The sequence below is a fragment of the Anser cygnoides genome, chromosome 1 (genome assembly GCF_040182565.1).
Source record: "Anser cygnoides isolate HZ-2024a breed goose chromosome 1, Taihu_goose_T2T_genome, whole genome shotgun sequence".
NCBI classification, from domain to species: domain Eukaryota; kingdom Metazoa; phylum Chordata; class Aves; order Anseriformes; family Anatidae; genus Anser; species Anser cygnoides.
In genome coordinates, this window is record NC_089873.1 from 45,454,068 (window position 1) to 45,518,492 (window position 64,425).

A 64,425-nucleotide genomic window follows, 5' to 3' on the forward strand; every position below is an offset into this window, starting at 1 on the left:
GAAATGTTGAGAGTTAACATGTTAACACCAGGAGGGAAGAAAATGTGAAACTGACAAAAGCTTGAGGATCCAAATATGATTCAATTTTTAAGAAATGTGGACAAGTGACTTGCAGTTCTCCCACCTCTAAAGTGGGGGTGGCCTCTACTTGTTTTGGAATGATGTGGAAACACAAAAAGAAAAAACATAGCGTGCTTAAACACTAACGGCACGTGGAAAACTCATAAGGAAGGGCAGGAAGAGGAGCACAAAAAAAGTCAGGAAGAATTATCATGAGTATGTGTAGACAGACAAATGCTAGGTTACTGTAAGGTGATCTCCCTAGGGCCAGTAATGACATTGATGGTGGCCACTATGCTTCATCACCTAGAGCAAGGTGACCATAAAAGGGACATGCAATAAATGGAAAACTACCCTAATATTGCAACAACTTCTTATTGTCTTGCAGGCTTTAAGTGTGGTTTGAATTACTATATTTTTTTAGAGTTAGTAGGCATAAGTTATTTGTTACAACAATCTATATTCTTCACACTGGCTGTGCTCTGTAAAGGCTTTCAGGTCTAGTTTTGCAGTCTAAGCTGGATCACGTTGATAGCACTAGCAGCAATATTCTGGATGATTTGCTGGCAGATTACCCTACCAGACGCTCCATGCCAAGAGCGTCCAGAGACCGACAGCTGTGACGTCCTGTAATTTCTTGATGGTCGCCTCTTCTAATGCGAGGCAGCAAAGCTTGCTGTAAATGCGATGGTAAATGGATGAGAACAGTAAGGGAGGGAGAATCTCTCGTAGCAAGTATCCTCCCTATCTGCTGTTCTTGTGTGTCTGCATTGCAGGAAATTGTGTACTACTTCTGTGTATCCTAATTAAGTCTGATCATGACTAGAGTAATAATCTTGGTGCATAACTTCAGGGTGTTTTTTTCCTTGTGCTGCACACAAGGAATAGCTGTATTTGGGGGAGGAGTGCAAACCACTGTCCCTGTGGTTTCTCATTCACTGATGAATGAAGTGACACTATATTCAGCTCTTCCTGTGTGCCTTAATTTTTCTCTGGTACTTATGCACCCTCTGCCCTCATACGCACTGCTTTGCTGCTTGTTTGTGAGGTGGTCATGAGAATATACTGTCTTCTAAACAAGAATGGAAGGGAACAGTGGAGTAAACACATAAATGGAAAATCAAATAACCAGAAGCAGTTAAAATAATTATAAAAATGGCTTCAATTTGCAAAATTGCCATTTAACATTTGATGAAGATCAATACCTTCAAAAGTGGAGTGAGGGCTACAGCAAGGTGCTGTAGCATTGCTCTGGCACATATTGAGAGGCTTTTTCCCTGGAATTGGTTGGTGTTGTAGTTATCACTGCTATATAAGATTTAGACAGACAGCTGTATTCCATCTGACTACACGTGTGCAAGATTTTTAATACTCAGAGGAAAAGAGTCTTGAGAATATCAAATTACAGACTGGAGAAAAACCTTGCAGAGAATAGGGGAAATTGTTTTATTGTGATGTAGAAAGGTTTCCATCCCAACCCCCAGTCTCAGCACCAGCGATGTGAAAAGAGTTAGTGAGTATTGAGAGATTCAGCCTATAGACATTGCAACAAAATCAGTTTTTAAAGAACATTAAGGGTTTTACCAGACCTAGATGGGATGGGAGAGAGGTAGTCATCCACTTTCAGGAAATGTTAGGAGACATGATACTTATTTCACTAGTCAGTTCTCTAATCCCCCTATTGCTATGTGCAGTAAATCTGGCTTACAGTTAAGTACTCTTGCCCTTGTAAAATTCCTAGGGAATATCACTATATAAACCATCCTGCTTCCAACACTGCTTGGATAGCCCACATCCAGATGTGATGGATTTTCCATCTAATACCCTCCTTTCCTGTGGAATAACTCCTCAGCTAGGAAACCCCAATGACGAAGAGTTAGATAGAAAGCATAAGTGGGAGAGATGAATATTTTTATTTTCCTGAAGTCATTTTTACCATAAGGATTGGAGAAAAGGTCAAAACATGTATACAAATTTTTTTGAGAATGGGACTTTATGAATTAACTGAAGATGATGGGCCACTCAAAAGATTTGAGAGGCTAATTTGCCTGCCCTGTATTGGAATGAGAGGGGTGATCAATTTGTTGAAACAATGAAGTTGAATTTCTGTTCAGCCCCATGTGCAAACTGTACAAGAACAATTTTTATACATTAACGTAAAGGCAGCAATATAATGACAGGGTGCTAAACAGGGTGATGGCTATTAGTGGACAACCTTTGAGATAAATAAATTTGGAAATCCTGTTAGGTTCACACAAATATATACAAAGTTTTAGCTGATAAGGAGGCATGCATGCTAATAGGGTAGTCACCACAGCATGGACAAACAGCTTTGGGTCCCTGTATACTGCAGTTAAAGATTTTGTGTACAGAAATTGCTGTGACTTTATCTGTAATCTGCAGAATGAGCAGTGAGCAAAGATTGTGATTTTTCTTCTTAGTTTGGCATCAAAATACGCACAGAATGGTGTTTTATGTCTCCCGCAGATGTGATCTCTTGTCAATTATTTCCATGTTACTGAATCATACCAACATGTTTTACAGAAATAGCACTATGTGCTTTATTTAGTGTGTGGTTTGTTCCTGTATGCCAGAGACGTACATGAAGCTCAGTGATTCGACACAAACGTTTTCCTATTTGGTCTTTGCGTCCCTGTTCACGCCATTAACATTAAAGAGCCCTGCGCTGCGCGAACAACAGCAAAGAGTTGCAGAGAAAGTTGCCCATCGGGAGGTGGATAAAGTGTACGCTATCTACTGCTTCACACGGACGCTCTGGAAATCGTAGCTGGGAAAGTACGAGGGAAAAAATCACTAATTCGGTGTTTCTCAGGAGCCGGAGGTACAACGCTCGGTGAGAAAAGCAGAGGCACGGCTTCTGGGAGCTTGTGCTACCTCACTCTCTTTGAAACCTTTTCATTTCAAACAGGTAGTTTCTAAACGCTAGCTTTCTTCTCTGACGGGAAGAAGACCCTCTGAAGCTTAGCACTGAGTGTGCTGCCTCACGTTAACATTAAAGGACAATTCCTAATTTACAAAGAAAAACAAAACTTTCGCGCTCTCAAGGACCGCTCGCTTCCAGGACGCGGCATTTCTGCTCCCCTCCCTCCCCAAACTCAACCCTTCCCGGAACGAGACCCCGACGGGCGAAGGCAGACACCCCCACGGTCCCCCAGGGGCAGAAAAGGGGCGACTTGGCGAGGGATAAAATATAAAAAAAACGATTTATTCTCGCCCAAGAAACACAGGCCGAGCCGCCGAGCGCCGGGCGGCGGCGGGGCGGGGCGGGGCGGCCGCACCAATCAGCGCCCGCTGCGCTGCTATAAAGGGGGCGCCGCCGCCGCCAGCACCGCGATCCGCGCCCGTCGCGACATGGCCGAGACCGCGCCCGTCGCAGCGCCCGCTGCTGCCGCCGCCCCGGCCCCCGCCGCCAAGGCCGCCGGCAAGAAGCCGAAGAAGGCGGCGGGCGGCTCCAAGGCGCGCAAGCCCGCGGGCCCCAGCGTCACCGAGCTGATCACCAAGGCCGTGGCCGCCTCCAAGGAGCGCAAGGGGCTCTCCCTCGCCGCGCTCAAGAAGGCGCTGGCCGCCGGCGGCTACGACGTGGAGAAGAACAACAGCCGCATCAAGCTGGGGCTCAAGAGCCTCGTCGGCAAGGGCACCCTGGTGCAGACCAAGGGCACCGGCGCCTCCGGCTCGTTCCGCCTCAGCAAGAAGCCCGGCGAGGTGAAGGAGAAGGCGCCCAAGAAGCGGGCGGCCGCGGCCAAGCCCAAGAAGCCGGCGGCCAAGAAGCCCGCCAGCGCCGCCAAGAAGCCCAAGAAGCCGGCGGTGAAGAAGAGCCCCAAGAAAGCCAAGAAGCCGGCGGCTGCTGCCACCAAGAAGGCTGCCAAGAGCCCCAAGAAGGCGACCAAGGCTGCCAAGCCCAAAAAGGCAGCGGCAGCAAAGAGCCCGGCCAAGGCAAAGGCGGTGAAGCCCAAAGCTGCCAAGCCCAAGGCTGCTAAGCCCAAAGCAGCCAAGGTGAAAAAGGCACCCAAGAAGAAATAAGCCCCTGTGGAAGAAAACCTTCCCCACTTAAACCCAACGGCTCTTTTAAGAGCCACCCAAGCTTTCCTAAAAAGAGCTGAAACGCTGACTGAGATGGCGTTGTTACAGACCACGCGAATGATACTGAGCACAACGTACGTTTTGGTTCGGGACAGGCAGAGCAGGCTCGGAGCAGCCGCTCTACGGACTTCAAATCCCCCCGTCGCTTAAAAGCGGAGCGGCGGGGAAGTTAAAGCTCCGCAGCGGCGCTTTGAAACACCCGCACAGCGCCGGGATTGGCGGCGGGCCGCGGCTGCCGAGCTGCTCCCGCAGCGCTGCGCGACTCCGCCCCTGGACGGGGCGTGGGGAAGGGCGGCGGGGCCGGGAAGGGCTGCGCCCTGCACTGCTAGGGCGCTCAGTACTCCGACTGACTGAAGCTTTGGGAAAAACTGCTGCTTTTACTGACTTTAAACAGTGAGATTCCAGCTCTTTTTCTGGACTTGTTGGTGGCTCTGAAAAGAGCCTTTGGGTTTCGATAGGAAGGACTTCCCAGGCGCCGTTCTCGGTGTTCACTTGGCCTTGGCCTTGTGGCTGTCGGTCTTCTTGGGCAGCAGCACGGCCTGGATGTTGGGCAGCACCCCGCCCTGCGCGATGGTGACCTTGCCCAGCAGCTTGTTGAGCTCCTCGTCGTTGCGGATGGCCAGCTGCAGGTGGCGGGGGATGATGCGCGTCTTCTTGTTGTCGCGGGCCGCGTTGCCCGCCAGCTCCAGGATCTCGGCCGTCAGGTACTCCAGCACGGCCGCCAGGTACACCGGGGCGCCGGCGCCCACCCGCTCCGCGTAGTTGCCCTTGCGCAGCAGCCGGTGCACGCGGCCCACGGGGAACTGCAGCCCGGCCCGCGACGAGCGCGACTTGGCCTTGGCCCGCGCCTTCCCGCCCTGCTTCCCGCGCCCAGACATCGCAGCGACTGAAAAGTCAGCACCAGAAGACGTGAAGAAATGCCGCCCGCCTCCCAGCTCGGCCTTATATCCCTTCCCAGTAAAAGCAGCGTGATTCGATAGGCCGAGAAGGAGATACTGCAAAAGCAGCCAATGGGAAGGCGGATCGAATTCGAACCAATGGAGACGAAAGACGGAGAGCAATGAGAATAAGGAAGCGAGTCAGCCAATGGAAACAGACACTAGAGGATCCCCTAATTTGCATACGGTCACTATATAAGAAGGGAGCACGTAGTCGCCGGAAACACCTCATCAGTTTGAAGAGGGGCAGGAAAGAGCGAGCAATGCCTGAGCCGGCCAAGTCTGCGCCCGCGCCCAAGAAGGGCTCCAAGAAGGCCGTCACCAAGACGCAGAAGAAGGGTGACAAGAAAAGAAAGAGAGCCCGCAAGGAGAGCTACTCCATCTACGTGTACAAGGTGCTGAAGCAGGTGCACCCCGACACGGGCATCTCGTCCAAGGCCATGGGCATCATGAACTCCTTCGTCAACGACATCTTCGAGCGCATCGCCGGCGAGGCGTCGCGCCTGGCGCACTACAACAAGCGCTCGACCATCACCTCGCGGGAGATCCAGACGGCCGTGCGGCTCCTGCTGCCCGGCGAGCTGGCCAAGCACGCCGTCTCCGAGGGCACCAAGGCGGTCACCAAGTACACCAGCTCCAAGTAGAGCGCCGCGGATCCTGTTTTTAACCCAAAGGCTCTTTTAAGAGCCACCCATCTTTTCAATAAGAGAGCTGAGGCAGTAGTGATGGCTTGCCAATCGTTTTTTTTTTCTTTTCAGGCGTTGCCCATTTGCAACACGACTGAAGTTGCATACCCACCAGGGCATGTTTTACACATCACTGAATGTACACAGAAGTCCACTTCCTCTCTTGTTCCTCGTTTGAGACTTTCAAACAATGACCAGGGTTTGTCGGTGTTCCCACGGGTGCCTGAAGTAGAAGAGTTATGGAGAGGGAGCGTTTGCTTCCCCTATGAAGTCCTTATGAGGAGTAAGACCCGTCAAGCACATAGGGTTTAATATTCCCCTGTGTTTATAGCAGGTATAAGGCTCACAGAGCAAACAGCTTTACCGTTAGCGTTGTTGGGGGCAAGCGGGAAAGCAACCCGTTCGATTTCATCGCGCTGATGCTCCCGTGCCGTACAGCATCGCCAGTGCCCCCCGAGCACGGTGTACCCCGCGGCCCGCTCCTGCGCTCCCGGCCATTTCTCTGCACAACCCCCGAAATGGAAATCACCGCGCCGGGGGCACCGGAGGGGCGGGCGGAAGGACGGCGCTGGCGAGCCCCGCCGCAGTCCGACCTGAGTGAGAACTGCGCGGAGCCTCCCGGCAGGCGGCCCCGCCACGGCTCAGGGAGGGGGCGGGGACTGGCGGCGCTCGGCGGCTCGGAGCGCGTCCCCGTTTCCCCGCGAGGGGCAGGGCCTTAAGGCGGGGGGGGGGGGTGCTGTGGGGGGGCAGCAGCCAGGAAGCGTTCGCGGTGGCGGAACGGGGGCCGCGGGCTAAGCCTGGGAGGGTCGTGTCGTGGCCCTGAACCGGCAGCGGTCGGCGAAAAAGCAGAAGCAGCGATCTCTCGGGAGAGACGGAGGCCGGTGCTGCTCCCGGTCCCAGCACCCCCGTCTGCCGGCCTCGCTAGGCTGCACGCCTCCCACGCCGCTACTCGTGGGGGCGGCTCCCGCATTTCTCCTTGGGCAGCACGGCAGCCGGCGCGTAAAAGCTCCGGAGGGCCGGCCCGCCCGCGGAGATGAGCGGAGCGCTCAAGCACGGGGCTGGCTGCGGCGGGCGGGGGCAGGGGCAGGCGCTGCCGGCTCCCGGGGGGCGGGGCAGGCGGGCGGGCTTCCCGGCCCCGAAGCGCGGGCTTTTCGAGCGCGCGCCTCGGCCAATGGCAGCCGGCCTCCCGCGGGCGTCCAATGGGCGGGGGCCCTCGGCTATAAATACCGCCGCCGCCGCCGCGCTCTCGCCACTGCTCGGTGCCGGAGGCTGAGAGAGAGCGGCGGTGAGTGACGGGCGATGGCGCGCACGAAGCAGACGGCGCGTAAGTCGACGGGCGGGAAGGCGCCCCGCAAGCAGCTGGCCACCAAGGCGGCCCGCAAGAGCGCGCCGGCCACGGGCGGCGTGAAGAAGCCGCACCGCTACCGGCCCGGCACGGTGGCGCTGCGCGAGATCCGGCGCTACCAGAAGTCGACGGAGCTGCTGATCCGCAAGCTGCCCTTCCAGCGGCTGGTGCGCGAGATCGCGCAGGACTTCAAGACCGACCTGCGTTTCCAGAGCTCGGCCGTGATGGCGCTGCAGGAGGCGAGCGAGGCCTACCTGGTGGGGCTGTTCGAGGACACCAACCTGTGCGCCATCCACGCCAAGCGCGTCACCATCATGCCCAAGGACATCCAGCTCGCCCGCCGCATCCGCGGGGAGCGCGCCTGAGGCTCCTGCCCAGCCCTTCCCCCCTCTTCTGCTCCGGCAGAGGAGGCTGCACTCAGACCCAAAGGCTCTTTTAAGAGCCACTTCATTCTCAAAAAAGGCTGTTATTACTTACGTTTAATGGGGACGTTATATTAAGTTCTAAATTTCCTGAAAACTCATGAAAAGCTAATTTTTTCACTGAGATTAATTATAGTACACATCCTGGACAATGGAGGCCTACATACCGAAATCTTTCCAAAATCAGACATAAACTAGCTTTATTCTATAGATTATTGTGTGTGATTTGTAGAAAAAAACAGATGTGATAGTTACTATCACATGATGTGAGTTACATGAGTTACTATCACAGATGTGATAGTTACTATCACATCTACTAATACTAACTACTCTATGAACATGGTAATTAGCAGAACCATTACACTGTGCCTGAGGCTCCTGCCCCGCCACCACCAAACCCAAAGGCTCTTTATTTTAAGAGCAACTCCAGGCACAATAAAAAGCTGTTGACACAGGGGCTGATGACGGCGGGGAGGGGGTGGGGGGCAGGAGCCTCAGGCACAGTGTAATGGTTCTGCTAATTACCATGTTCATAGAGTAGTTACTATCACATCTAGTAACATCACATCTATTTGTTCTAGAAATCCCACAATAACCTAGAGCTAGTTTATGCCCGATTATAACTGATTTTAGAAAGCTTTTGGTATGTAAGCTTCTATTATCCATAATATGTACTATAATCAATCCCACTGAGGAAATCAGTTTTTCATGCATTTAGAGAGATTTTACATTTAATATAACGTCCCCGTTAAACGTAAGTAATAACAGCCTTTTTTGAGAATGAAGTGGCTCTTAAAAGAGCCTTTGGGTCTGAGTGCAGCCTCCTCTGCCGGAGCAGAAGAAGGGGGAAGGGCTGGGCAGGAGCCTCAGGCGCGCTCCCCGCGGATGCGGCGGGCGAGCTGGATGTCCTTGGGCATGATGGTGACGCGCTTGGCGTGGATGGCGCACAGGTTGGTGTCCTCGAAGAGCCCCACCAGGTAGGCCTCGCTCGCCTCCTGCAGCGCCATCACGGCCGAGCTCTGGAAGCGCAGGTCGGTCTTGAAGTCCTGCGCGATCTCGCGCACCAGCCGCTGGAAGGGCAGCTTGCGGATCAGCAGCTCCGTCGACTTCTGGTAGCGCCGGATCTCGCGCAGCGCCACCGTGCCGGGCCGGTAGCGGTGCGGCTTCTTCACGCCGCCCGTGGCCGGCGCGCTCTTGCGGGCCGCCTTGGTGGCCAGCTGCTTGCGGGGCGCCTTCCCGCCCGTCGACTTACGCGCCGTCTGCTTCGTGCGCGCCATCGCCCGCCAGGCACCGCCGCCCTCTCTCAACCTCCGGCACCGAGCAGTGGCGAGAGCGCGGCGGCGGCGGCGGTATTTATAGCCGAGGGCCCCCGCCCATTGGACGCCCGCGGGAGGCCGGCTGCCATTGGCCGAGGCGCGCGCTCGAAAAGCCCGCGCTTCGGGGCCGGGAAGCCCGCCCGCCTGCCCCGCCCCCCGGGAGCCGGCAGCGCCTGCCCCTGCCCCCGCCCGCCGCAGCCAGCCCCGTGCTTGAGCGCTCCGCTCATCTCCGCGGGCGGGCCGGCCCTCCGGAGCTTTTACGCGCCGGCTGCCGTGCTGCCCAAGGAGAAATGCGGGAGCCGCCCCCACGAGTAGCGGCGTGGGAGGCGTACAGCCTGGCAAGGCCGGCAAACGCGGATGCTGGGGACGGGAGCAGCACGGCCCCGCCGCCCGCGCCTCCTTCTGTTCCCCACCGCTCCCTTGCGCGGGTCCCTCTCCTCCCTCCCCCCGCCCCGCGCACACATTAGGGCTGCTGGAAAAAAAACTGTGGCTCGGCGGCCTCTGTCTCTCCCGAGAGATCGCTGCTTCTGCTCTTTCACCGACCGCTGCCGGTTCAGGGCCACGACACGACCCTCCCAGGCTTAGCCCGCGGCCCCCGTTCCGCCACCGCGAACGCTTCCTGGCTGCTGCCCCCCCACAGCACTCCCCCCCCCCCGCCTTAAGGCCCTGCCCCTCGCGGGGAAACGGGGACGCGCTCCGAGCCGCCGAGCGCCGCCAGTCCCCGCCCCCTCCCTGAGCCGTGGCGGGGCCGCCTGCCGGGAGGCTCCGCGCAGTTCTCACTCAGGTCGGACTGCGGCGGGGCTCGCCAGCGCCGTCCTTCCGCCCGCCCCTCCGGTGCCCCCGGCGCGGTGATTTCCATTTCGGGGGTTGTGCGGAGAAATGGCCGGGAGCGCAGGAGCGGGCCGCGGGGTACACCGTGCTCGGGGGGCACTGGCGATGCTGTACGGCACGGGAGCATCAGCGCGATGAAATCGAACGGGTTGCTTTCCCGCTTGCCCCCAACAACGCTAACGGTAAAGCTGTTTGCCCTGTGAGCCTTATGCCTGCTATAAACACAGGGGAATATTAAACCCTATGTGCTTGACAGGTCTTACTCCTCATAAGGACTTCATAGGGGAAGCAAACGCTCCCTCTCCATAACTCTTCTACTTCAGGCACCCGTGGGAACACCGACAAACCCTGGTTATTGTTTGAAAGTCTCAAACGAAGAACAAGAGAGGAAGTGGACTTCTGTGTACATTCAGTGATGTGTAAAACATGCCCTGGTGGGTATGCAACTTCAGTCGTGTTGCAAATGGGCAACGCCTGAAAAGAAAAAAAAAACTATTGGCAAGCCATCACTACTGCCTCAGCTCTCTTATTGAAAAGGTGGGTGGCTCTTAAAAGAGCCTTTGGGTTAAAAACAGGATCCGCGGCGCTCTACTTGGAGCTGGTGTACTTGGTGACCGCCTTGGTGCCCTCGGAGACGGCGTGCTTGGCCAGCTCGCCGGGCAGCAGGAGCCGCACGGCCGTCTGGATCTCCCGCGAGGTGATGGTCGAGCGCTTGTTGTAGTGCGCCAGGCGCGACGCCTCGCCGGCGATGCGCTCAAAGATGTCGTTGACGAAGGAGTTCATGATGCCCATGGCCTTGGACGAGATGCCTGTGTCGGGGTGCACCTGCTTCAGCACCTTGTACACGTAGATGGAGTAGCTCTCCTTGCGGGCTCTCTTTCTTTTCTTGTCGCCCTTCTTCTGCGTCTTGGTGACGGCCTTCTTGGAGCCCTTCTTGGGCGCGGGCGCAGACTTGGCAGGCTCAGGCATGGCGATCACGCTCTCTCCACAAACTACACCGCTCTCTTCCCCTCGCAGCAGCGCAGTGCCGCACCCGCCCGCCGCAGCCGCTCTTATAGCGGCGCGATGCAGAGCAGCGGCTCCACCGCTGCGCGCCGCCATTGGCTGGAAGTTTGGCTCTGTGTCGTCACCGAACGCCGGACTTGGACATTGGACGCCTTTGGATTCGCGCTACCATTGGCTGCCAGCGTTCTGCCTCCCCCTCAGCCAATCAGCGCCGCCGCCGGCAGTCCGCCCGAGCTGAATATAAGGCGGCGGGGGCGGCCCCGGGCAGGTCGCTGCGTGCGGTGTTCCCCGGAGTGGCTGCGATGTCTGGGCGCGGGAAGCAGGGCGGGAAGGCGCGGGCCAAGGCCAAGTCGCGCTCGTCGCGGGCCGGGCTGCAGTTCCCCGTGGGCCGCGTGCACCGGCTGCTGCGCAAGGGCAACTACGCGGAGCGGGTGGGCGCCGGCGCCCCGGTGTACCTGGCGGCCGTGCTGGAGTACCTGACGGCCGAGATCCTGGAGCTGGCGGGCAACGCGGCCCGCGACAACAAGAAGACGCGCATCATCCCCCGCCACCTGCAGCTGGCCATCCGCAACGACGAGGAGCTCAACAAGCTGCTGGGCAAGGTCACCATCGCGCAGGGCGGGGTGCTGCCCAACATCCAGGCCGTGCTGCTGCCCAAGAAGACCGACAGCCACAAGGCCAAGGCCAAGTGAACACCGAAAACAGCGCCTGGGAAGTCCTTCCTATTGAAACCCAAAGGCTCTTTTCAGAGCCACCCACAGAATTCGTAAAAGAGCTCGATTGCTTTTTTTTTTCTTTTTTTAAGTGTTATTTACTACTAAAAGAAATACCAATTTCTAATTGAACGTGGAGTTAATGTTCACGTGTAAGAGAAAAATATTTCCTTTACTAGTCTCATTTTTTTCTTGGGTAGGTGCATATGTCGATGAGCAAGGGAAAGCAGTAAGTAATGGCTGCTACCCTATTTTGTAGAAAAAGGTAAGAATTCAGTTTTCTGGAAATAAAAGCAAAAAGCTTTCCCCATAATTGCAGTGAAAATTGGAGGAGTATCAAGAAATGTCCATATTTATCTCAATGGAAAAGTCATATGCATCAGTGTGAGTTGCCTCAGTGTGAGTTATTCAGCAGATTTTACTGCATTTTATTATATTAACGTTGAAGAGAGTATTTCAGCTCCTTTAGAGAATGTGTGGGTGGCTCTTAAAAGAGCCGTTGGGTTTAAGTGCGGATCAAGACTTTTCTTCCATAGGGGCTTACTTCTTTTTGGGTGCCGCCTTCTTCGCCTTGGCTGCTTTGGGCTTGGCAGCCTTGGGCTTGGCAGCTTTGGGCTTCACTGCCTTTGCCTTGGCTGGGCTCTTTGCTGCTGCTGCCTTTTTGGGCTTGGCAGCCTTGGTCGCCTTCTTGGGGCTCTTGGCAGCCTTCTTGGTGGCAGCAGCCGCCGGCTTCTTGGCTTTCTTGGGGCTCTTCTTCACCGCCGGCTTCTTGGGCTTCTTGGCAGCGCTGGCGGGCTTCTTGGCCGCCGGCTTCTTGGGCTTGGCCGCGGCCGCCCGCTTCTTGGGCGCCTTCTCCTTCACCTCGCCGGGCTTCTTGCTGAGGCGGAAGGAGCCGGAGGCGCCGGTGCCCTTGGTCTGCACCAGGGTGCCCTTGCTGACGAGGCTCTTGAGCCCCAGCTTGATGCGGCTGTTGTTCTTCTCCACGTCGTAGCCGCCGGCGGCCAGCGCCTTCTTGAGCGCGGCGAGGGAGAGCCCCTTGCGCTCCTTGGAGGCGGCCACGGCCTTGGTGATCAGCTCGGTGACGCTGGGGCCCGCGGGCTTGCGCGCCTTGGAGCCGCCCGCCGCCTTCTTCGGCTTCTTGCCGGCGGCCTTGGCGGCGGGGGCCGGGGCGGCGGCGGGAGCCGCCTCGGCGGCGGGAGCGGGCGCGGTCTCGGACATGTCGGCGCGGCGCGGAGCGGGGCGCAGCGGCTGGCGGCGGGCGGCGGGGCCCTTATTTATGGGAGCGCAGCGGGCGCTGATTGGTGCACTGCAGAGCCCGCCCCGCCCCGCCGCCCGGCGCTGCCTCTCGGCTTGTGTTTCTTCCTCCTCGAAAAAGTGTGTTTTTCGTAAAAATTCGTCACCGCGGCACCCCGTTTCTTAACGGCGGTGCTGGGGACAGAAGGTAGTTTGGTCTTTTCGCGTTTCTTTCGCCTCAGGGTTAAAATGGTTTTCGTGCGAGGCTGGAATCCTTGAGTTTGGGGATTGCACGCAGAGCCGGACAGTAAGATTTTTATTTTTACTTTTGAATTACAACTCTGCTTCTGACAGCACTGCCATACTGGCAGCGGATTCGTGTTCCTGAGACGGTTTTTCATCAGGGTAGTCTAAAATGGAGGTAATCCCGAGTCATTTTCATCGCTTAAATTAGCTTTGAAAAGAAGCAAGTAACACAAAGTAGCCTCTGAGCTCTGAAACTGGGTTATGAGTTATTTCCCGTAATACGGCTTCATCTCTTAAAAATAATGAAACCTTCGGGCATAGTGCCCTATATAGCTTTACACAGGGCTTATAAAAAGTAAAAGAAAGATGTCTTTCACCAGAAATGTTTACATTAAAACCAGGTCTTTTCAATTAGCTGATATGTTCAACATCTTATAAGAAGATAGAGAAGTTTTTCCTGTTTCCTTTATTTTTCTGCATTCTTGCATTAACCTTTTGCTTAATTATATTTCTGTTTCTTTCTCCAAAAGAGTTCTTTTCATTAAGCAAGATAGGCACATTTGTTCATATTTTTGGATTTTAAGACCAAGTGTCTATTTTTGTGCTTATCTTTGTACTGTACTTCAGGGCATTTCGTCAGCCCAATAGAGCACTTGAGCAAAAAATAATCAAAGTGTGATGTGCATGTTTTCCCTATGAAAAACAAATAATAAAATGTAGCCAGGTTAGACTGCAGGAAGTTCTTTAATATTATGATTTAAATCCAGTGGCTTAATCAATCATCTCCTTAGTACTACTGAGGTAAATTAGAGCAGGGGATTAAAGGAAACCGTAAAGAGGAAATTCTACAATACAACAATAGTTCACTATTTCTCATTAAAATGTCCTTTTTTTTTTTTTTTTAAATTTCAGGTCAAGAATGCTGTTAAATAACCTGTGAGAACTTTATTTTGCATATAAGTGCATCTTTCTAAATTGAATTTCAATATGGCACAGTATTTGCTAAGTTTTGTAAATACGACCAATAGATTTCTCAATTCATATGCATATACTTGCTGTCTCCTCTTCTTCTTAGCATTTCTTTACTCTAGAAGATCATGTGTGGATCTCGAAAGTCATAATTAGTATTATGAGTTTTAATAATGTCCAGGTTATAATGAGAGATATGTTTCTGTTGGCATGTCCTCTATATCATTCTCATTTTAATATACAAGTTATAATTATAATCCTGTATTTCATTTGTCCACGAATACATGGAACACAGCATTAAATATGTAAAGCATAGCTACAAATCTTCCATCTTACAGCACATATTTTTTTCTCTGTATGTAAACATTAAAGCATGGATCAAGATGGCCAGTGCCATAGTCCATGAGACTTGTAGAAATAGGATCCAAACAGGACCCGTCCAGATAGCATCTGTCCAGAGGGTACTGGATGAACCCTCATGAAAACAGAAAATAACCCCCACTTTGCCTTCCAGTTATTAACTGCTGCTGCAGAAGAGATCATAAACAGAACTAAGGTGAGAAGACAGGATGCAGCAGCAGGCTTTTGTCTTGCTATGAGGCCTCACATGAGACGGAATAACATACAACCACAGCACAGATTTTCCTTTTCTCAGCAGTTTTCTCAGCACAAAAAAAGCCAGCAGGTTTTTTTTTTTTTTTTTTTTTTTTTTTTTTTTGTAGGTCATAGAGGAAACTGCTTAAACAAAGAAATGAGGGCATAGCAGCTTTTGGAAAATTCTTCTTTTGGCCTGTCCAGGTTGCGTTCCTATTATCATAAATTTCCCTTCCCCTGTTACAAGGTCAGAGAGTGGCAAAACATGCACACGCACATACATGAAAAGGAGCTCATGTTTTGAACTGGCAGATGAGAAAAAACAGGGTGGCGGGGGTGGTAGGGGGTGCGGTTTCTTTTTCCAAGCCAGGAGTCTGTGATGTGGGATAAACTGAATATGTATAAAATTAATTTCTGAGGATGGGCTGGATAGAGGAGTTACTTGTTCAGAAACATGCAGTACAATGTGGGAAAGAATAGGAGACCTTAGTAAATCATTTGATATTATGAAAATGCAGTCATTTGACTTTCTTCAATTCTTCTTTCAATAATATAATATCACACAGACATTCTTGTAGATTGGGGCAATAGTGGGGACAGTTTAAAGATTGTCAGTGGTGCTAGTACCCGGTGTGAGAAATTGCCAAGAGATGTGGTAGCATTCGAGTGGCTTTTTTCTACAAAAGACAAACAACAGAATGGCATCACATGCAAAAGTATAGCAACAACAGAAGGAGATCAAGTGAATTTGGAGCTAATATCTATACTGATGCTGAATTTCATTAACACTTTTTATATGTGATTCATTTAGATTAATTCTGACTTTTGGGTAGTCCAGATACACCCAGAAAATAAATGAAGTCACAAAGTCACTCAAGGCAATGGAAATCTGTCAGGCTTAGGATGGTTTGTGGTACACTTTTCAGCTATGGATGTGGGATTTTATTTAAAAACTGATTTATCTTGCTGTTATAAATCATAATACATTTTTACATGAAAAAAAAAAAAAAACTTTTGTATCTCGATAGGAAAGGGTTACTATTGCATACTGCTCAGTGTCCGGGACTGATTCTTCCCCATAATAAAAGGATTTTATTATTCATAGAGTTTTAAAATTCTCAGATAGATCGGTATTATCTTTATATAAGAAAATGATAGCCAGAGGCAGAAAGTTTGCCGTTACCTAGTTAAAGAGGTCTATACAACCTTTTCCATTTTTGTTAAAATGAACTCCCTGCAAAATTATTCAGATTTCAAACATTCAGTTTTAGTTTGATGCAAAGCAAAAGAGAAATAGCTCCTTGATCATTCCAGACCACGTATTGAATCATTGAACAGCTTGGTTTGGAAGGGACCTTAAAAATCACCTAGTTCCAACCCCCCTGCAATGGGCGGGGATGCCACCCACTAGATCAGGTTGCCCAGGGCCTCATCCAGCCTGGTCTTCGGCACTTCCAAGGGTGCAGCACCCACAACTTCTCTGGGCAACCTGTTCCAGTGCTTTACCGCTTTCTGAGTGAAGTATTTCCTCCTAACATCTAATCTAAATCTCCCCTCTTTTGGTTTAAAACAATTCCCCCTTGTCCTGTCATTACCCGCCTGAGCAAAAAGTCGCCCTCCATCTTTTTTATAAGCTTCCTTTAAGTACTGAAAGGCTGCAGTGAGGTCACCCTGGAGCCTTCTCATCTTCAGGCTGAACATCCCCAGCACTCTCAGTCTTGTCCAGGTAGTATAACCATGTAACCACAAGATGGTTTGCCCACTTTGTCTAACTAGAAACAAGATTACTAATTTTAAAAAAAAAGAAAGTTTTCAAGCAGGGCTATCAGTCAACCCGCAAAAGATAGAGTTGCTGTTGGCCAATTTCTATCTCACAGCTTCCTTTGAAATTAAAGGGGTGTCAGCATAGCTATCTAACATCAGCCAATTGCTTCTTATAGTTACATATCATTTGATGAATTACTTTCGAAAGAGCCTGAGAAATACACTAGCAAGACACAAAAGATGGAATAGTTGAAGATTTTGCGGCAATTGTTGATTTAACTTTTTTTTTTTTTTTTCCAAAATGGGCATACAACCTATTTTCTCATAATTAATATAAAAGTTGAATTTTATAAAACTTGTTATTAACTATTAAGTAATATATATATATTTTCCAATTGTAAATTCTATTCTACACTCTGAAGTTATCCCTCTTGACTTCATTGGTACCTCCATATAAGCTTGCATTCCAGGTAATTGGTTCTGCACTATCAACATCATTACACTCTCCCTGCCCCCCAAAAAATTACATTTTAAGGAAAGATTAAAAGCAAGTGTGGAAATTGACAGAAGTTGCATGTGGGGAAGATGACTATTAAAAAATCAGCACAAAAGTAGCATGGAACTTGAGCTACTGACAAGGTAAAAATATGAAAATAAAATAAAATAAAATTAGAAATATAGGAAGAAACAATGAAGACTAGAGAAGTAGAGAATAGGCTAACAAGGCAAGTCTGCAAGAATAGGAAGTGAAAGCATTTTATGTTTTCCAAGAAAAAGTAGAATAAATGTGTAGTTTTTGCTAGATTCCAAGCTCCAAATTAAGGCATAATTTCAAGAGTCAGTTCAGCTCAATCAGTCAATATAAAGTTTCGTTTCAATGTGATATAAATACAAAATGAAATATGAAAATGAAATGAAAAAATACAATATGAAAATACTACTGTTCTGGATTACTTTATATGTGTATATCAATGATTTCTAAAAAATTTTAGATTTACTGATCAGAAATGCAGATTCAAGTAGAAAGTAGCCATTCATCTTTTTTCCGTTTACCTTATTCCTTTAATAAGCTGGGCATGTCACAGGAGACACAGCATATGACGTGTCTGGAAAAAGTATGCAGCAGTTTGGAGACCAGAAGGCTGTGCAGAATTGAAACTCTGTGTATCACTGATACTGAATTTGAATATTTCTAGTTGTTCTGGCAAACATTCAGGATCTTTTTGGCAAATGTGAACATGTCAAAAATCACTTCCCAATGCCACGTGAACTTGACTTTCTTTGCTGCAGCACACGTTGCGCATGTCATCCAGCATCTCCCAGTGCTACATGTTTGGACCACTGCTGTCTGTCCTGTCCCTGCTGGAACAGTGGCTCCCTTCCACTGCAGCTTTACTCTGGAGAAGGAGGAGGCATTGTCCTAGGCTGTCCACTCCACAAACAGCCTCAGTAAAAGTGCTGGTTCACCTGGCCAAGTCTTTACTTGCACTTCAAGACTGTGAGAACGAGATGTTAATTTTGACTTCTAACTGGCACCTGCAGGAGTGTGGGTATATGTTTTGTCAGGGTGAAATAATAATTGGCAGATGTGTGACAGTACACCTCGTTGCAGAACTCCAAAGTCCTGCATGGTCTCCTACTTCAGTAGGCAGTGCAGGCAGATGTGGTGTGGTTGAGCTGCTTCTTAATTGCCTGGTGCCTTGGCTCAGGAGAAAATCTTTGATCAGTTCTGGAAAGAAGTACTAAACAGGTGGGAATAGTGCCACCAGCTGCTATACTTCAGGAGGAGGAAGACATCTATGCTACCCTTCCTCCTTGTAGCCTGCGGTATATGAGCAGCAGAGGACTGCAAGATGAGCACTGAGAACACAGATGAGATGCTGAAAAGTTGGTATTCATAGCTCCTTCCCAGACTTTTTGAGGTTGGGAAACCTATGTATTTCAGGAGTTGGTAGTCCTTTCCTTCTTGGTGATACCCAGCGAATTATAGTATTGTGTTGTTATGTGTTGGGTTTTTTTTGTTTGTTTGTTTGTTTTGTGTGTGTGTTTGTTTGTTTGTTTTCCTCCTATAAGCTTTTTAACTTTTTTCCTCCAGTCCCTATCCCCTGTTTCCTCCTTCCCCCTCATAAATAAATAAATAAATAAATAAATAAAAATAAATGTTATGGGCCTTACAGAGCATTCTGGAAACTTCCCTAGCAAGATTTCTCTACATGCAGGCCAGTATTCACAGGATGAGTCTTGGTACCAGCAAAAATCACTGGGATATTCCTGTTTTTGGTGATGCCTTCCTAACATGGCTTGTGGGTCCTTACCCTGGCTACGTCACCAGTCAGTAGGACCACTGCATAGGACTGTGTGGGTGACCAGAAATATCCACTTCCCTGTAGGATGCTGGCAACTATCTCCTGGGCATATGGGCACCTGAGGCAGGTGGTCAGTGCTGCTCAGCTTTGGTTCACAGGTTCCCTGGGGTTCTGGTCTCTCCTTAAACTATTCAACCATTTACATCACTGTGTCACCTCTGCCACTGTCTATCTCCTTTGTCCATTCTTTTCTTGCTGTAGATCCACCCCCGTGTGCTTGACTGCACACAGACAACTGAGGCAGGGTGGGGAGGGTGGTATCTATTCTTTGTTCAGTTGGACAAAGGAATGATAAAAATATCTTCTCTGGTGCTTAATACCTGCTACAAGCTTCACCTGTCTGTCTAGACCGACCACAGTGATGTTCAGCACATTTCTTTGCTGAGTTGCTATAGTTCAAAACCTCAATCCAGGGATACAAAGTGGGCACATTTGATGAGGCAGGGAGGAGGTAGATTTTGCATGTTTTATAATGTCAGGCTTTGCTTGCATGCTGTAGAGAAGAAATGGTTCATCCCTGGGAGAACAAGTGCTGGTGTGTAGCAGATTCCTGGAAATGAGAAAAAATGAACAGGAGGCACCTTCAGATGGGTGAGGTGGATGAGGGAGAAGAGGCGAAAGAAAGAGGAAACAAAGACAGAGCAGGCCGATGGGCAGTACTGTTGACACCTATGATACTTTGCAGTCAATATTCATTCAAACAGCAATCCTGAACTGGGTCGTTCCGAGTAAGCAATAGGTCATCTTTACACAAATCAGGGGGAATCTACCCTGATATTAACCCAGCAGCAGGTATCTTGAGAATCCAAGATATCCTGCCACAAGTTGCCTTCAAGTCTGGCAAATGGAAAGGGGGGAAAAGGACCTAGAAAAACGAAGCATGGTTTCCTTGTGGGAACAGAGTCCTGTCGAGTGCAGAGGCATAAGCAGAACTGGAGTGAAATCTTCCTCTACGCAGTGAACACGGTGTACAAGGCATTTTTGTTCTGTATTGCTGGATAAGGGTTCCCATGGAACCAGAACCCAAAACTCTTCTTCCAAATGTCATTCTGTGCTCAGGGAATCCACTCTTCTGTAAAACTGGAAAACACACAAAAGGCCAGGGGAAGCACAGGCTGGTTGTGTGTCTCTGCGTGCTGTTCCTGTGGGAAAGACAGTGCTTCAAGAGAACAAAAGGGTGCTAAAACCGCGTCTTTAAAATGTGCATATTTCTTTTTTGTCTTAAGTAAATTCCCATTTCCTTTGACATCAGGTTGGTAGACCCATGCCGGAGGAATGATTTCAGCTTCCTCTTTCTCAGCTTTCCATCTAATTTAGCACAATGCGTCTAGCAAGTCATCTAACAGACCTTGGTGACTAATATGTTTTTGTTTTCTTATGCTTGTGATTGCCTGGTGAACTCCCAAAAGAAAACTGGTTTATGCTGCCTGGTGAACCTTCTGTTGCTGATTCCAGATGTTTTTTACCATCTCTTTCCATGGCATTTACCTTTCTCTCCCAGACAATATGTAATACACACCTGTGTCTATTAGGGAGAGTATTTGGCAGGCAATAAGTGGCAGAGAGATGACAATTGCTTGTCTGCAAAATTAAATAATAGGGTTTAAATTTAAAATCTCTTCCTCTTATAAATAATAATAATAGTAATAAATGAGAGTTTCTAAGGGTACGGGTCATATGCAAATCAAAGTGTTAAGCTATTTGGTAAAATATTTGCTCACATCAGTGATGGTAGTCATAGTTCTGAGGAAAGGAGGCACTTTCACACTTTATCTTCGTCTCATGCCAAGATGTTCCTACCGTTGTTAACTATTCATCTATGCTGGGCCCATATGAGTTTGTTCTTGTGTGGCTAATGATAGCACAGAAAATCAATGAATGATAACTATCATGTGTAGCTCATAATTAGGCAGAGGGTGGATTTCCTGCATAATTTGTGCAAATGAGAATGTGTTACTGATGAATGGGAGGTAGGAAGACTCCTGGAATACTTGCCCCTAGTGTGGGCTGAGTGAAGGATATTGGCTGATGAAGGGCACGGTGCTGGGTTGTCCCGAGTGCCACCTATGCATATTGCCCCGTGCCACACAGGGTGAGGGGCCACTTCCTGCTGGGAGCTCTGCTGGAGAACTCCCTTCCCGCGTGGAGATCCCTCCTGCCGGGCTGTCCGTGTGTGGAGCTTGGAGCTGCAGGTGTAGCTGCCATGTGAGGCAATGGAGTGAGTGTGCAGGCCTAAAACTCAAGGGAACTGAGGAGGAAACAGCTGGGGAAAATGGGAAGGAGAGGGAGCAGCGGGGGCTGGTGCTGTGCAAGCAGGTCAGTGCCCTGCTGTGACTCAGTCCTGAGTCTGATTGCTGCAGGCTGTCCTCTCTGATTCTTCATTTGTGGTTATTTGCTGTGAGGGACGGGCTCAGTAATCCAATAAGAAAGGGGTGAACGATGCTGTACGTGAGGTGGACACCACTGCACTGTGTCTTGACGCAGCAGAAGGAAGACCTGATGTCCTTGCCCAAGCGCTCCGGGGTCCCAGCACAGAAGGCTTATTACAGTGAACTTTGAGACTGCCTGGCATTGCTGCATCCCAATTTTCATCGGGAAAACAACCGTACAGCCCCTTAACGGTAACATCCGTGGGTAACAAATACCCTAACATCTCCGGCCATGGGCTAGGGTCCTCCCGCCCATGGTTTTTCTCATGAATGAGTGACGCAGCCCTCGGCAGCGGCGTCCACTGCCATTCCGGCCAACGAGGAGCGACGCTGCACGGGCTTAAATTGCCTCTTTAGACAATTAACCTCCTCCGTTAGGATTTAACCTACCGGCTCCGCGAGTCGTGGGCCGGGGACTCTTCCCGGGTGGCGGCTGTGCCAGCCCAGGCACTGCCCATCACCTTGCGGAAGGTCCAGACAGCCATGCGGCTTGAGCTGGCTGAACACGCTGTCTCTGAGGGCACTAAAGTGGTCACCCATTACACCAGCTCAGGTACATTGCTCCCATATCAATCCTTTGTGACTCTCATGGCTCTTTTCAGAGCCACCCACTTTTTCATTTGAAAGGCTTCTTCAATGCTCTCTGTCCTGTAAACCTAGCTTGCATAATGCCTTTCAAGACCACCTTAAATATATATACTTTTTTCATTCTGCTGTTGCAGTTTTCCCACTGAAGATAAGATCTGTTACTTGACCTTATAAAACATACGGTGCCTAGAAAACTCGGGAGAGCCCGTCAGGGGGCAGTAGAGGCTGGGAAATCACAAAAAGTAACAATGCTAGACCTCATCCATCTGAATACTATTCCCCGCTAAAATAATCCATGGTCTTGCATTAGCAACCTTAGAATAGAGAAATATTATGAAATACCTAATAATCTCCTCTAATGTATGTAAGTATGTAAGTGTAATGTAAGTATAAATGTTTTCTTATTGGATTTGTTAAAGATTTCAAGGGGTTTAAGTATATTTGCTTATGTACGTTACTGCTAAAGTAAAGCTGATACAGGAGCAAGAACAAAGGACTGAGCATCAACACGACTTTCCCTTTCTGCCCTTGCACACACCAGGGATGCTCACTGAGCAGTGTCACACATATGCAAGAACTGCCACAAGTAATTAACAGTGTAGCCCAGAGTAGTGCAGTAAAGGGTGGTGGTAAAGAAGTTACTAAAATCAAGTTATGACTATGGCATAGAAAGCAATAAATTTGTTTGCAACCAAACCGTCAGGACCAGCAGACAAAATTATAGCTATAACACAAGGACTATTTAGTCATCCATATTGAAGATGTACTTAAGTTCAGAGAACATACCCTTGATAATATTTAACGGAAATTAAAGCCCTTTTAATGAAAACATGGGTGGCTCTTAAAAGAGCCTTTGGGTTAAAAACGGGATCCGCGGCGCTCTACTTGGAGCTGGTGTACTTGGTGACCGCCTTGGTGCCCTCGGAGACGGCGTGCTTGGCCAGCTCGCCGGGCAGCAGGAGCCGCACGGCCGTCTGGATCTCCCGCGAGGTGATGGTCGAGCGCTTGTTGTAGTGCGCCAGGCGCGACGCCTCGCCGGCGATGCGCTCGAAGATGTCGTTGACAAAGGAGTTCATGATGCCCATGGCCTTGGACGAGATGCCCGTGTCGGGGTGCACCTGCTTCAGCACCTTGTACACGTAGATGGAGTAGCTCTCCTTGCGGGCTCTCTTTCTCTTCTTGTCGCCCTTCTTCTGCGTCTTGGTGACGGCTTTCTTCGAGCCCTTCTTGGGCGCGGGCGCAGACTTGGCCGGCTCAGGCATGGCGATCACGCTCTCTCCACAAACTACACCTCTCTCTTCCCCTCGCAGCAGCGCAGTGCCGCACCCGCCCGCCGCAGCCGCTCTTATAGCGGCGCGATGCAGAGCAGCGGCTCCACCGCTGCGCGCCGCCATTGGCTGGAAGTTCGGCTTTGTGTCGTCATCGAACGCCGGACTTGGACATTGGACGCCTTTGGATTCGCGCTGCCATTGGCTGCCGGCGTTCTGCCTCCCCCGCAGCCAATCAGCGCCGCCGCCGGCGATCCGCCCGAGCTGAATATAAGGGGGCGGGGGCGGCCCCGGGCAGGTCGCTGCGTGCGGTGTTCCCCGGAGTGGCTGCGATGTCTGGGCGCGGGAAGCAGGGCGGGAAGGCGCGGGCCAAGGCCAAGTCGCGCTCGTCGCGGGCCGGGCTGCAGTTCCCCGTGGGCCGCGTGCACCGGCTGCTGCGCAAGGGCAACTACGCGGAGCGGGTGGGCGCCGGCGCCCCGGTGTACCTGGCGGCCGTGCTGGAGTACCTGACGGCCGAGATCCTGGAGCTGGCGGGCAACGCGGCCCGCGACAACAAGAAGACGCGCATCATCCCCCGCCACCTGCAGCTGGCCATCCGCAACGACGAGGAGCTCAACAAGCTGCTGGGCAAGGTCACCATCGCGCAGGGTGGGGTGCTGCCCAACATCCAGGCCGTGCTGCTGCCCAAGAAGACCGACAGCCACAAGGCCAAGGCCAAGTGAACACATTTACGACAGATCTGGAAACAACCCCAAAAGGCTCTTTTCAGAGCCACCCACAAAATTCATAAAGAGTTGAGTCATACTTTGTAGTTTTGTTTTTTCTAATGAATGCTGATGCAAATGTGTAAGTTGTTTCATGTTTGTGTTTGTCCTAACACTGCCTGTCTGGGTGGTGATAGTTACTTTTGTGACTTTTTTTTTTTTGTTAGGGTTGGATTGGGGTGGGGTGGGAGAACAGATCTTTCAGGGTGTTAAGCTTTTGCAACATATCTTAGCAAATGTACTTTGGTGTTGCTGTAAAGTCTCCATATGGCTGTAACTACAGGGTAATACATAATAAAATCAATGCATTATTCTGTATTATTTTTGCCCTGATTTGCCTGTCAAACGCAGGGCTGAGGCGTTCAGCCTGGGTGTTGCATGAGCTTTACTAGGGTTGTGGTGTTTCCACCGGTCTGGAACCAGGGTCCCACAGCCCTTGATGGCTGCATGTGCGCGGGGTATGGAGCCTCTCGCAAGCAACTTATTTTCAAACAGGGGGAGGGAAGGAAAGCAAACAAAAAACGCTAACAAAATAAAAACATACCAAAAAAATAACATGCAGTCCTAGTTCTTTCCCAGGAGGAAGGATTATCATTCCCTGCCTCAGGCCCCTTAGTGCTTTCCTTTTATATCGGCTCGTTAAAGCTGTTACGTAGCTTGGCGGAGTTGCCCGAGGCTTTCTGGCGGAGGAAGGCTGCCGTCGCCCCGCTGCCCCCGCGCTGCGCTGTTGCTGCCGCTTTCGGTTTCGTTTTTCCATCGCTCCCGGCCGGATGCGCCGCGTCTGGTCCGGAACGCGCGGGGAGCTCCCAGCTCCCGGCCGGCTTCGGGGGCTGCTCGGAGAAGGGCTGTCGGGCTTCCAGCGGGATGCAATGCGCCCTTATGGCAGCTTCAGCGTTTTCTTTTGTGTCGCTCTGTTTGCCTCTGGCGTCTTTCTCCTGGCTTCAGCGAGGATCCTCAGATTTCCCTTCCTCTACCCCCCGGTACTTCCCAAGAAAGATGTGGGCTAACACATCTGTACACCTGGTGCTAATTGACTTTAGTTTTCCTTAAATTGACTTGGGAATGTTTTCCCAGTCCGGGGGAGGAAAGTCTCCACTCCCCATCTGTTTGTTCCACGGTGTGAAACTCTCTTTGTATCGGCCACTGAGGATTGCAGCAGAAATGCAGGAGGGGCCCTTTGAACCCCCCTGGGTACACCTGGATCATCCCGATGTTGTGTGAGAGGACCTTAATTCTAGCTCCTATACTGTAGAGACTTTCAGAAGAACAACCTTTGGGATTTTTTTACCTTATAAATGAGTATTCTGGGATCAAAAGTTCAAATGCAAAGGTATGGAGGATACGATATTCATAATTATTCTTGTAAATGTCCCTCCTAGTTCCCTGTTGCATAATTAATTTTTGCGTTATATATCTGTAGTTTCTAATCATATATTCGGAAAACAGAGCCTTAGAAACAGTAAATAAGCCTATAGGGCTGCGTGAGGTCTGAACCATGAAGGGTCTCAGGCCTCAAATGCATTTTGTACAGCCAGAAACTTCCGTGGAGATGCTTCATAAAAGTGAACTTCCAGAACTGGGTAAGTGGATGGATTTTTGTTTTTATTTTTGAAAACGTTTCTTATAAGGTGAGCGTGAACACTCAGCGTCTCGCCTAAAGGGCCCAGAGAAATTATCGGTCGCTTCCGTACTGTCACCTTGGTTCCTGAAAAGGCATAAAGAAGAGGAAGGATCGAATGCCTGCCACGAGGAGTCAGAGAGGACTCAGCACCCCGGGCGAGCCGGGGCTGCGGGCGGCCTGGGCCCGCTCCGGGGCTGTGAGGACCGGTCCGACCCCGGGGCGGAGGGGGCCGGCGGCCGCCAGGGAAGAGCCGGAGGAGCCAGCAGGGCACGGCTCGGGCCGATGCAAGGCGACAAGCGGGGAGGGACTCGGGGCCCAAGCCTCCGAAAAGCCCGTGGTTGCAAGAGACGCCTGGGAAGTGCAAGAAAAGGGTCGGGGGTTTCCGCGAAGGGCAGATAAAATCTGTAAATAACCCCCCGTTGTTCTGAAGCTTCCCGATGTCCACTGTTCCTTAAGCTCTGAACCATTTCCTCCCCTGACATCCGTTCTGTCATGCAAATGTTCCCAAGTGGAAAATTATGCAAAATTAAAGAGCTGCTGAAGACTCCTCTGCCTTCGTGGTGTTGTCGGAAGGGTTAATCGCTCTGATTGTTTTTATCAGCATTTTAGACCACATCAATGTCTGATTTTTGTCCGTATCAATAAACGTGCAAATGACGGTTTCTATTATAAACCTGCAGTACGACACAAGCTGTTTTTCCATGGGGTTTTGTGACATTTAAGTAGCAGTGTTAAGACTAAAACTGCTCTAGCTTAGGTAACTGGCCTGCTCTTTCCTCCAAGACCTAAATGTGCATTACAACCACGTGACCAGCTCTATTCTTCCATGGGCTTTGTATCAGTGATTTCAAACAGCAGACTTTACGAGTTTCTCTGTGCAGGGAGTGAAACAGATTTGAATAAACTGGCCTTCTTGAGCCAGCTCGATTCAGCCCAGGCAACCGTATTTGCCTGCGGTGCTGTTAGCCTGGTCTTGTGCAGAGCACACCGGGAGCTGACCTATCCAAGGAACTATTCTGATATGTAGAAAGACTAGGGATATCTCATTCCTTTGGTAATGATCAAAAAAAAAAAAAAAAAACACTAATTGCAGAACAGAGAACAAATGGGTTGGCATCGCAGTGGTTGCTACTTGCTGCAAAAGGAAAAGTGAATGCACACAAGAGAGGTATACATTTCTTCATACCTCTGATGCTGCACAAAGGTAGTGCATGTGTTTGTGTTTGTCAAAAATAAGTGGAATTAAATTTTTAGTTAAATTTCAACGTCATTTTTTACAAGGAATATTTTTAAAACCTCTCTGATGGAAGCAGGAGGAGGGGTCATGAAGTACAAGTTACTTGCAGCTACAAAATTATAGTAATAGTAATAAATAGTAATAGTAATAGTAATAAAAACAATAATGCAGCAGATGACTTCCAGAGGTTGTTTTGAACCTATGTAGGCCTCTCTTTCTGTGAACCCTGTCCCCAAGGACAGAGCTGCCCTGCTCTTTATGTTTCTTCTCTCCTTGTATGTATGTAAACAAGGAGCATTCCCAGCTGGATTCCTCTCTACTTCCAGACATTTTATGCAGTAAGATTTGTGTCATGTCTTGAGCTGCCCTGTGTTTGGATACAGCACAACCTGGAGATCACATTTTTGGTGCTGAGGACTCCATATTTTCATTTAAAATCTGAACTAGGCATATTTTTATTACTGATCAAAAACATTACATCAAGGTATAAATAAGATCAAATCTTTTTCCATACTTGTTGCTAATAATTTCTCTCTTAATTCTAATTATTTTGAAATACACTCTTTCTTAATAAAACTGGAAAATAAAGTCTCTGAGAAAGTGGCTAGACTAAAATAGCAATAATCGTCACTATTTTTAATAATAAATAGTCTCTGGCCATTAGGACAAATAACTCGAGTTGATAAGTTAGTGAGTAAATATTGACTTACTCAAAAAAAAAACGAACAACAACAACAACAAAAAATGAAATAGTATAAAATTGTTATAGCAGGCATGTATTTTGTTCAGTTTTTGGATCAGGTCTATGACATCGATCATTTTGTTTATCATTTCTGAAACTTATTCTAATTTAGCACCCCATCAGTTAATCAGAGAAGCATTGTTATTCTAGGTGGTGTATTTAACTTTAGCAAAAAAATAACAGCATGTTTTTGTTCCAATTTTTTTAACCCGTAATGTTTGATAAATATAAAATTTACTGAGGGTATACTGATCTAGAGAAGGTATGTATTTCCAAAAATGGTACAAACTCTACTAGTCTATTGAAAAAAAAAAAATGGCATTTTTTGACTGTTTAGATTGTTCTCTTTACAGATCATTGTGGCTGATAATACACTACAGGCATAAATAACAGCATAACTCTGACCATTTCCTATAGAAGAAGGTACTGATATATATATATATATAAAAAGTATTTTTACATTTGTATAAATATATATATATATACACCCTGTATTTCTGTTGCTGTGAATAGAGAGATATTTTAAAGATAGGCCCAGACAGTAGAAAAAATACAGTATAAATGGCCTGTTTAAAGATCATGGTTTATAGCAATTCCTAGGATGATATATTTGAAGATTATGCCACCCTACAGTTCCTGGGCAATATAATCCGAGAAAAATGTTTCATATAAGACAAAGAAAATTGCTTTGAACTGAATAGTAAATATTAAATGACATGAAAGATGTATGAATGCACTATCATGTGATTTTATAATCACACTATTGTCTTGATTAATTTTCAATGTTCATCTTCCTGTGGAATTAAATTGTTATGTTTGCTATTCTTGCCCAGCCTAAATCCTACTGCTGCTGGTGAAAAAAGCAAGTACACATTTTCCACAGTAGCTGGGTTTCATCTTTACAGTGACTTGGGTCTCAGCACTGGGATACAGAGCAATGGTTGGATTACAAATAGATCTGAGGATGCATGTGTGAAGGTTGAAATGCTTTGTTCACATTATAGCCCAATAATGTTCCTGAGATTTAAATATTGTACTAAGATTGGAGGAAGAAATCAGAACCAATATTTTCTCTGGTGACAAATTTCAGGACTCCAGCAAGAACTGCACATATTGAAAGTCTTATTGTATATACTGAACAGTCTTAAAATAGAGAGACAGAAAGAATGATCACACAAAATTTATGTGAAAGCTACGTAAATGAAGCAGCCAGCATACAAAGACAGGAAAGATTGTAATAATGCTTGTGGATTCCTGAGTTAGGGGGAAGAAATGCACCACTGGGCTCCTGTGATAGGTGCAGTTTAAACTAAGCTTTTTATTTATTTATTTATTTATTTAAGGACAACAGGAATGAATTTGACTTTTACATAACTGATTACTAAGAATAATAGCTTCTGACAAATTGTTCTAATGATCATCACCGCTGTCAAAATATGAGTGCTTTTAGATACTTTCTAGATTCCCTCTCTAGCCACCCACATATTCCATTACATAAGAGCCTAGAGAATGGAACACAGCATATTTTATTCATCCTTTTAAGTACTGGATGCATAGAGAGGCCCAGAAAATGAAAACTATTTCAGAGTTTATACTAAGGCACTTTGAGAGCGGATCTCCAGACACAGTTTGAAACTGCAGAACAGGGAGTGTGGCTCTTACCATCAGATGTCCAAAATCCAATCCAAGACATTCCCCATCAGCCTTCAAGCTGAAATTAATTCCAGTACATTAATGACCAATGTAAGAGACTTAGTGCCTGCCTCTGTACCAGCACTACCAAACAACAGTCAGTCAGTACCAGAAAGCTTGACTTTGGGGTTCGGCAGTCCTTGTATGGGGCCAAGCATGAGGCCATAAGTTAATATTTGGAATTAAGGATTATTCAGATCCATTTGGGGAAGAGGATTTTTATGGCTCAGATCTGCATTTGCAGCAATGTCTAATTACCCAAGAATATATGTGATGGGGAAATTCAGAAAAACAGTGATTTGGGTAATGAAAGACTTCAGGGCTGCTCAGTAACTAAAATAAGCTCATGATACACAGTAGCTAGTTTTGAAGTTCTTAATCGTTTCACTGTAACTGAGATATAAATATAGGAAACATGAAGTACATATGAAATAATATTCATCTTCACTTGGCATTTATGAGGGGAATATTCTCTCCTAAAGAAGATTTAGGGAGAAGCTGTGCAAACTACAGCAAAATTCACACGTACAGAAGAAAATTACTGAAGATAAGTAACTTTTAGAAAAAAACTTGTATTTTATTAACCATTGTATGCTTTTTTAGATGTGGAGGCTGGTAGCTAGTAACAGTGATTAACAGTTTATCAAGAAAGCAATTGTTACTATTTAAGTTTTTACATTACAGTGCACTGTGGGCACCTGCTTCAGTTCAACTCTGAAAATACATACTGACTGAGGCACCCTCAAGCGGTAGACGTCGTTACAGCAGCTACAACACCGTACACAGAGTTTCCGTTAACAATAAAGCAAATTGAATTCTATCTCAAGAGCTAATAATCTACGCAAAGGTTTTCCTTACATTTGCAGCAGATACGTGAAAACCATAGGGAAACTGAAACAGGAAATTGATCAGAATGCATTGTACAATAAATACGCAATTTTTAAAACAAAAGTGAAAAAGTAAACGGTTAAGAATTTCACCTACAGAAAAAAAAAAAGAAAATTATTTCCATTACAATAAAGACATTACTTGCACATACTTTTATATTAAAAAAAAAGTTTTCATTTCCTGGTACACGAAACTAGCTAGGAATTTTTCACTGTAATTAGTTTTAACAGTAACTTCAGATGACTCTATAACGCATGATCACGCTAAATAACATCTTGAATCGTCCCCGCCACCCCTCCTTATGTGACTATGCAGCCCTTTTATTGAAAAGGTGGGTGGCTCTTAAAAGAGCCTTTGGGTCGAGCAGGTCTGGCACGGGCTGCAGAGGCAGCTTACTTGGAGCTGGTGTACTTGGTGACCGCCTTGGTGCCCTCGGAGACGGCGTGCTTGGCCAGCTCGCCGGGCAGCAGGAGCCGCACGGCCGTCTGGATCTCCCGCGAGGTGATGGTCGAGCGCTTGTTGTAGTGCGCCAGGCGCGACGCCTCGCCGGCGATGCGCTCAAAGATGTCGTTGACGAAGGAGTTCATGATGCCCATGGCCTTGGACGAGATGCCCGTGTCGGGGTGCACCTGCTTCAGCACCTTGTACACGTAGATCGAGTAGCTCTCCTTGCGGGCTCTCTTTCTCTTCTTGTCGCCCTTCTTCTGCGTCTTGGTGACGGCTTTCTTGGAGCCCTTCTTGGGCGCGGGCGCGGACTTAGCCGGTTCGGGCATTGCTCGCGGCAGGACCGTCTCACAGAGCGACTTCCACCCAGCTGACAACAGGAAGACGAACGTGGGGGGAAGCGCCCGCGGGCCATTTATTTATAGCTCCCCTATGCAAATGAGCAGCATTCCTTCTGCCTCCTGTCATTGGTCAGTGTGCGGCCTCGCGTCATCCCTCCTCTAGAGCCGTCTTTTATTGGTCCGAATTGGATTCGGCCCCTCATTGGCTGCCCGGCGAAGCCCTACGTGCCAGCCTATCAGCGCGGGGGCTCCGGGCCATAGCGGGGGTGTAGCCAAGGGCCCCTGGCTGCGCGCTGCTTTCTGCCGCTGGCTGCTGAGCGGAGCGGCTCGGAGCGATGTCTGGGCGCGGGAAGCAGGGCGGGAAGGCGCGGGCCAAGGCCAAGTCGCGCTCGTCGCGGGCCGGGCTGCAGTTCCCCGTGGGCCGCGTGCACCGGCTGCTGCGCAAGGGCAACTACGCGGAGCGGGTGGGCGCCGGCGCCCCGGTGTACCTGGCGGCCGTGCTGGAGTACCTGACGGCCGAGATCCTGGAGCTGGCGGGCAACGCGGCCCGCGACAACAAGAAGACGCGCATCATCCCCCGCCACCTGCAGCTGGCCATCCGCAACGACGAGGAGCTCAACAAGCTGCTGGGCAAGGTCACCATCGCGCAGGGCGGGGTGCTGCCCAACATCCAGGCCGTGCTGCTGCCCAAGAAGACCGACAGCCACAAGGCCAAGGCCAAGTGAACGTAACGGAAAAGCTGCACGTTGTAGTGCCTGGAGACGATAATCCAAAGGCTCTTTTCAGAGCCACCCACAAAATCATAAAAGAGCTCAGTAATCCATAATACAGTTATGCAGTTGCATGAATTACTCGACCCGTGCTGTTGTTTTTTTTTCATACGTTTATTATCGGTATTTTTGTTTGGGCCATAGTAGCAACGCTTTCCATGTTTTCGTTAACAAAGTCGTGCCATAACGTTCTCCCGAAACAAGTTCTTCCTGGGACGAGACAGAATACGTTTAGTTCTTAAACCGGAGAAAACGAGAACAACCCATTTCGGTGTCAGGTCCCGCCTCCATCCCGTCCCCCTTCCGCGTTTTCCTTCCTTACGAGCGGCAGCAGCCGCCGCACCAGCCGCGATCTTCTCCGGGGAAGCGCGCGGGGAGGGGGAAGGGGGCAGCGGGCTGGGCTCGGCGCTGGCCAATCCTTGGTCAGGGCGGGCTTTTCCAATACCTAAAGCTGCTTTTCTTTCTCAAAGGGGACAAAAGGAATTGGAGAGCTCAGGGCTGTTTTCGGGGCGGTAAGAAAAGCCTCCCCTCCTCCCCCCGTAGCACACAGAAGCATTTAAGGAGGCATTTTAAGAAATAATACAATACAGTAGACATGGCTCAGTAGTAGCGTGCCTGGCAAATCCATTACTTTTGTTACAAAATATATACTTAAAAAAGTTACATCCGATTTTTATCAAATCATTATAAAACATTTCGTCATGGCAGTCAAACCAATTACTTGGCAAAAGATGCAAAAGTCTACACTTCCCTAAAGCCGCCGCGCTATACCATGCTCATTAGGGTTCACTTCAGAAATCGCAGGGGAAAAAGACAATTGACCTCTGACGACTTACGAATTTCTGGATCCTTGCTGCAGGTGACCGACGACTTCGGTGCCTCAGCTCCTTTAGGGAAAGTGTGGGTGGCTCTTAAAAGAGCCGTTGGATAACAAAATATGTACAGCAGGACTCTTCTAGGATATTTTACTTCTTCTTGGGCGCCGCCTTCTTTGCCTTGGCTGCTTTGGGCTTGGCTGCCTTGGGCTTGGCAGCTTTGGGCTTCACCGCCTTCGCCTTGGCCGGGCTCTTCGCTGCCTTCTTGGGGCGGCCAGCCTTGGCGGCCTTCTTGGGGCTCTTGGCAGCCTTCTTGGTGGCAGCAGCCGCCGGCTTCTTGGCTTTCTTGGGGCTCTTCTTCACCGCCGGCTTCTTGGGCTTCTTGGCGGCGCTGGCAGGCTTCTTGGCCGCCGGCTTCTTGGGCTTGGCCGCGGCCGCCCGCTTCTTGGGCGCCTTCTCCTTCACCTCGCCGGGCTTCTTGCTGAGGCGGAAGGAGCCGGAGGCGCCGGTGCCCTTGGTCTGCACCAGGGTGCCCTTGCCGACGAGGCTCTTGAGCCCCAGCTTGATGCGGCTGTTGTTCTTCTCCACGTCGTAGCCGCCGGCGGCCAGCGCCTTCTTGAGCGCGGCGAGGGAGAGCCCCTTGCGCTCCTTGGAGGCGGCCACAGCCTTGGTGATCAGCTCGGTGACGCTGGGGCCCGCGGGCTTGCGCGCCTTGGAGCCGCCCGCCGCCTTCTTCGGCTTCTTGCCGGCGGCCTTGGCGCCGGGCGCGGGCGCATCGGGAGCGGCGGCGGGAGCGGTCTCGGACATCGCGGCGGCGTCCTCTGCGGAGCAGGCGAACACAATTGGGCTGGCGTGGGTCAGATGCTCGTATTTTTAGAGAGGAGCCGCGCGGTGATTGGTGCGTTGCAGAGCCCGCCCCGCTGCACGGCCGGGGAGCCCTTCGGTGTGCTCGATTTGTGTTTCTTTGGACTAACAAAAGTGTATTTTCCTCGGAATTTCTGCCACCAAATCGCCCCATCTCCCCGGGGAGGGAGGAGAAGACCAGGTACTTGCGTTCGGGAGAGTTTCCAGCCGCGGACACGCGCCCTGAGATAAAGGAGAAGCCAGAAATCCCGTGTGCTGCTGCTGGAGAGACCTCACAAGAGAGAAACTTTTGTTTTTCATTGCAAATTAAAAATTTCCTTTAAACGTAAATGTCACGGCAACGGCTATGTCTGATTCTTTAGAGGGTTTTCTTGTGGTCCAAACCGAAATCTGCCGATTTAAAGCTATTTTGACTGTTTAAATTGATTTTGAAGAGGAGGAAGTAACACAGACTCCTCTTTCAGCTCTGAATATGGATTAAGAACCGGTTCCTTTGACCATGTGTTTTACCTCCTAAAACGCTAAAGTCTATTGAAATAGTGTCTCATACTACCTCCTATTGCACTTATTATACAGCCATAAGCAATTTGTTAATGTTTGGAAATCTATGAACATGTAGTTGTTTTATTTTGTCTTCCTGGAATTTCACTAGAAGGGAGGCAAACTTACCCTGCTGCCTTGTGCTTTTTTTTCCTTTGTTTGTTTTCCATATGAATCTCTGTACTAATTATTAAGTAGATCAAGATTTTTTTTTCATGTTGCATTTCTATTTCAAGTAACTCAATACCCTACGTTACAAAACAGCAGCTTTCTAACAGAAAGCAATCTCCTAAACTTCTGGTTATTTTTACTGATATTACTTTTGTGTCTCTAGTAATTTAAGATGTGGAGGACCTAACGTAGCAGTTATGTAGTTAGGTTCTTACTGCCCAGAAAGCATTATCTTGTTGTGTATTTTCTGTAATAGCTGGAAAATTTAAAACCACGTTACTTTTTTTTTTCTGTACCTCTCACACAGTGTATGCAGACAAAGGTTTCAATAAAGCCAATGCTGAATCTTCTTGCCTCTCAAAAAAAAAAAAAAAGAAAAAAGAAAAGAAAAAAAAAGCCCACCTAATTCTTTCTTATGCATTTTACAGTCATAGAAACGAGGAACTGCTTTCCTGACAAGAACTCATTGTGATAACCTGGGTTTCAATTAGGGGAGTGGTAGGCCATAGTTCACTCCTAAAGAACCAGGAAGAATTCAATCAATATTGATATCTGGTTGAAGATCGTGTAATCTGCTGAAAACAGGATGGAGTTCTGGAATAATACTATTGAATCTGTACCTGATTATAAAGAAGTATATTATCCGTTGCCTTTTAAAAGTTATTTAAGAATCACACAAATATTACACTTTAACCTAGCTTTCTCATTTTCTTTGATATCACCAGATACAGCACATAATGTAAACACAATTTATGCAGATATTGGCAACCAAAATTTCAAATTGTATGAATGCTTAGCTTTAGATAAGTGTAATTCTATTTCCACCTCATTTTGTTTTTAATTTACAGCTGCTGTTTTGTCAATACTAAACATGTATACAACATGAAAACATTAGTTTTCTGTTAAATTGGGTTTCATTGATTACAAAACTGTAAACCAAATACTATAAAGAGAAACAAAGCAACCTGCATCCTAGAAGACAAAACTAGAAGGAAAAAGATTGCAGGAAAAGTGCACCTGAGCTCTGTAATGTTACAAGAGGAAGGTGATAGAAGGAGGTATCTCATTTGGAGCTTTCTGGATCTTGTCGTAAAAATTATGCAGCACAAGATAAGCATATGAGAATGAAATATATCAGAGTGAATGTGGATATTGAAGACATACCTCCATGAGTTACCAAAATTTAAGTAAAATAAGAATTTTTGTTAGCTCATTTTCTACCTGTGCTCATAAACCAATGAATGAGATGTTTCAGAGACTTGATTACATAGGGCAATATCTAGCAGGGCTTGGAGATGACATTTAACAGCCACCAAGAGACTTCACGGCACATCAAGACAGAAGAAAGGTGTAGATCATGTATGACGTGTCCGCAGCATGAAAACTGTTCCTGCCCAATCTTGTTATTTTGAACTCATATGCATTAACTTCAGTAACCTCACTGAAGGAGATTTAAATACTGCACCCCTCAGTTGTGGCTTCACAAGGTGTTGTTTTGTGTTTATTAGGGGCTGAAATTGAAGTGGCTAAGATGGTCACTGTCCCAGTTGTCTGCCTAGCTTTTCTCCCAGCACTTGCTACCCTTTCCCTTTCCCAGCAGGGCCAGCTAATAATATGGGTAGCAGCTTCTGATCTACAACAGTTACAGCTTGCCACCTTAAAAGAAACTGAAGTAACTTCAGAAATTTCATGACACAGGGATAACACTAGGTTCTGCTCTTTCTTTTCTAGTGTCTCTGCAGCAAAGGTGGAAAATAACTTCAGCAACACAGAACTGATGTTTGGAACACATCTTCTCTATGTGAAAGAAATACATGCAGGACCAATATTTTGGAAAGTTATAACGCATTTTGCAGTTTGAAAAAGTGTTTGCTCCACAGTCGGAACAGACAGATAAGAAGGAATGGAGAAAGGTAATCAGGCAATTAAAAAAGGTGGTGAAGGATTCTAAAGAAAACAGGAATCACAGTTTCACCTCTATGTGAGCAAATGAGAAAAAGGAAAAAAAAAATTTATGCATGTTAGGCATTTTAGGCATATTTTGTTATAGAAAGACCTCAACAAGAAGGCCCTACCTGAACTCTTGCCTGCAGTTTGGTTTTCCCAAGAGAGAGTGGAGGGAGGTAGACTCCCTCATTCATTAGAAAAGGAGGAGAATGACATCAGGATCACCAGAGATGCCTTTGAAGAGATCATCACTGTAATATCTGCTATATCTGAATGACTTCAATTCTTCTCACCTCATGGGCAGCCCAGCAGGCCACACTACATCACAAACCTGTACATGATTGCAATCTGAGCACTACAAATCACTTCCCTTCAGATGCCCAGCTCTGTCCAACTTTTGCATTTTTCTATTAAGACCTCTTGGTGTAAGCAAGGAGACACGAACTACAGCCAAGAGATGGTGCAGCACGTGAGAACTATCAGACATTCCCATCTCCAGTTTAGGACCTGCCAGTACTTAGGACCTGCCAGTACTTGTTCCTCAGAAAATGATCTTTGGGTTATATTTAGATATATGTGCAATAATGCAGGGTAACATGGCAGTTGTTCTCAAGGAATTTGGTTAGGAGGCATTAGCATGAGAGCTAGCCATGCAAACATGGTTCATGGGCTACTCTACCAGCTGTAGGAGAGTCCTGTGATGGATCTTTCTTAGACAGCTGGAGAAAGTACAGTGGGTATGCCCGAGCAGCACAGCCCCTTCCTTTCCTCCAAGCAACAATTTCCAGCGATTTAGTTGAGGGTCTTTACGCTGTGCGCTGCACTCCTGTGTACATGTTCCCCAGGAATGAGGTGTAAATACTCCCTGCAACCGTGATTACACTCATATTACAATGTTACACCCATGTCTTACTTGCCCTCAGTGACTTCATCCTTTATCCGAGTTACAAATGTAATAACTCTTGTGATCCAACCAGCCAGCACAGTTTAACAGCTTTTTAACCCTTTGATAAGCAATTTTAAAGTAGTACCTACCAAACTACAAACTCATTGCAGTTCTGCAAGTCTTTGCCTGCATAATACCAATGTTGCTGCTGATGCTGTTGTTAAGACTCCCAGGTGTAATGAGGCCATGCTGGGCTTTTTAAGCCAGCATAGGGCTAAGCATCTGTAGTGGGCAGGACAAGTAGGGTAGGGCAGTGGGTGACTGTCTCTGTAGACTCAGCTTCCTGGAATGTTGCACACTCCTCCCTGTACTCTTGGTTAAGGGATGGGGCACTTATTGAGGCCTCCCTGAATCATTGCTATGCCGTGTCATTTTGGAACTGAAAACCTAGTCCTTAACCTGGATATGGCAATAGAGGAACAGGGAAGGATGCCCTTCTTGGTGTTGTCTGTAGGGGAAGGGAAAATAAGCAACAAAAATTTGGAGGTCAAAACCTTCCCCTGGAGCAAGGGAGAAAAAAGATGCACTTTGCTCCATACCATACAGGAGCCTCCACTGTTGACTGGGTTAAAATATTTTTACTTTTCTCACACTCCAGCAAAGAAAAGGTCCTCATTGTCAGTCAGCTATCAAAGAACAGTATTATTCATGTCTTAAAGAACTTTGGTCTTCCAAAACTAAAGTAAGGCATTTGACAGATGAACTTCTGGACCACCCTGGCATGCTTTGAATGTAGTCACCAGCCAGAGATCAAGAATGTCAGGCCCTGAGGCAATCTATCTGTGATAGGTAAGAAACATTAACAGAAGCTCAACCATCCATGGCTCCCCAAAGAACTCCTTTCCACCCAAATTGATGGTGCTTTTCTTCTACCCTCATTTAATAACAGTGAATGTCACCAAGAAAGTGGGCTACCACATTGTCCTTTCAAAGCAGTGTCTCCATCAGCATGGAGGCCTGACTGCTCAGACCAGTGAGCAGCCCACACAGAGCAATGCTGAGCAGCCTGCTCTTACTCCCCACAACCCCTTGGCAATTCTGCACCCTTTCTGCTCTCCACCCTTTACTACTTGTGTGTCAGTGCTCCCCGTGAATGCTGCTAAGAGCAGCACTGATGCTTGCAGGGAACAATACGGTCAATCTACATGCTCCCCTACCTCTAGTTAGAGCTATGTTTGACATTTCTCAGGGGACAAAGTGACTTTGGGCTGGTACATGCATACAGAGCAGGTCCACAGATCACCATCTCCTTGATGGGTAACACCCCAGGTGCTGATGAGACAAGACTCAAGGTAGATTTGGGTTGAAACCCAACAACCACCCCTTTTTTTTGTCACACAGGCAGTGACAGTGGTACCCAAATACCATGTAGGCTAGGCACATGCCATCACTGAGAGCCAAAGTGTTTTGTCATACACCTTGTGAAGTTGCTCTTGCTAAGGGATGCTGCCTTGCCAGTTTTACTGAGCTGTGGGGGTGAAACAGGTCCTTGCTCCAGATAGGGCTGTTTATGCCATCATTCTAGAGCAGGAGTATCACAAAGTAGCATTAGGTTGGCAGCGATGTAGGCTGGCTGCCTTGCTGTAGAAGACAGCAAAGGAAGTTTTGAAGAGGTATTCAATGTTGTGCTGTAGCTTATGTTTTTTATAGCACATGCTTTGTAGCTGTGCAAGCTAAGTGCTAGTGCCAGAGAGGCACTGTACCCGGTTAGGAGGTCACCCAGACTGCCAGGGACAGTGGTAGGGCTGGCTGGTGCCCCTGTCTTCCCACAACAAACAAGTGAGGGCAGTCACTCAGCACTCCTGCTATCAGACAGCTAGGAAGCCAGGAATTTGGCTTCACAGGCTGATGAGTGAGATATGTGTGTACAGTGTGGGCACATTCAAGAAGTAGTCCTGGCATTTTATTATTTCATGTATTTTGCCTGCAACTTGCCATGTGTATGCTAGTCTGAGGAAGTAGTTAAGTAGTTAAGTGTATTAAAGTCTAAACCTTGGCCTTCCTGATACAGATTTTTTTTTTTTTACATACTGAAAATGTAATGAATCTTTTGTTGATTTTGTACATGAAATAAAGAGCAGAATAACAAGCTTAACTAGTGTGTTGTTTGAATTTAGAAGTCTGTAACACCTTCCATTTAACTATAAGGTTTAAAGACCAGGAACCAAAGCCAGCATTGAGCAGCTATGGGCAGGGATGAGCCTCTGTCCAGCTCTATAGAGTCAGCAAGTAAAGAGAAACCAGGTGGGTTTTGGGGTTTTTGGATTTACCCAAACTGCAATAGGAGGCCCTTACAAGGAAGGAAACTTCATAGGCCCCATAATCCAAGTCTGTTGATAAAAGGGCCTGCTCATTATTTGAGTAATTCTAACACCAAATGTCTAGATTTAATGCATATTCACATAAATAAGCATTTTCTGGTGGGAGGGGAGCAGGAAGAGAGAGAAAGAAAAAATGGAAACAAACAAAAAAAAAAAAACAGTGTAGGATAAACAGTTGTACCAAAACCTAAGTGGAGACAAAGGTGTAATCTCTGCTTGTTCTTTAATTAATTCTTTAGAAGAAAAGAGGCTTTGGCATGCTTGGGTGCATGGAAAGGCTTTCAAGGGTTACTGCTGTCAGCCACATCACTGTACAAGGCCAGAATTATTTGTTTGCTTTTGACACTAAGGAAAAGGTAAAGGATTCTTGTACTTAAAAAATATTACTTTTTAGGTTTTTCTGTTTTTATTTTACAACATGTGCTTATTCTCATAACATAGTGATTCTTGAAAATGATTTTAGCTCTTTTTTGTAACTTCCTTCCCACTAAGGTGACAGGACCACCTGGTTATGGCCTCTTCAGTGATGAGGGAGACATTTGCTCATGCTCAGATAAGGTCAGGGACACATAAGATGTAACTCTGGGAGGGGATAGAGGAGGAATACAAGGTGTAGTAGTAGAACTTGATTCTGCAGTTAGGGAATCCTGGATCCTGAGCAGGGAGAAATGAATGAGCAATATGAATGGGGCAGCCTTGAGATTTCCCTGCCCTTTGTAATGGATTCTAGATAGCGACTTGTTATCATAACACTGCAAGAATTGAGTCATTCACAAAAAACTGTCTTGTGGGCCAATATCCCATCTGTGACAGAGGCCAGTTAAATTAAAAAATGAAAAATAAAAAATAAAAAAGAGTATAAGGACACTATCTTACCAAAATGATCCCTTAGCTCCTAATGATTTGTAGGCCAGAGGCACCCTGAGTCAGAGGGGATGTCTTTGAACTGGAGAGCCCTGAATGGATTTTTTATCCGGTGTTTATTGACTTTCTCTGTATACAGCATCTCTCGTTTCTCTTGCTTTAGGATATGATTTAGCATGACAAATAATAAGAGGCTGAGAAACAGGGACATTGAAAGTGAGTGCGGGAGATGAGGAAACAGTTGATGGACATGTATACTAAGTGGGGTTTATCCATTTCATTGAGGAGAATCTTGTTTATATGCAGTTAAGTGGCTTGTCTGTGTGTGTTTGCAAAAAGCTGGAAAACATACTTTCTATGGTGCAGATGAAGCAGGACAAAGTGGCAACCAGAACAGTGGGAGAGCTGAACACCCTTTCTTGTGGCTGAGGAGAGGTGAAGAGAGTATGTCTATAGGGGAGGGAACGACAAGTAATTTGAAAGGACAGAGGAAAAAATCAGAAGCCTTCAAGGCCAGGCAGAGAGATTCCTGTATAAAATATCTGAGCTGAAAGATGCTGGGAAAGAATGACCTCATTGTTATATTTTTAGATCCCATCACTTGCACAGACCTTCCCTCCTGGAGTCACCAGGACTGAGGCAGAACCAATGCCAATGCCAGCGAGAGAAAGGCTTGTCAGAGTTCCCAGAGCCTTTCATCTTGACAGGCTTTCCTCTGTCTCTGGATAATGAGGTGTGTATCAGGATTGTAGTCACACTCTCCATACTGGAATTATGCAAATCTTACAGCCCCAGAGGGCTTCGAGCTACTGAAAGGAGCCCTACAATTACAGACAGCAGAAACTAAGGTATGGCTTTAACTGTTGTGATGACTGATTTTCAGTCGTGAGGTTGTGTCACAGCAACGAAGACATATTACATGAAAAAAAAAATAAAAATACCTATCCACTCGGAATGATGTCAGATCTTTGCAGTCATGGAGGTACATATGCACATAGCTGAAGTAGCCACTTTTGTTGTGCGTTTGATGTGCATGACTAATTTTCATCCAATTAGTAGCAGTGATCTAGATGGATGTATAATCCTTTTTAAGCGTGACCAGGATATTTGTGACTTAATCTTAAGCAACACTCCAGACACAGGAGAGAAAAAAAGGATCAACTCCAGCTCCGTGCTGATAAAGCCCATCATGGACTCGACAGCGATACCACAGTCTGAGAGTCAGGCATAGCCAGCTTCTACAACAAGGTGTACACTTTTCTCTGACCTGAGGTGAAAGCATAGAAGTGGCTTTCTTAACGCCTTGTAGCACAAAGCAGATGCTAGCATAAGGCCATGGAGGTGACCCATCAGACCTTACATTTAGCAGCCAGTTCTCAGCACTACCATTGAGTTCTTGCAACGTGACCTCAGAAGTACCGAGACATGGTTCACATCTTAGCAACAGCAGTCGTCAGCAACACACACACAAGTTGCTTGTTTCAAAAAGTGGCTAACATGAGTCTTTGACTAATTCATGGTTGTGCAGAGGTGAGCTAAGAATTTCTTTCCCCATCTGGAAATTGCTTCTATCTCTTACTTATGCTTAAGTTAGTTCTCAGGCTCATGTGTATCAAACTGATGTAGCATAGTCACTTATATAAGGAAATGGGTTATCTATGATGAAGGCAAATATCTTGGAATGAATGACAAAAGGCTTTCTTGAACTTACAGCAATGGACTGGGGGAAAATGGCTTTCCTACAGTTGCCTAGTGCAGCATGCAGGGTGTTTTGAATGCAATAATTCAGAGAAGTTATCGCCTGGAGACACAGTGGCCCAGTGGGAGGTGACCTCCCAGCTTCTGCTCTTAAGAGCAGTCCCCAAGAGTCGTGTAAACGTGACCGAAACAAGCCACTGGAAGTGGCCATGATAATTCTAAAGTCATGGGTGCTCCAGGGGATATTGGGAGACATGCTGCGTGCATTATCCCAGCCACAAACCTTATTACATGCTACATTCATTTATGAATTGAGGAGACTGTAGGACTGGATTTAGAGATTTGCAGGGACACCAAAAACAAACTTCCCAGTGAGTAGCATGCATAGTAAGCATGTACCCAAATTAGTGGACAGGTATTTTATGCTAGAAAACTGTATCTGCTTATTATACTTACTAACAAATACATGATCTGTGTAGGTGAAGTTCAAAGTTTTGGTTCCAGGTACATGAAAACAGATTGATTTCACACAATTGATTGCCACTCATGTACTCCTTGGCTTACCAAGTACCCTGTGTGTCAAACAGGCCACTTAACAACAAATAAGAGAAAATTATAATCTATTATACAATTCACAAGGAACAACAGAGGCAGATATTTCCTGAAAAGTTGCTGATCGTGCAACTACAAAATCCTTTAAAGTAAATACTTCATCATTAATTTACCTAGAAAAATTAGTAGTTTTGGCAATATATGACATGGGAAACAACTCCTGGAGATTTCATCAGCGAAGTATGAAATCAGACTTCAAACATAATTTCACACAAAGGTAATATGTCATTGGTTCAAGATTAGATTGCCCCAAAAGTACACTGGGTTGGCCTCTTTATAGCTTCATTTGCATTTTACTTAGAAATGTAAATAATGGGATAAAATATTTACAATAATATTATTACCATAGATCATAACTTGCAAACTCTAAATAAAGGAGTCCCTAGTGAAAAAATAATAATGAGAAAGCTAAAAAATGTTTGAAGATAATCAGATGTCTGAAATAAACTGTGTACTGTATTCCCGTAAACAGTAGCAGAAATCATCTGGATGTTTAGGTAGAAAAAAGGAAAAGGAAAAGGAAAAAAAGAAAGAAAAAGAAAGAAAAACTCTCGATAATATGAAGCCTCTAAACTGATTTCAAAACCTGCTGTTCTCAATGACATGCCCAGACACCACCTTACCGCTAGTGCTTTTATATAGGAAAGCATGAGAAATTAATATCTGCGTTTTGTAAAAGTGTTGGCTGTCTCTAAGTGCCAATGATGACAGCTATCCCCAAACAACAAAAAAAAATACTAATTTATTGAAAAATAAATAAATTAATAAGAATTTAAAATAGTATCGGAGAAATGTATGCAGTCGCGCCCCGCCCCGGAGCGAAAGAAGGCCGGAGCGCCGCCGCCCCGCCCGGAGCCGCCGGGGCTTGGGGGGGCGCGGCCGAGGCGGGGCCGGGGCCGGGGCCGGGGCCGCGGCGGGGCCGGGGAGGTGCCCGAGAGCGGCGGCGGAGGGCGAAGGCCCCGCCCCGCCCGCAGGAGGGGACGCGTCGCCGGCACCGCCCCCGCCTCGCGCCCGCCCCTGCTTCCAACCAGGTCGGACCCCGCGCTATAAAGGGCGCGGCGCGGCAGCGGGCCGCTCACAGCTCGGCTCAGGCAGCAGCGGCAGCGCCATGTCCGGCAGAGGCAAGGGCGGGAAGGGGCTCGGCAAGGGGGGCGCCAAGCGGCACCGCAAGGTGCTGCGCGACAACATCCAGGGCATCACCAAGCCGGCCATCCGGCGCCTGGCGCGGCGCGGCGGCGTCAAGCGCATCTCGGGGCTCATCTACGAGGAGACGCGCGGCGTGCTCAAGGTGTTCCTGGAGAACGTGATCCGCGACGCCGTCACCTACACCGAGCACGCCAAGCGCAAGACGGTCACGGCCATGGACGTGGTCTACGCCCTCAAGCGCCAGGGGCGCACCCTCTACGGCTTCGGCGGCTAAAGCGCGCAGGCAGCTCTCGGACCCTCTCGACACACCCCAAAGGCTCTTTTAAGAGCCGCCCACCTTGTCTTCAGAAAGAGCTGTGTCGCCCTTACTGGCATTTGTGAACCTTTAGCTGTGCAGAATTCTGTTCGATTTTCTTGTCACTCATCCCACCGATGTTTTGGTGCCTAGCACCGGATCGATTTGTCGCGGTGCTTGAGGCTGTTACTTTGCAGTGCTGTTACGTTGTTACCCTTCCCACTTCCCTTGCTGCTCCTTGCTTTTAGCAGCCATTTTCAGGAGACCCCGGCTGGGCCGCTTGTTAGCTGAGAGCGCTGTACGGGCCGGTGGCTCTTCTGAGGGAGGCACCCCCCCGCCCCTACTAAGAACAAGCCTGCAAAGTGCTGGGGGGCGAACTCCAACTCTCCCACGGCTGTAGCCGCGTCCGGAAAAGCCGCGAGCGAAGGGGCCCCGAGCCCCTGGCTCTAGCGACCAAGGTGGGGGGGGGTTGGAGGTATCTGCCTTGTCAAGCGCCCTGAGGGCGCAGGGGAGCCGGTTCTTTCCTCCCATTGACTCTACAGCCCACAGAGGAAAAAGCGCAGCGACCACGCGCGCTGGGCTCGCTTCAGCACGCAGAGTCCGGCAGCCGCGGGGCCGGGCCGTGACTCCCGCAGCGAGTGGGTTGAGCGCCCTCGCCCTTTGCAAAGCCCGCGGGGGGCAGCCACAGGCTCCAGCCCCTCCTGCACCCCGGGCGGCTCAACTCGAGCCCGGCTCGCCGGAGCTGGCGGTGCCTGGGCTCAGAGCGCTGCTCCAGGAGGCAAGTGCGGGGCCCACGAGGAACGGCCGGGGCTGCTCGGCCGCAGACGAGCTCGCCCATGTGGAGCCTGGGCCCGGGTGCAGGGGAAGTGTCCCACACACTTCTAGCCAGAAGAGCGAGTTCCCTCTCCCTCCTCTACCCCTTCAGCTGGAGCGTCTCAAACTCTTTCTCGAGGCTGTGGGTGGCTCTGAAAAGAGCCTTTGGGTTTTACTGGTCTGCTCCGGGCCTGCCTCCGGGACCTCTTCACTTGCTCTTTGCCTTGTGGCTTTCGGTCTTCTTGGGCAGCAGCACGGCCTGGATGTTGGGCAGCACCCCGCCCTGCGCGATGGTGACCTTGCCCAGCAGCTTGTTGAGCTCCTCGTCGTTGCGGATGGCCAGCTGCAGGTGGCGGGGGATGATGCGCGTCTTCTTGTTGTCGCGGGCCGCGTTGCCCGCCAGCTCCAGGATCTCGGCCGTCAGGTACTCCAGCACGGCCGCCAGGTACACCGGGGCGCCGGCGCCCACCCGCTCCGCGTAGTTGCCCTTGCGCAGCAGCCGGTGCACGCGGCCCACGGGGAACTGCAGCCCGGCCCGCGACGAGCGCGACTTGGCCTTGGCCCGCGCCTTCCCGCCCTGCTTCCCGCGCCCAGACATCGCCGATCGCTCCCCGCGCGCTGCACGCACACGCCCGACCAACCGCCCTCTGCGGGTGAATTACCCGCGCCCTGCGGCCCGCCCTTATATCGCTTCCCTTTGCGCGGCCCGCGCCTCCTGATAGGCCGCGGCGCTCCCGGGGAGCGCGCAGCCAATGGCCGAGCGAATCTCGCCCTGACCAATCGCGGTCGGAGCTCGGCCGCTGAGGCGGGGGGGGAAGAAGGGAGGGAAAGGCAGAGCCGGGGGGACTTGGGGGGGAATACGGCTGGGGGGGGGGGGGGGGGGGGGATGGTGTCTGGCAGACGAAACGCGGTAAATTTCAATCGAATCTGACAAAGATTCAATGACTTTAAACAGCGCCTGGTCCTCATTTTCTGACTAAATTTAAAGCGTTGTTACTATATTATCAGAAAAAGAGAGTAGAAATTTTCACTTTAATTCCATTACGCTCTTTTCCATTTTTATGTTCCATCGATACCACTTTTTGCTACCTCCTAATTATTTTCTTACAGTATTTCAAAAAGTTAAAGTAAGGCTTCCTATAAATTAATGATAAACTTAAGCCTTTCTGCATGAAAACATCGATGCCGAAAAAATATATATTTTTTTTATAGGGAAAATAAGGAAATAAAGAAAACTGAAAGTAAAATATATTAAATGCTTTGTAAAGATTCTTGAGATAGTATGGGAATGTAATCCAGAAATGGAAGAATCAGTTGTTACTGTGTATAAGAAACTGTCCGCGTGACTAAATGCATGGAAATAACAAAGACCAAACCAGTGCGTGGTCCGTCCCAAAGGCGGTAAATTTAAAATTAGAATCCACCAATGAGATTAAGCGTTTACGTATCCGCCTATCAGAGCTGGGAACGCTGCTATATATACAGGCAGTGTGCAGGCGCGCTCTTACTTCCCTTGATTGCTTCACTCAGTGTACATCTTCTTGGTGATGGCGCGCACGAAGCAGACGGCGCGTAAGTCGACGGGCGGGAAGGCGCCCCGCAAGCAGCTGGCCACCAAGGCGGCCCGCAAGAGCGCGCCGGCCACGGGCGGCGTGAAGAAGCCGCACCGCTACCGGCCCGGCACGGTGGCGCTGCGCGAGATCCGGCGCTACCAGAAGTCGACGGAGCTGCTGATCCGCAAGCTGCCCTTCCAGCGGCTGGTGCGCGAGATCGCGCAGGACTTCAAGACCGACCTGCGCTTCCAGAGCTCGGCCGTGATGGCGCTGCAGGAGGCGAGCGAGGCCTACCTGGTGGGGCTCTTCGAGGACACCAACCTGTGCGCCATCCACGCCAAGCGCGTCACCATCATGCCCAAGGACATCCAGCTCGCCCGCCGCATCCGCGGGGAGCGTGCATAAGCAGTTTTAAGCCACAAAAACTCACTTGGAGAAGAAATTATCATCATCCCAAAGGCTCTTTTAAGAGCCAATACATAAACAATCAAAAGAGCTGTGGCACTCTATTGGAACTTAATTCAGTACTAAACCTTACTTTAAGGTATAGGTATTGGGTAAAACAGACTACCCTTCTGAAAGTAGTTTATAAATTGGTTATTAATAAGTACAAACACGGAGTAGCACGTTTCCTTTGCCGGATCTCTCCGCACCCGCTGGGAGGCACCCGCCCAGACAGCCCGCCCCGCCCCCATACTGAAGTCCCCCTCCAGGTCTGCCCTCCTCCCCCACCCGCCTCAGCGGCCGAGCTGCCGTAGGACAAAGGAGCGGTGACAAAAGGGACGAGGAGGACGGGGGCGGCGCGGGAGCGGGCAGCGGCGGCCGGCGCCGGGCATTCGCACCGCGATCGGAGCGGAGCCGCCCGCTGCGAACATCGGCGTCATTGGCTGGGCCGAGAAGGAGAGGTGGGGCGGGAAGGGTCGCTGGGCCGTGGCGATTGGTCAGGGCGAGATTCGCTCGGCCATTGGCTGCGCGCTCCCCGGGAGCGCCGCGGCCTATCAGGAGGCGCGGGCCGCGCAAAGGGAAGCGATATAAGGGCGGGCCGCAGGGCGCGGGTAATTCACCCGCAGAGGGCGGTTGGTCGGGCGTGTGCGTGCAGGGAGCGATCGGCGATGTCTGGGCGCGGGAAGCAGGGCGGGAAGGCGCGGGCCAAGGCCAAGTCGCGCTCGTCGCGGGCCGGGCTGCAGTTCCCCGTGGGCCGCGTGCACCGGCTGCTGCGCAAGGGCAACTACGCGGAGCGGGTGGGCGCCGGCGCCCCGGTGTACCTGGCGGCCGTGCTGGAGTACCTGACGGCCGAGATCCTGGAGCTGGCGGGCAACGCGGCCCGCGACAACAAGAAGACGCGCATCATCCCCCGCCACCTGCAGCTGGCCATCCGCAACGACGAGGAGCTCAACAAGCTGCTGGGCAAGGTCACCATCGCGCAGGGCGGGGTGCTGCCCAACATCCAGGCCGTGCTGCTGCCCAAGAAGACCGAAAGCCACAAGGCGAAGAGCAAGTAAAGAGGTCCCGGAGGCAGGCCCGGAGCAGACCAGTAAAACCCAAAGGCTCTTTTCAGAGCCACCCACAGCCTCGAGAAAGAGCTTGAGACGCTCCAGCTGAAGGGGTAGAGGAGGGAGAGGGGGAGAGGGAACTCGCCCTTCTGGCTAGAAGTGTGTGGGACACTTCCCCTGCACCCGGGCCCAGGCTCCACGTGGGCGAGCTCGTCTGCGGCTGAGCAGCCCCGGCCGTTCCTCGTGGGCCCCGCACTTGCCTCCCGGAGCAGCGCTCTGAGCCCAGGCACCACGAGCTCCGGCGAGCCGGGCTCGAGTTGAGCCGCCCGGGGTGCAGGAGGGGCTGGAGCCTGTGGCTGCCCCCCGCGGGCTTTTCAAAGGGCGAGGGCGCTCAACCCACTCGCTGCGGGAGTCACGGCCCGGCCCCGCGGCTGCCAGACTCTGCGTGCTGAAGCGAGCCCAGCGCGCGTGGTCGCTGCGCTTTTTCCTCTGTGGGCTGTAGAGTCAATGGGAGGAAAGAACCGGCTCCCCTGCGCCCTCAGCGCGCTTGACAAGGCAGATACCTCCAACCCCCCCCCCCCCCACCATGGTCGCTAGAGCCAGGGGCTCGGGGCCCCTTCGCTCGCAGCTTTTCCGGACGCGGCTACAGCCGTGGGAGAGTTGGAGTTCGCCCCCCAGCACTTTGCAGGCTTGTTCTTAGTAGGGGCGGGGGGGTGCCTCCCTCAGAAGAGCCACCGGCCCGTACAGCGCTCTCAGTTAACAAGCAGCCCAGCCGGGGTCTCCTGAAAATGGCTGCTAAAAGCAAGGAGCAGCAAGGGAAGTGGGAAGGGTAACAACGTAACAGCACTGCAAAGTAACAGCCTCAAGCACCGCGACAAACCGATCCGGTGCTAGGCACCAAAACATCGGTGGGATGAGTGACAAGAAAATCGAACAGAATTCTACACAGCTGAAGCTTCACAAAAACCGGTAAGGGCGACACAGCTCTTTCTGAAGACAAGGTGGGCGGCTCTTAAAAGAGCCTTTGGGGTGTGTCGAGAGGGTCCGAGAGCTGCCTGCGCGCTTTAGCCGCCGAAGCCGTAGAGAGTGCGCCCCTGGCGCTTGAGGGCGTAGACCACGTCCATGGCCGTGACCGTCTTGCGCTTGGCGTGCTCGGTGTAGGTGACGGCGTCGCGGATCACGTTCTCCAGGAACACCTTGAGCACGCCGCGCGTCTCCTCGTAGATGAGCCCCGAGATGCGCTTGACGCCGCCGCGCCGCGCCAGGCGCCGGATGGCCGGCTTGGTGATGCCCTGGATGTTGTCGCGCAGCACCTTGCGGTGCCGCTTGGCGCCCCCCTTGCCGAGCCCCTTCCCGCCCTTGCCTCTGCCGGACATGGCGCTGCTGCTGCTGCCTGAGCCGAGCTGTGAGCGGCCCGCTGCCGCGCCGCGCCCTTTATAGCGCGGGGTCCGACCTGGTTGGAAGCAGGGGCGGGCGCGAGGCGGGGGCGGTGCCGGCGACGCGTCCCCTCCTGCGGGCGGGGCGGGGCCTTCGCCCTCCTCCGCCGCTCTCGGGCACCTCCCCGGCCCCGCCGCGGCCCCGGCCCCGGCCCCGCCCCGCCTCGGCCGCGCCCCCCCAAGCCCCGGCGGCTCCGGGCGGGGCGGCGGCGCTCCGGCCTTCTTTCGCTCCGGGGCCGAGCGCGCCCCCGATGTCGGCGTGCTGCCTTCTCCGTGCCCCGCCGGACTGCGTCCCAGTACGCCCCTGCGCAGGGAGCCGGTGGCGGTGGCGGCCCCTCGGGGCGATCCGTCGGGCCCCGGGCTCGTCCCAGGACAGCGGCTTCGAGCGGTGCGGGAGCTTCGCTCCTCTGCCTCTGCCTGGCTTGTTGTCTTCTGCCATCTGCTGGGCGTGAGTTCGTTTTCATCAGTAGATTCCGAAACTTTTTAGATTTGATGAGAAAAACAGGTTCTGGAGCATGTATTGATTTTTTTTGGTTCTGCTGATCTTTTTTCGTAGTTATCATGAGTATTTTGTTTATTACTTCATTTGTCTCCAAATCTTCATTTGAAGAAGCATCACAGCTTCTTCATTATTAACATATCTACCCTTGGGTGTAAATTACCCTGTAGCTCTTGAGTAAGTTTTATTTGTAAGACGGATTGCAGATCTTACAGATTTTTGATTTCTTTTCTTCATTTGTGCATTGCAGAAAATCCTTGAACTTTTCATCTATAGTTCTTTTGGTGCTTTTATAGATTACAACTAATATATTTTTTAAATAATTTATAAAAAGAATAGGCCAACTATAGCAAATATCCTTTTAAGTACCTGTGTAAATTCTGGATGCATTTCTTGCATATTTTCTTAATGATCACTGTTCCCTGTTCTCTTAAATTATCTCCATTTTTACTTGTTCTTGCAATACTCTTCTTAGCTTCAACTTCATAAATCATCAACATAGACTATTACTACAGAGACCAGAGAGGTTTTATTAGTGCATTAATACTTTTATGTGAGGGTGAAAATATTATTTATAGGTTGCAAACACAAAGTCAACCTCTTGTGAAGACCAGAGTTGAAGATGTGAAACATGATCATCAGGTGTAAGATGAATGTCAAAAGGTTACACACAGAAGCAATAAACAGTAGAAATCACTTCAAAAGGTCTGCCTTTTCCTTTGTTCTTGTTTATCTGCCTAAATTCTTTCAAATATTGGAGCCTTAGAAAGCAGTACTTCATGCACATCTTATTTCACACCTTTTGAAATATATTTCCACTCACTTATGTATCACCTTGCTACTTTTCCCTACTGTTTCCACTTCAGTATATGCTGAAGTATTCACCTGTCAATCTATTCATAAGTGCAAGGGTTAAAATCTTCACAAAATAGCGAAGCAGTAGGGGGCCTATTTGAGATTACAGAAATCCACTGTCCCCTGAATTTCGGGGTATTATTCATGAATTCCAAGCTTCAAGAACTGGATGGAAGCTCTCTTGAAAGCTTTCTCTGATTCCAATGTCAGGTCTCATAGTTGTGATTACTGGATTTTAAGTAAATAGTTCTTTTATGCAAATGATCATTTAAAGGTTTCATCAGTCATGGTGTTAAAGGAGAAGAGGAGCTTCAAGAATTATAGGACAAATTTCTGTCTCTGTATCTTAGCAGAAGATCCAAATAATATTTTGTGTTAATATAGTAGAAAAATTAGTTCTTGTTAAGTTTTTATGTTGCAATTACATTTATTAATTTGTTTGTTTATTAAATAGTCAAACTAAAGCAGTGAACTAATAGGCATTGAACTAGAGAGGCACTCCTTTTAGTGTAGAAATACGTAGGCTTGGGCTGCAGTAGGCCGCAAAAGAGCTTGACCGATTATACCATAGAAGGAATTAGGCTTACTGGTATCAGTAGTGTTGGGGAACTCCATTTACTGCTTTTGCCACTTCTGGGAAAATAAAAGACATTCCAAGTGCATTAGGATTTTCCCCAAGCATCCTTGGCTTCCCTCACTATTACACTCAAACTTTGCTTGTGTCATAACTGGAGTTTCCAAAGGGCAATAACTGCTAGCTGCCTGTGGGCAAGATGGCCCCATTCACGTCCTAACTCTGCAATTCTGGATGGAGCTCTAATCTGATATTTAGAAAAGTGCTGTAAGTCACCTTATTCTTCAGTCAGCTTTGGGAATTTGAGAACTGAAAAACAATTCTTTCTAGCCAATCCTTATTCCTAGACCTATACTGTTGACTAAGCAAAAATTGTTCCTTCTTATCATTTCCGCTCTTGTGACGCTGTGTCAGCTTCAGCTGCAGACATTTGGTCTAACGCTTTATCAGAAACTGTTCTTGCTCCACACAGGAGAAAGAAAAAAATTAGAAGTTCCAGCCCATTGGAGCAGCTTCTGTTTCCTCAGTACCAATGTATCAGTCCTCCAAGAGTGATAGTGAAAAAGGCTGGAAAACAGGGAAATAGGTTTCATCTGTATTTTAATGGCATTTCTTTGATTTAAAAATAATAAGTTTTCCTGATAATAAGGCAAGTTCTGTTGTATGAAGAACAATGTGATTTTGAAATTTCCTTCAAATGTAGAATACAGGCTCTTTGGAACATTTTCTTGTGCATATCTTGCCATGAACTACAGCCAATAAGCCACAATTTATGGTGAAGTTTATTAAGAATCTTTCAAAGACTGATAAGGATGACAATATTGTTTACTGTACAAGTCCAGAGAATTGACAGAAAGCTGCCATTTAATGTAATAAGTTTGAACAGAAAGACAGCAAGAAAGTGAGCAAAAAGAAAAACACACGTGTGCAAATGTTAATGAACTAGAGAGTTCTTAGCTCCTCTGTCTCTGTGAGGACTTGATATCTACATTCATTGTTACAATGGGGTCACTGCTACTAGTTTAGAAAAATCTTTTCCTCAGAGTGTCAGAACTGCTTGCAAGACGGTCTTCAATAATGTCACTGAGGAACTTAATTCCCTGAATTTTAAGAAATAACCACCAGATAAAATGGGCATAAAAATTATTTTTCAGTTTCTGTGTTCATACGATACTCAATACTGCAGCCTCATACCTAGCATTTCTGTCTTGCTTGTTATCACAGCCAGATCATTCAAAAGACATATTTACCTTTGTTTTACAGGCTGATCTGCATTCTCTGGGACACCTCACATAGCCATGTATTTCTTCATCATTTCACCTCCAAATAGAGAAAAATAAAATAAAAAATACACATATTAAATTACTGAATAATTCAAGTCCATACCATGGTGTAGGGATTCCACATGATTTGCTTCGAGTGACTTTAAGAAAATACAATTATTAAAAAATGTTCAGAGGGGTCATACGATATTCCCATCTTCTTTCATTTAGCAGAAGATACTCTCAGGATATAGTTACTGTTATTTCTTGGGGACATGCAGTTTCACGTAAACATGTGTAAATAGAAAAGAACATGACACTTCCTGAAAGTAACATGGAGACTCAAGACAATGTATTTGTATATTTTCCCAGCCCCGGGCTTCTGGAATTCCATGCCGTACAGTCATTTGATTTACTTGTTACAATTTCTTGTAGGCCTGGATAGATCTGCTCTGCTGTTTTGAGTGGCAGATGATAGCCTACTATCTATTGTGTGAAACAATTTTATCGCAGGCAGGCTGTTAAATGTTTCATATTAAAAAAAAAAATAGGCAACATGCAGTTCTAAAGGAGGGGAAAATTTTGAAGGCTTGAAGGCAGAAACTGAGAAATTTTTTTTTGTTTGTTTGCTTGCTTGGATATGGAGCTGCCACTGTCGAGGAGAAAGAGACCTCTTGAAATGGTGTAAAAAGCTATCTTTCTTCTAAAAAGATCAAAGCGGCAAGTCATCGGATGCTGTCAGCAAAGCAATACACTTAACCATCAACATTCCCTCATTAGAACAGGGAAATCAGTTCTGCATAATAAAGGGCCCTGATCGCACTCTCCAAGGGAAGGATTTGCAGCTTTACCTCACCGCTCAGGTCAAATTTTCACTACGCCCCAGATTCTGCTTTTCAAGGAATGTTAATAATTTGCGATACACAGGACACACTTCTTACGTTTTAAGATTAAAAGGCGGTGTACTGCAATAGCAAGTATGCTGACTCCCGAATTCAGCAGACGGAAGCAGCCCCCCGAAGGCTGTATCGAAAGCACATTCCCAGGAACATCAGCCCTCAGAGAGGCGCAGCGGTGCTTTGCCCCGCTTCACACCCAGGCGGGCGCAATGTAACGCCGGCTTTCCCGCACGCTGCTGGAGCCCCGGCTCCTGCCAGACGCGGGGGCGGCCGGAGGGCCGCTGAGCTCCCGCACCCGCACGGGGGGGCCCCGCTGCGTTACTTCCTCGGCGTTATCCCCGCTCCGCGCGGCGTCCAGCCCTTGGAACCGCTCCGGTGTCGGCCCTGCTCTGGAGGGGACCTCCCAGAGCGCGGGATGCCCCGCGGGCCGGGCCGGCGCGGCGCTGGGCGGGTTTTAACCTAAAAGACAAAGCCAAACTTTCCCTCGCCCTGGGTAGGAACGGCCCCGCGCCGCGGGGCCTCTCGGGTCGCTCGCCTCTCCTCCTTCCAACGGGAAACGCCGGCAGCCGGCGGCACCCGCGCCCCCCTCCCTGCCGGTGAGGAGCACGGGCGGAGACTCCGGGAGGGGAACGCGCCCGGGGGAGGTGGCGGAAAGCGGCGGGGCCGGGCCGGGCCGCACCAATCAGCGCGCGCGGCGCTGCTATAAAGGGGGCGGCGGCAGCGGGCGCGCCATTGCTCCGCCGGCTGCGCAGGAGGCGACATGGCCGAGACCGCTCCCGTCGCTGCGCCCGATGTCGCCGCCGCTCCTCCGGCTCCGGCCAAGGCAACCCCCGCCAAGAAGCCGAAGAAGGCGGCGGGCGGCTCCAAGGCGCGCAAGCCCGCGGGCCCCAGCGTCACCGAGCTGATCACCAAGGCCGTGGCCGCCTCCAAGGAGCGCAAGGGGCTCTCCCTCGCCGCGCTCAAGAAGGCGCTGGCCGCTGGTGGATACGATGTGGAAAAGAGCAACAGCCGCATCAAGCTGGGGCTCAAGAGCCTTGTCAGCAAGGGCACCCTGGTGCAGACCAAGGGCACCGGCGCCTCCGGCTCCTTCCGCCTCAGCAAGAAGCCCGGCGAGGTGAAGGAGAAGGCGCCCAAGAAGCGGACGGCCGCGGCCAAGCCCAAGAAGCCGGCGGCCAAGAAGCCCGCCAGCGCCGCCAAGAAGCCGGCGGTGAAGAAAAGCCCCAAGAAAGCCAAGAAGCCGGCGGCTGCTGCCACCAAGAAGGCTGCCAAGAGCCCCAAGAAGGCGACCAAGGCTGCCAAGCCCAAAAAGGCAGCGGCAGCAAAGAGTCCGGCAAAGGCGGTGAAGCCCAAAGCTGCCAAGCCCAAAGTGGCCAAGCCGAAAGCGGCTAAAGCAAAGAAGGCGGCTCCCAAGAAGAAGTAAACGGTCCTAAAAAACTCCCGTCTGCCTTGCAGACAACCCCCAACGGCTCTTTTAAGAGCCACCCAACTTCTCCGCAAAAGAGCTGAAACACTGTTTCTTACTTTTTTATATGTGGTTGTCGGTGTAACTCCCGTTCTCTGCCGCTACTGTTGCTGGCAGTCCCTCAGATAACGGTGCACACAACTGCTTCCTTCTGCGTCCTTGTTCTCCGCGGGCGGCTCCGGCAGAGCGCGGCACCGCTCGCTGCTGCCCGGCGCTGTGCGAAGAGCCCCAGGGCTGCCGCGGGAAGGCCCCCGGGTACCATCCCGGACACGCTGGGTTTCGGGCAGCGCTCAGCGACCCGGCCGGTGGCGGGAGGCAGCTCTCGCAGCCGCTGCTCCCTCCCTCATCAGCCCGGGCACTGCGCCGGGGGGGGCCGCGCTCGGGGCCGCTCCCGCCCGCGCCCCTGGATCCGTGCCGGTTTCGAAAATCCCGCGCTGCTCGTAGATTGGCTGCGCCTCTCGGGCTTTTCTGGTGCGCGGGAGTTTTCGGGTTAAACAGACGCCCCGTCTCTAATCCGACAGGCGGGGACTTACGTTCTTCCCTCGGAGGAAGAGGTTTATGAGTTTCCTGCTACGAGCCTGCCTCACCGCTGCGGGCTTTTTCACTCCCAGTCTAATTCTGCCCCCCCCCCGGAAGTCGTAGGGTGAGGGGGCTCCGGGCGGCACGGGGGTGTTCCGTGCCGCCCCTTGAGCTGCCCGTACCCCCGAGCTGCCCATATCCCCGCTCTCCGGTTGAGGCTTTTGTCCCTTAGAGCCGCTGGTCTTAGTCCTTGGCCGGGAGCCAGGGGCTCGTTTCGCCAGGGGAGGCGGCTCCGGGCGCTGTCGGAACCCGCGGGGGATCGGAGCGTCCCCCGCCTGTCCCCCAACATCGCCCCCGCTCCCCCTTCTGCAGCCGCCGCCTCTTCCCGGCGATTTGACCGTGCCCTCCTCCCGCCGCCATTACCGCATTCAAGGGATGCTTTCCCTCTCCTTAGCTGCGGCTGGGTGCTTGGTGGCAGGAGAAAGGAAAAGGGATGGGACGGGAAAGCTGTTTCCTCGCTTCTAGTCATGGCTCTGGTATCAGCGTTTCCCCGGAAGAAGGGAGAAGGAAGAATTTCGTAGAATTACCTGCTCAGCTCTCAACAAAAACGGTTGATCTCAAGTCAGTAGCTCGTAAATCCGAAGCGATTACCCCAAAACGGGGTCTCTGCGGTTTAGAGAAGAAATTGAGACCTGATTACCGTGTTGTTGAAAAAAACAATAAGTAAACGTTCTAAGTCCCTGTGCTACAAGGGAGTGAATACAAAACAGACCCTTCCCTATTTGTGGTTGCGGAAGGTGCCTTAAAATAAAGACATTTTCCTGAAACGCTTCTCTTATGCTTCTTCTGTATGTCCACCTAGAATACAGCTGACATTTTGGCCCTTGTTTGAAATTGCCTCTTCCTCTACATAACGTACAAACCTGCATACACATCACATTTTTTTATTTTTTTTTTCTTCCCCTAAGATTTTCGGGCCACGTCCCTGCACCCTGACAGCTCAAATTATTGAGCTGAGATGCATCTGCCTCTGGAGTGGAGGTGTGCCTAACACGCTCTTGTGGTTACCATAAGTGAAGGCTGTCGGCTGTCACACCAACTAATTTTTAGAGTGTTTCACCCTACTGCTGACACTGACCCGATGAGACCGGGTCCGATGCGATTCTCCAGCTGCCTACACCGGGTTAAAAAGGAGTGGAGTTTAGCTGGGTACGGTCAAACAAAAAGCTGTGCAGTGAGAGAGAATGGGGGCAGTGGTGGTGGTAAGAAGCATGTGAAAGCAACGTTTCAAAGGCCGAAAATGTATATTGTTCATAGATTAATGTGATGTGTTACCTTTATGGAAGGATACATTTTATGAAGCCTCTCAGCTTGAAAGGAGGGGGATTTAAAAAAACGTCCATGAGAGGGCAGCAAACACTCAATAATGGAAACATCTATTTCATATGATCCTTTTCAGCTTGAAAGCCAGCTACTTAATGTCGGTCACCGAGATCTTTGTTAAACACTGCTTGCAACAGTAATACCGCAGCAGATTTTCCACCCCAAAAGAAAGCAAAGTAAGAAGCGAATACTTTCCCCCTAAGGGTAAAAACACCTTGCTTTTTAGCTCTTTAATCTTTCAACCTATTATAAAAATGGCTAAATTGGTGTTTAAACTACCATAGGAATGGAAAATATTATGCAAGTATTTGTCTAAAGAAAACATTTCCTCATAAAAAATAATAAAATGCAGTAAATAAAATTAAACTCTCTCGTTTAACATACATTTTTTGTTGTTAGACTTTCATTGAACTAACGTTCAGAAAAGGCAGGAAATAGAGATTAGAAAGAAATTCAAGGAGGAGGAAAAAATTCTTAGAAATGCTATTGGACAGATTTTGCTGCAAGACACTCCATTAAAAAAACCCGAGGAGCAGCTTTTTAAAATACTACATCCATATATATGAATCAATGCTACTGGAAAATTAATCGAAGAGGTTAAATTCCAGTATAAACTACGTACCCATATTTTAAAATAAAAATTATAGCTGAAAGAGAAATTTCAGAGTTGCAGTAACCAGGATACCCTTATATGACAGAGATTTTAGTTTCAACTGAGCGTGACGTAGCAGATTTAGGGGAGGAAAAAAAGAGGAAAAATAAAAACTTCTATAGGTATATCTTACCCGATACCTTTTTAATCTGAAAAAAAAAAAAAAAAAAAGAAAAGAAAAAAAAGACCACACACCAAAAATCCGAACGTAGCGTCAAAGCTTGAGCCCCAGGAAGGACAAGTCTCTCGAACCCCCCATTTTTGTGCTACCGGGCCTCGCTAAAGCCACGGCAGGGAGATTCGGCGGGAGCGAACCCCAGGCCCCGCCCCTTGCCTGCGCAGTCCCCAACCAGGTCGGACCCCGCGCTATAAAGGGCGCGGCGCGGCAGCGGGCCGCTCACAGCTCGGCTCAGGCAGCAGCGGCAGCGCCATGTCCGGCAGAGGCAAGGGCGGGAAGGGGCTCGGCAAGGGGGGCGCCAAGCGGCACCGCAAGGTGCTGCGCGACAACATCCAGGGCATCACCAAGCCGGCCATCCGGCGCCTGGCGCGGCGCGGCGGCGTCAAGCGCATCTCGGGGCTCATCTACGAGGAGACGCGCGGCGTGCTCAAGGTGTTCCTGGAGAACGTGATCCGCGACGCCGTCACCTACACCGAGCACGCCAAGCGCAAGACGGTCACGGCCATGGACGTGGTCTACGCCCTCAAGCGCCAGGGACGCACCCTCTACGGCTTCGGCGGCTAAAGCGCGCAGGCAGCTCTCGGACCCTCTCGACACACCCCAAAGGCTCTTTTAAGAGCCGCCCACCTTGTCTTCAGAAAGAGCTGTGACATTGCGTGTGTTGTTCGAAAGGGCTGTTTGCTGAAGCTTCTGTCTCAATAGCGTCTTTCTATTGTCAGTTACTGTTTCCGAAGAGCTTATGGTAATGGTGGTTTCATGTATTCCCTTCCCAATATTAATTACAAAGTTGCTTGTGCTGCAAAAAATTTTTTTATTCTGTTTTTTAATTCCCCTGTGAATGCTGAGCACGCCGCTAAAACTTAGTGTGCTTTGTGACCAAAACAATGATTTGCTAATCACAAATGTTTCCTTTTCACAGAACTATGCATAATCTGGAATACTATTCAATATATTAATCCTTACAATCTTTTCTTATAGCTGAACATAGCTTATCTACGTTTAGAGAAAAAGGGGAAACATGAAAAAAATGAAAACTTGTCCCATATGAATGTTACCTTTCTGATAATATTTCTAAATAAATTTTCTTAATGTAATCTGGTCTCAGTTCCTTGTGAATTATTTTTAAGTCCCTTTCAAGTGTAGGTATTTAATACAGATTTTTTTTTAAAAAGTACTTTTTAAAAAATATTTTAGTTCAACTTTCTCCCTCATGTATCTGGCAACACATCTTAAAAAATTATCCCTATCCTTTAGTTATTCTATCAGAAGGATATTTGTCCACAGGCTCCTGTCATTATACAGCTCTCCTTCCCAACTGAGATGTCCAGGAAGACTTAATGTTTTATTCTTTTCATCATAGAGGAAGATCAAATGTAAAAAACAGACAAAACTTCTTTTATAGTTATATAAAAATATTGGTTATAAATGTCCACTCACAAATGGGTGTCAGTAGATGCTCATGGTCACTTCTGGGTTTCTTACAAATTAAGCTCTCACCAGAGGAGTAAAGCCAAAACAAATCAGTCTTTATTCCAAAGTGCTTTTCATTACACCAATATGTCCCTTGTCTAAAATTTCTCAGTCAAGATTTTAGCTGACAATGCTTATGATCTCATGTTAACTTTCTTTAGCAACAAGTAAATGATGTAAGATAAGTAACTGAAAAGACTCATCTTGATTGTTACAGCTCGTAGCATAATGCAAATTTATAGCTGTGGCAAGTATAGGATTTCTTATGCGTTTCTCTCTGTTTGGGGAATTAGGGGATTTTTCTTTGAGGCTGTGGGGTTGGTGTGCCTGTTACTGTAAGAGGGGGATGTATAAAATAGTGTTAGTAGTAGTAGTATGATAATGATAATTATTCTGTAATCAGCTTACCAAAATAAACTGTTAAACTAATTTATATAAAACTGCATCTTCTTCGAGCCTCCACACGGCTCTTAATCTGTCAGGAATCTGGGAGAGAGGGAAAGCCAGAGAAGCAAAAGCGACGTGAGCGCTGTGTCTGAAATGCGCCCCCTCCCCCGCCTGCTGCGAACACGGAGGGCGCCGTAACTCGGGGGGAAGGGGGGGCAGGGCAGGCAGCGGAGCATCCGCCTTCCTTGGGCCCGGGCCGGGATTCTCAAGGTACCCAATGGGGTTGGCGCTCCTCTCGTCCAATCAGCGATGGGCCGGCTCTATAAATTGCGGCGCTCCGCAGCCGGCTGCAGTCCCCTGTTCGCAGAGGCTGGTCCATCACTGGTGGGCGATGGCGCGCACGAAGCAGACGGCGCGTAAGTCGACGGGCGGGAAGGCGCCCCGCAAGCAGCTGGCCACCAAGGCGGCCCGCAAGAGCGCGCCGGCCACGGGCGGCGTGAAGAAGCCGCACCGCTACCGGCCCGGCACGGTGGCGCTGCGCGAGATCCGGCGCTACCAGAAGTCGACGGAGCTGCTGATCCGCAAGCTGCCCTTCCAGCGGCTGGTGCGCGAGATCGCGCAGGACTTCAAGACCGACCTGCGCTTCCAGAGCTCGGCCGTGATGGCGCTGCAGGAGGCGAGCGAGGCCTACCTGGTGGGGCTCTTCGAGGACACCAACCTGTGCGCCATCCACGCCAAGCGCGTCACCATCATGCCCAAGGACATCCAGCTCGCCCGCCGCATCCGCGGGGAGCGCGCCTGAGGCTCCTGCCCAGCCCTTCCCCCCTCTTCTGCTCCGGCAGAGGAGGCTGCGCTCAGACCCAAAGGCTCTTTTAAGAGCCACTCCATGCACAATAAAAAGAGCTGTAGCACTGTTCTTAAATAGTTTTCAGAAATAATAACTTTCAATATTTTTTTTTCCAGAGTGCAGCATTAGGTTTGAGGCCCCAGCTCCTCCAGATTCTTGTTCAGTTATTGCCCATATAGATATGTATTTCCCAAGTATTTTGAGGTGCTGAGGATTTGTTTTATTAAGAGGTTTATAAAAATCTTAGAGTGCAGATTGTATATTTTTCCAATAATCAGCATATCTTATCTGCTTGAACTTGCACTTCCATACGTATTAATGAAAAGATAGGTGCTCTTAAAGAGTCAGAAAAAATATTGAGCAGCATTAGAATTCTAGGATTAAATAGCAGGTAGTGGTAGCGTGAAAGTATGTATACATGGCTTTCTCAGTTAAGAACATCTCCGATATAAGGACTTGCCTTTGCTCAAATCTTCACTGACACATACACAGGCCTTGTATTAAGCTTTGGATTTGTAACAGAGAAATAGGAGTTTCTCCTATTAATTTGAAAAACATTTTCCCCTCCTCCCTTGTTTGCGAAAGCTCCCATTCATTACCTGTGGTATGACACTAAACCTGGGATGGCACTGAACATGGGCCAGGAGCAAAGGGTGCTCCCCTGTCAGAGCAGTCACCTGTTGCACTTAGAAGATGCTGAGTGGTATTTGCACACTTTCTCTTAGACATACTTGCTGTGCCTTACAGTCTCAGAGAGAACACTCCAAAGGATGAGAAAAGAAGATGGCAACATACACTGACTGTAGCAATCTGCCCAGAATGAGGTTGTGGATTCTTTCCTTCTTGTGCTTCCCCCCCACCAAAAATAACAAAAGTCCCCCAACACATTTATTATCTTCTTGTCCTTAGTTTGAAGTTAGGTTGTGAATGAAGTAAAGAGATGAAAAATTACCAAACGATAAATGGAATGGACGGAGGAGCTATTCTGTTTTTTGATTTTTACATGTTAGGAACAGAATGTGTGTGTATATATTTATATATATAACATAGATTTCACCCCTATTTATGTGTAAATAATGTAATAACGTTTCTAAAGTCATATTCAGTCAAAGTAAAAGAAACTCAAAGGATACGAAAAAATATATTGGCAGTTTTTGGAATTGAAGCTTTATGGTAAGTCATAACAAACATTTCTCATTATCGTGCCATCATGAAGTGAGAAGAAATATTTAATTTACAATCTGGAAGTGAATAAAAGGTCCATGTTCTCTCAAAATTCAGGTGACAGAAGCATAGCCTGACTTCTTATTTGTATTTCTGTTCTTCTAGAGCATATTTAACATTCACCAGAAGGAAAACAAACAAACAAACAAACAAACAAACATGCTGCACTGTTTTATTTCAAGTTCTGTCCTGCTAACTCATCATACCTACCTAGTCTTTTTGGAGCAATTTTGCCAGATACTGCAGATACATGACCTGGGAACACAGACAACATATTAATTAATCATCAGTCAAGATGAAAAATTTCCACATTTGCTGTAGCAATTAGATTCCATGGACAACTATCAGTGCAGGCTCCACACCGTGCCCAGGCATGGCACTTTACATAGGCAGCAGTGTTTGTTGCAGCAAGGGAATTTTTGTTCACACCATGATCTTCCCCTTTATTTAGATACATACATAATAAGGCTGCCTGTTTTGCCATTTTAACCTTTGCTATCCTCAAAGTGGTACTTCGCTACAAATTTAAGTCATTTCAGCGAAGAATCTCCTGCCAACATGGAACAAGAAGAACAAATGGGATGTAGGCTATTGTCCAAAGTCTTATAGTCAGATACATAGTTCCTTTTAAATTACAATTAATAATAATTCCTTTTAAATTACAATTATGGGCACAGTCTGTATGTTACTCTAGCCCAAGCACTTCCATTTAAGCAAATTTTCACCCCTTATTGTGCAAGTGTTAATGTGCAAAAAGATAGAGTAGATTCTTTCATTTTTTTAATCAATATAGCAGAATAGATCAGAACCTCAAATAGTAAAACCAGATAGGATAATCCAGGTGGTTCTGAGACATAGGGAATTTGGAAAGAGAGAACGGTAGATAGATACTGAGTGAAGGAAAAGCATAAATATATGTATGTGTATGTACATTCATGTCTACATATAAGATACGTATGTCTGTATGTATGTACTGCTACCCTCCACGTGACCTTCACAGAAAATAAAAAAAAATGCTGTTTTCTAGTCTCTATCCCTTTCATATCTACAATAATGTTGAGAATATTTCTTGTATTGGGTGTTTTATGTCCTATGTAGTGTTTCTGAAACATGCCCTGTGAAACTTACCACAGAGTTCCCCAGATGCCATCCTCAAATAGCTAAATTTTCATTTCAGACCAATTTGGATGATAACATTTACAGCAGCGTATTGGATAGGCCGGACTGCGTGATCAAAGGCAGAGGAAAAGATGCCATAAGAATCAAAATCACAGGAATCTGAATGTTTTATTTGTGAATGAAAAGAAATTGTAACTTCTCTGAGATGTTAAATAGAGACTGAAAGACTAGACAAGATAAACTGGGAAATGAAAATGAACTACAGGCCAACTGTAATTTCCTGTCTACAAAAATCTTGTACTAAAACTAACTAAATTATAGTAAATGTTGACCTCACATTGTATTCCTCTTCTGACTCTACCTTCTTTTTAGAATCAAATACAAACTCTTATCCTCAATTCTCAAAGCCGTTTAAAGATGTTTCCTACAGGCCTCTAACAGAGCCCCAAAGGCTTGGCAGCTGCTTCCCCTCCCCTAGCTCTTTTGGTCCGAATGTACCAGAAATATTTCCCCTGTGCCAGCGCTTCCCCTTTGCGAAGGGCAGGGGGGGTGGGGGGGGGGGTGGGAGACGGGCAAGGAGAGGGGCAGGGGGGCAACTACACTTCCCAGGAGCATCCTCCAGCTTCTAGTTTGTCTCTAGCTTGTCTCTAGCTTTCCCAGTCTCGCTGTTTTACAGTACTCCAGCCGGATTTCTCCAAGTCAGGCAAACAACATTTAGAATATAAAGAGCAAATAGATTCATTTGCTTGAATTTCCTATTAACCCTAACATAAGGATTTCTTTAGAAGCGTTTTTTATTCATGTGAAACTTAAGATATCTGACAGTCCTACTTCCTTATTAAAGTCTTAAGTGACCGAGTATATTTGTATCAATTTCTTTAATTTTAAAAAAAATATATGTAATGTTAATCTTCGATATCCTAACACAGATCCTGCCTTCCATGTTCCTTAAAAATAGAAAAGAGTGCAGGGGACAATAAAACTGCCAATCTTTTTACTTTTTTTTTTTTTTAAATGAACAGTATAGTTCTCAACATGTTTAATGAAGATCTCATTTGCTGATTTTCTGTTTCTTCTTCAGTGTAGCCGAACAGATATATTTCCAAGCCCTTCAACTAAAACAGCACATAACGCTGTTTGCTTAAAAACCCAACGGGATACTCCTTAGAAACATTTATAAACGCTTTTCTATCTGGACTGTCGGTAACGAACTGCAGAGTACAGGGTGGGGAAGCTAACTAAAGGGAAGGTTTAGTAGTACATATAAAACAGTCTAAAATTTACGATACCTTCTAAGAACTTAAGGATTTTGTCATATTCAAGTATCACGTAAAGGAGTGTCACAGCTCTCCCGAGTGGCAAAGTGGTGGCTCTTAAAAGAGCCTTTAGGGTGCAGGGATGAAGTTGAGGATCAAGGAGCGGGAGGCTGGCGCAGGAGCCTCAGGCGCGCTCCCCGCGGATGCGGCGGGCGAGCTGGATGTCCTTGGGCATGATGGTGACGCGCTTGGCGTGGATGGCGCACAGGTTGGTGTCCTCGAAGAGCCCCACCAGGTAGGCCTCGCTCGCCTCCTGCAGCGCCATCACGGCCGAGCTCTGGAAGCGCAGGTCGGTCTTGAAGTCCTGCGCGATCTCGCGCACCAGCCGCTGGAAGGGCAGCTTGCGGATCAGCAGCTCCGTCGACTTCTGGTAGCGCCGGATCTCGCGCAGCGCCACCGTGCCGGGCCGGTAGCGGTGCGGCTTCTTCACGCCGCCCGTGGCCGGCGCGCTCTTGCGGGCCGCCTTGGTGGCCAGCTGCTTGCGGGGCGCCTTCCCGCCCGTCGACTTACGCGCCGTCTGCTTCGTGCGCGCCATCGCCCGCCAGGCACCGAGCCGCCGCTGCCAAGGGGAGCCGTGCGACGGGAGCGCTGCGGCTCCGCGGCCGCTCTTATAGCGTGCCCCGCTCCTCGATTGGCTGGCAGGAATGCTCCGGTCCCATTGGGTGCTTTCAAATTCAAAAAGCCCGCCTCGGAAGCGCGCCTCTTCGCCAACCGGCCGGCGGCGCCTGCCCTCCCCCTCCTCGGGCTCGCCGCTGCTGCTTTCAGCTGCGTCTGTTGCTTGCGGAAGGAGATCGCCGCGTTGTATCTCCAAAATGGAGACCTGTAGCGGTCTGCGGGAAAGGAGTTGTTGCGCTTTCTCAAGGGCATGGGAGATTCACGTTCCTTTTCTTTC

General features: G+C 48.9%; 22 protein-coding genes across 23 annotated transcripts; 12 read left to right on the forward strand and 10 right to left on the reverse strand.

Annotated features, from left to right (window-relative positions):
• Positions 1-3,417: 3,417 nt before the first annotated feature.
• On the forward strand, positions 3,418-4,386 carry LOC136790391 (histone H1.10-like). The gene has a single exon (XM_066994023.1). The coding sequence runs from the start codon at positions 3,433-3,435 to the stop codon at positions 4,099-4,101; it is 669 nt and encodes a 222-aa protein (XP_066850124.1). The 5' UTR covers positions 3,418-3,432; the 3' UTR covers positions 4,102-4,386.
• A 142-nt stretch (positions 4,387-4,528) lies between these two features.
• LOC136786282 (histone H2A-IV) lies at positions 4,529-5,074 on the reverse strand. Its single transcript, XM_066994058.1, has one exon. It carries the CDS (start codon positions 5,037-5,039, stop codon positions 4,650-4,652), a length of 390 nt encoding a protein of 129 aa, XP_066850159.1. The 5' UTR covers positions 5,040-5,074; the 3' UTR covers positions 4,529-4,649.
• A 231-nt stretch (positions 5,075-5,305) lies between these two features.
• Positions 5,306-5,790, forward strand: LOC136790398 (histone H2B 7-like). The gene has a single exon (XM_066994040.1). It carries the CDS (start codon positions 5,363-5,365, stop codon positions 5,741-5,743), a length of 381 nt encoding a protein of 126 aa, XP_066850141.1. The 5' UTR covers positions 5,306-5,362; the 3' UTR covers positions 5,744-5,790.
• Positions 5,791-7,023: 1,233 nt separating this feature from the next.
• On the forward strand, positions 7,024-10,614 carry LOC136790403 (histone H3). 2 transcript variants are annotated; one of them, XM_066994049.1, is made up of 2 exons: positions 7,024-9,881; positions 9,956-10,614. In XM_066994049.1, the coding sequence occupies exon 1, from the start codon at positions 7,085-7,087 to the stop codon at positions 7,493-7,495; it is 411 nt and encodes a 136-aa protein (XP_066850150.1). In that variant the 5' UTR covers positions 7,024-7,084; the 3' UTR covers positions 7,496-9,881; positions 9,956-10,614. The 2 variants fall into 2 exon arrangements, with proteins under 2 accessions (XP_066850150.1, XP_066850152.1); XM_066994051.1 differs by having other exon boundaries at positions 10,023-10,614.
• LOC136790393 (histone H3) lies at positions 8,336-8,829 on the reverse strand. Its single transcript, XM_066994037.1, has one exon. The coding sequence runs from the start codon at positions 8,827-8,829 to the stop codon at positions 8,419-8,421; it is 411 nt and encodes a 136-aa protein (XP_066850138.1). The 3' UTR covers positions 8,336-8,418.
• On the reverse strand, positions 10,210-10,830 carry LOC136790400 (histone H2B 7-like). Its single transcript, XM_066994047.1, has one exon. It carries the CDS (start codon positions 10,798-10,800, stop codon positions 10,288-10,290), a length of 513 nt encoding a protein of 170 aa, XP_066850148.1. The 5' UTR covers positions 10,801-10,830; the 3' UTR covers positions 10,210-10,287.
• Positions 10,831-10,956: 126 nt separating this feature from the next.
• On the forward strand, positions 10,957-11,542 carry LOC136790412 (histone H2A-IV). The gene has a single exon (XM_066994069.1). The coding sequence runs from the start codon at positions 11,007-11,009 to the stop codon at positions 11,394-11,396; it is 390 nt and encodes a 129-aa protein (XP_066850170.1). The 5' UTR covers positions 10,957-11,006; the 3' UTR covers positions 11,397-11,542.
• A 273-nt stretch (positions 11,543-11,815) lies between these two features.
• LOC136790389 (histone H1.11L) lies at positions 11,816-12,674 on the reverse strand. The gene has a single exon (XM_066994010.1). It carries the CDS (start codon positions 12,633-12,635, stop codon positions 11,958-11,960), a length of 678 nt encoding a protein of 225 aa, XP_066850111.1. The 5' UTR covers positions 12,636-12,674; the 3' UTR covers positions 11,816-11,957.
• A 9,398-nt stretch (positions 12,675-22,072) lies between these two features.
• Positions 22,073-23,027, reverse strand: LOC106045102 (histone H2B 7). The gene has a single exon (XM_013195432.3). The coding sequence runs from the start codon at positions 22,998-23,000 to the stop codon at positions 22,488-22,490; it is 513 nt and encodes a 170-aa protein (XP_013050886.3). The 5' UTR covers positions 23,001-23,027; the 3' UTR covers positions 22,073-22,487.
• A 118-nt stretch (positions 23,028-23,145) lies between these two features.
• Positions 23,146-23,678, forward strand: LOC125182478 (histone H2A-IV). The gene has a single exon (XM_048061278.2). It carries the CDS (start codon positions 23,207-23,209, stop codon positions 23,594-23,596), a length of 390 nt encoding a protein of 129 aa, XP_047917235.1. The 5' UTR covers positions 23,146-23,206; the 3' UTR covers positions 23,597-23,678.
• A 5,804-nt stretch (positions 23,679-29,482) lies between these two features.
• LOC106045096 (histone H2B 7-like) lies at positions 29,483-30,836 on the reverse strand. Its single transcript, XM_048061276.2, has one exon. It carries the CDS (start codon positions 30,589-30,591, stop codon positions 30,211-30,213), a length of 381 nt encoding a protein of 126 aa, XP_047917233.1. The 5' UTR covers positions 30,592-30,836; the 3' UTR covers positions 29,483-30,210.
• A 20-nt stretch (positions 30,837-30,856) lies between these two features.
• On the forward strand, positions 30,857-31,451 carry LOC106045148 (histone H2A-IV). Its single transcript, XM_048061279.2, has one exon. The coding sequence runs from the start codon at positions 30,939-30,941 to the stop codon at positions 31,326-31,328; it is 390 nt and encodes a 129-aa protein (XP_047917236.1). The 5' UTR covers positions 30,857-30,938; the 3' UTR covers positions 31,329-31,451.
• Positions 31,452-31,468: 17 nt separating this feature from the next.
• Positions 31,469-33,041, reverse strand: LOC106045886 (histone H1.01). Its single transcript, XM_013196651.3, has one exon. The coding sequence runs from the start codon at positions 32,993-32,995 to the stop codon at positions 32,339-32,341; it is 657 nt and encodes a 218-aa protein (XP_013052105.2). The 5' UTR covers positions 32,996-33,041; the 3' UTR covers positions 31,469-32,338.
• A 10,199-nt stretch (positions 33,042-43,240) lies between these two features.
• LOC136790418 (histone H4) lies at positions 43,241-43,933 on the forward strand. The gene has a single exon (XM_066994118.1). It carries the CDS (start codon positions 43,260-43,262, stop codon positions 43,569-43,571), a length of 312 nt encoding a protein of 103 aa, XP_066850219.1. The 5' UTR covers positions 43,241-43,259; the 3' UTR covers positions 43,572-43,933.
• Positions 43,934-44,580: 647 nt separating this feature from the next.
• On the reverse strand, positions 44,581-45,045 carry LOC106045137 (histone H2A type 2-C). The gene has a single exon (XM_066994081.1). It carries the CDS (start codon positions 45,001-45,003, stop codon positions 44,614-44,616), a length of 390 nt encoding a protein of 129 aa, XP_066850182.1. The 5' UTR covers positions 45,004-45,045; the 3' UTR covers positions 44,581-44,613.
• A 300-nt stretch (positions 45,046-45,345) lies between these two features.
• LOC136790414 (histone H3) lies at positions 45,346-46,567 on the forward strand. Its single transcript, XM_066994076.1, has one exon. The coding sequence runs from the start codon at positions 45,953-45,955 to the stop codon at positions 46,361-46,363; it is 411 nt and encodes a 136-aa protein (XP_066850177.1). The 5' UTR covers positions 45,346-45,952; the 3' UTR covers positions 46,364-46,567.
• A 217-nt stretch (positions 46,568-46,784) lies between these two features.
• LOC136790415 (histone H2A type 2-C) lies at positions 46,785-47,667 on the forward strand. Its single transcript, XM_066994089.1, has one exon. It carries the CDS (start codon positions 47,071-47,073, stop codon positions 47,458-47,460), a length of 390 nt encoding a protein of 129 aa, XP_066850190.1. The 5' UTR covers positions 46,785-47,070; the 3' UTR covers positions 47,461-47,667.
• Positions 47,668-48,141: 474 nt separating this feature from the next.
• On the reverse strand, positions 48,142-48,848 carry LOC136790417 (histone H4). The gene has a single exon (XM_066994103.1). The coding sequence runs from the start codon at positions 48,825-48,827 to the stop codon at positions 48,516-48,518; it is 312 nt and encodes a 103-aa protein (XP_066850204.1). The 5' UTR covers positions 48,828-48,848; the 3' UTR covers positions 48,142-48,515.
• Positions 48,849-53,688: 4,840 nt separating this feature from the next.
• Positions 53,689-55,344, forward strand: LOC136790419 (histone H1.03). The gene has a single exon (XM_066994123.1). The coding sequence runs from the start codon at positions 53,737-53,739 to the stop codon at positions 54,394-54,396; it is 660 nt and encodes a 219-aa protein (XP_066850224.1). The 5' UTR covers positions 53,689-53,736; the 3' UTR covers positions 54,397-55,344.
• Positions 55,345-57,379: 2,035 nt separating this feature from the next.
• On the forward strand, positions 57,380-58,264 carry LOC136790422 (histone H4). The gene has a single exon (XM_066994133.1). It carries the CDS (start codon positions 57,423-57,425, stop codon positions 57,732-57,734), a length of 312 nt encoding a protein of 103 aa, XP_066850234.1. The 5' UTR covers positions 57,380-57,422; the 3' UTR covers positions 57,735-58,264.
• Positions 58,265-59,376: 1,112 nt separating this feature from the next.
• LOC106045132 (histone H3) lies at positions 59,377-60,382 on the forward strand. Its single transcript, XM_013195482.3, has one exon. It carries the CDS (start codon positions 59,419-59,421, stop codon positions 59,827-59,829), a length of 411 nt encoding a protein of 136 aa, XP_013050936.2. The 5' UTR covers positions 59,377-59,418; the 3' UTR covers positions 59,830-60,382.
• A 2,906-nt stretch (positions 60,383-63,288) lies between these two features.
• On the reverse strand, positions 63,289-64,112 carry LOC136790420 (histone H3). The gene has a single exon (XM_066994129.1). The coding sequence runs from the start codon at positions 64,066-64,068 to the stop codon at positions 63,658-63,660; it is 411 nt and encodes a 136-aa protein (XP_066850230.1). The 5' UTR covers positions 64,069-64,112; the 3' UTR covers positions 63,289-63,657.
• Positions 64,113-64,425: the final 313 nt, after the last annotated feature.

Excerpts from the sequence above, each read along its gene's own strand:
- LOC106045132 (XM_013195482.3), top strand. The coding sequence starts at position 59,419 with ATGGCGCGCACGAAGCAGACGGCGCGTAAGTCGACGGGCGGGAAGGCG.
- LOC136790391 (XM_066994023.1), top strand. The coding sequence starts at position 3,433 with ATGGCCGAGACCGCGCCCGTCGCAGCGCCCGCTGCTGCCGCCGCCCCG.
- LOC136790403 (XM_066994049.1), top strand. The coding sequence starts at position 7,085 with ATGGCGCGCACGAAGCAGACGGCGCGTAAGTCGACGGGCGGGAAGGCG.
- LOC136790389 (XM_066994010.1), bottom strand. The coding sequence starts at position 12,635 with ATGTCCGAGACCGCGCCCGCTCCCGCCGCCGAGGCGGCTCCCGCCGCC.
- LOC136790417 (XM_066994103.1), bottom strand. The coding sequence starts at position 48,827 with ATGTCCGGCAGAGGCAAGGGCGGGAAGGGGCTCGGCAAGGGGGGCGCC.
- LOC136790412 (XM_066994069.1), top strand. The coding sequence starts at position 11,007 with ATGTCTGGGCGCGGGAAGCAGGGCGGGAAGGCGCGGGCCAAGGCCAAG.
- LOC136790400 (XM_066994047.1), bottom strand. The coding sequence starts at position 10,800 with ATGGCGGCGCGCAGCGGTGGAGCCGCTGCTCTGCATCGCGCCGCTATA.
- LOC136790414 (XM_066994076.1), top strand. The coding sequence starts at position 45,953 with ATGGCGCGCACGAAGCAGACGGCGCGTAAGTCGACGGGCGGGAAGGCG.
- LOC136790398 (XM_066994040.1), top strand. The coding sequence starts at position 5,363 with ATGCCTGAGCCGGCCAAGTCTGCGCCCGCGCCCAAGAAGGGCTCCAAG.
- LOC136790393 (XM_066994037.1), bottom strand. The coding sequence starts at position 8,829 with ATGGCGCGCACGAAGCAGACGGCGCGTAAGTCGACGGGCGGGAAGGCG.
- LOC136786282 (XM_066994058.1), bottom strand. The coding sequence starts at position 5,039 with ATGTCTGGGCGCGGGAAGCAGGGCGGGAAGGCGCGGGCCAAGGCCAAG.
- LOC136790422 (XM_066994133.1), top strand. The coding sequence starts at position 57,423 with ATGTCCGGCAGAGGCAAGGGCGGGAAGGGGCTCGGCAAGGGGGGCGCC.
- LOC106045102 (XM_013195432.3), bottom strand. The coding sequence starts at position 23,000 with ATGGCGGCGCGCAGCGGTGGAGCCGCTGCTCTGCATCGCGCCGCTATA.
- LOC125182478 (XM_048061278.2), top strand. The coding sequence starts at position 23,207 with ATGTCTGGGCGCGGGAAGCAGGGCGGGAAGGCGCGGGCCAAGGCCAAG.
- LOC106045886 (XM_013196651.3), bottom strand. The coding sequence starts at position 32,995 with ATGTCCGAGACCGCTCCCGCCGCCGCTCCCGATGCGCCCGCGCCCGGC.
- LOC136790418 (XM_066994118.1), top strand. The coding sequence starts at position 43,260 with ATGTCCGGCAGAGGCAAGGGCGGGAAGGGGCTCGGCAAGGGGGGCGCC.
- LOC136790415 (XM_066994089.1), top strand. The coding sequence starts at position 47,071 with ATGTCTGGGCGCGGGAAGCAGGGCGGGAAGGCGCGGGCCAAGGCCAAG.
- LOC106045096 (XM_048061276.2), bottom strand. The coding sequence starts at position 30,591 with ATGCCCGAACCGGCTAAGTCCGCGCCCGCGCCCAAGAAGGGCTCCAAG.
- LOC106045148 (XM_048061279.2), top strand. The coding sequence starts at position 30,939 with ATGTCTGGGCGCGGGAAGCAGGGCGGGAAGGCGCGGGCCAAGGCCAAG.
- LOC136790419 (XM_066994123.1), top strand. The coding sequence starts at position 53,737 with ATGGCCGAGACCGCTCCCGTCGCTGCGCCCGATGTCGCCGCCGCTCCT.
- LOC106045137 (XM_066994081.1), bottom strand. The coding sequence starts at position 45,003 with ATGTCTGGGCGCGGGAAGCAGGGCGGGAAGGCGCGGGCCAAGGCCAAG.
- LOC136790420 (XM_066994129.1), bottom strand. The coding sequence starts at position 64,068 with ATGGCGCGCACGAAGCAGACGGCGCGTAAGTCGACGGGCGGGAAGGCG.